Source organism: Rutilus rutilus (genome assembly GCF_951802725.1).
Source record: "Rutilus rutilus genome assembly, chromosome: 9".
Classification (NCBI taxonomy): Eukaryota; Metazoa; Chordata; class Actinopteri; order Cypriniformes; family Leuciscidae; genus Rutilus; species Rutilus rutilus.
This window is the reverse complement of record NC_140223.1, coordinates 18,577,843-18,649,931: the sequence shown is the minus strand read 5'-3', so window position 1 is coordinate 18,649,931 and position 72,089 is coordinate 18,577,843. Positions and strand designations below refer to the sequence as shown.

At 37.4% G+C, this 72,089-nt stretch overlaps 2 protein-coding genes across 4 annotated transcripts; both read right to left on the bottom strand.

Annotated features, from left to right (window-relative positions):
• Positions 1-13,572: 13,572 nt before the first annotated feature.
• Positions 13,573-63,337, bottom strand: arhgef12a (Rho guanine nucleotide exchange factor (GEF) 12a). 2 transcript variants are annotated; one of them, XM_084418693.1, is made up of 40 exons: positions 62,624-63,337; positions 61,918-62,081; positions 46,208-46,302; positions 40,587-40,685; positions 39,777-39,826; positions 39,512-39,569; positions 39,259-39,431; positions 39,019-39,093; positions 38,481-38,591; positions 37,519-37,626; positions 37,247-37,375; positions 37,066-37,164; positions 36,875-36,985; positions 34,466-34,564; positions 33,944-33,986; positions 32,881-32,986; positions 32,637-32,762; positions 32,003-32,035; positions 31,312-31,429; positions 30,552-30,651; positions 29,525-29,740; positions 29,300-29,432; positions 28,390-28,425; positions 27,839-27,981; positions 27,538-27,684; positions 27,372-27,457; positions 27,145-27,270; positions 24,030-24,144; positions 21,645-21,745; positions 21,150-21,227; positions 20,485-20,560; positions 20,238-20,405; positions 20,069-20,156; positions 19,898-19,975; positions 19,145-19,224; positions 18,872-19,057; positions 17,498-17,698; positions 17,134-17,354; positions 14,431-14,506; positions 13,573-14,314 (listed from the first exon to the last, which is right to left on the bottom strand). In XM_084418693.1, exons 2-40 carry the CDS (start codon positions 61,947-61,949, stop codon positions 14,304-14,306), a joined length of 4,131 nt encoding a protein of 1,376 aa, XP_084274819.1. In that variant the 5' UTR covers positions 61,950-62,081; positions 62,624-63,337; the 3' UTR covers positions 13,573-14,303. The 2 variants fall into 2 exon arrangements, with proteins under 2 accessions (XP_084274819.1, XP_084274820.1); XM_084418694.1 differs by having other exon boundaries at positions 17,134-17,351; positions 62,624-63,203.
• Positions 63,338-64,401: 1,064 nt separating this feature from the next.
• On the bottom strand, positions 64,402-70,716 carry tlcd5a (TLC domain containing 5a). 2 transcript variants are annotated; one of them, XM_084418086.1, is made up of 3 exons: positions 70,450-70,716; positions 67,224-67,434; positions 64,402-65,533 (listed from the first exon to the last, which is right to left on the bottom strand). In XM_084418086.1, exons 2-3 carry the CDS (start codon positions 67,417-67,419, stop codon positions 65,001-65,003), a joined length of 729 nt encoding a protein of 242 aa, XP_084274212.1. In that variant the 5' UTR covers positions 67,420-67,434; positions 70,450-70,716; the 3' UTR covers positions 64,402-65,000. The 2 variants fall into 2 exon arrangements, with proteins under 2 accessions (XP_084274212.1, XP_084274213.1); XM_084418087.1 differs by having other exon boundaries at positions 70,466-70,694.
• Positions 70,717-72,089: the final 1,373 nt, after the last annotated feature.

Here is a 72,089-nt window from a genome sequence, read left to right as displayed (position 1 = left end):
TACATTATGTTGAGAATTTATATTATGGTAATTTAATTAAATTTTCATATTGTTCATGTTGAAAACACATTTTATAAAATAGACTGACATTGCCAATAAAAAAAATATTCTAAACAATTCAAGTTTGTACTGTTGGGTTATTTGAAACATTGATGAAACTGAAATTTAAAATGAAAATGTAAATTAACAATTTTTTTGCAAATATAAAGGCCAAAATATTTTTGCAGTTACATGTTAACAAGGTAATATACTCAGGTATATTTAGGCTAATAAAAAAACCCAAAAAACAAGAGTAACACAAAAAATCTAGCTTGTATATTGTTGTGTTACTTTTGACCCACCTGTGTGTTACTTTCGTCCCAACTGACGGGGTCGAAAGTAACATGAGCAGTCTTAAGTTCAAAGTGAAATTATACTGAAGTCCTTTTACATTTTTACAAAATACCACCTGGTATTGATAGACCACACTTTTGGGTGACTGACCACAGCAAAAATATATCTCTGTCTAAAACATCATCTTTTCAAATTATGTTTTTATGAAAAATGGTACTTTCGCCCCTGCTCTCCCCTACAGATAATTAGAGTGATTTATGTAAATAACACCAATATTATGTTCACTACAACTTTTAAAAAGAGTTTAGACTGAGCCAAACAAATATGCCACCAGTCAACATGCCATAATAGCATATTTGATGGAAAAACTGCTGTGGAATTTTTTGAGCATTTTTTCCATTAGATTTATGTGGCGGGAAGTAGTGGTGCTGAAAACCTCCTGTTTTCACAGGATTGTAAATCCAACGCAAATTATTGGTCATTTACATTTATTAATTTTTAGCATTTAGTAATTAATTTGTAATAAACACTTTAAGTGGGCAAGTGTTATTTATATATTAAATTATGTTTTTTAAAACATAAGCGCAGAGTGTGACGTCATATTGTGACCGTTGCTGTGTCACGTGTTTTTTGTGTCCATTTCTATTTCCTGTCACTGTGCAGGCTCTTTTATTGTATATTACAGTGTAAACAGCTCCATAACCCTTTTATATAAATTAATGTTTGTCCCATAGACCGGTCCGATTGAATAAAGCTGTATCAATAACAAAAATGTGAAGTGCAGTCAAATGTCCAGGACAGGTGTGTGTTGTGTAGGCTACTAACCAATACGCTTGTTATGTTTGACGAGTTTTATAGACTTGATATTGTGTCTTATTCAAAAGTGGTGATTATTCAGTTATATGAAATTACTATTTCGCAAAACGTTTCCTCAAAAAATGCTGTAATTTAGGCTACTCACCATCGGCCTCGTGTAGGATATGACGTTTTCATCCGTGAAAAATCAATCCATGAATTAAAAGGTAAGTTAGTCCATATGATTCGTTCGCGTTGTTCTTCTAAGTTATTCTTAGCGTAAGTCTTCTGAAGATATCTGATTGCTTTGTGTGGAAACCAGACTGAACTTTAACGTTAAAATCTTGTCCTATATAACTTACTCCACTTGAATATGGCGCGCACGCGAGAACGGTTTACAGAAGCGCGATCAACACCATATAAGGAGAAGAAGAAACAGCACACAAACCTCATTGGTTCTCGCTTCTGTCATCAACGCGATAGATTTGAATGCGTGAAAATTTACTTAGGAGTGCGATTTTCACTGACCAGGCATTTTGTACCTCAAGAAACATGCCCATTTGATAAGAGCCTGTTTGCTGTGAGCAGACTTCTGCTTGGTCTTTTCAGCCTTTGTGATTTGGCAATAAGCCTTTTAGCCACCAATTAGATTGTAGAACTCTCAGCTTAGTTTAACACAGTTTACACAATATTTAAATCCATTCTGCATATTTTCCTTGCAATCAGTGAAGAAATTGTCAACAAAAAGTGTGCATATTTCATGTGGGGCAAACCAGAACTGGTTCAGTGGCTCCTGAAGTAATGGGCAATGGCAACCTGAGCAGGCTTGGAAAATATTCATTAGTTATGAATCAGCCAATATCCTGGGCCTGAATACACTGCACTGCTGTGCTGTTGTGTTTGTGTCAGCCAGAAGTATAGACTCTCTCAGACAGACAGCTGTGTAACGGCTCTGGCATTCTCCCAATATCCAGCCACAGAGAGCCTAGTGTTCATTTAACAAAACTGCCATTCACTCTCTGGAGATGTATGACAGGTTTTAGAGCTATTATGCATTAGATAATGACAATAGTTAAACTCATTTAAAATAATAGTTTATCCAAAATTTGTACTTTTATCATCAGTGTGCCCAGCTTCAGTATAGATCAGAAATTAACTACAGATGTATAATTTAAAGGTGCAGTGTGTAATTTTTAGCGGCATCTAGTGGTGAGGTTTTGAATTGCAAACAGTCAGTCACTCACTGCCTATCCCTCCCTTTGCAAACTCGATGGAGAAGCTACGGTGGCCGACGTAGGATCGGAAGATGTCGTCGTCTGAGTCAGCAGAGAGTAGCAAGTCAAGCAATGAGGTTTCTTTATATTATATTATATTTTATATTAAATTATATTTACTTAATTATTCAGTAAAACCACATGTTATTGCGATTGTTATTTTTACTTGTTCATCATTGTGTTAGTCTTTTATTCACTGACTTTACCATAGCTTGTTTCCATGCTAGTTAGTATAAGATAAGAGCAATGGATAAGAGCATTAAAGCAGCTAGGTAGGGGAAATAGCTAACGTTACGATGTCCGAGGCGTCGTTCAGACAGCATGTTTTTCTTCACGTTTGCAGAGTCAGGGACAACCTGAGTATTCTGCTGCGTCTTTTTCTGCTTCTTCTCATTCAAGTTAGTGATGAAACGCGCTCTGTAGCGCCGTTTGTCCGCTGTAGGCTACGGTAGAAACATGACGTCACAATATGTCGACCTTCATAGAAGGGGGGTGCCCGCGGTTATGTAGATATAAATGGCTCATTGGTAATAAAAACATAACGGTTCATTAAGTAAGGTCTTTATACACCACTGAAAACATAGTTATGGATCTTATATTGCTTTTCTGTCAATAGATCCTCAGAAATATTACACATTGCACCTTTAATACATTAATAAATAAACATAGATATTACGTAATCTTAAATTAAATTAAGATACATAAAGTGACATAAATAGGCCTGAAATATGATTCTGTTCAATGACAATGTCATCGCATGAACTATCTGGCCTTTGACAGTATTCACCCCTCTTTATACAGCAGAAAAATAGTTAAGACTCTAAAATGTTAATATTGTATGAGCAGACCATATCTGTTTATGCATGCCATCTCTACTGACAATAAGTGAACCTCATGGGTGATATGTTGAAGATAACAAAATGAGCATAAACAAAAACCCATCCATCTGTCCACATATCTGAAACTAGCATTTGCATCTCAAGAGCCATATTTTTTATGCATTTTATTTAGAGCTGTCAATTGAACTTGTTGATTTAGAACAATAAATGAAATTATACAAAAAAATAATAGCATGTTTCACATTTAATCATGACTCGCATCACCAAACCAAGTGGTTAATTTAATTAATTAATCACCATATCATGTAGGCCTAATTAATTTGATCGACAACTCTCAATTTATGATTATTTTCACTCATTCGAACCGTTTATCGTGTATTGCAGTTTACACAATGTCTACAAGATTAGCTTTAGGTGTCAGTCAAAAACTTAGACTTTATTAAAGGGCTAACCAGAGTAAACAATCTCTCTCTCTCATTGAATTAACCATGCACACATTTGTAATGACACACTTTGAACGGGGAAGCCATCAATTTATCCCTTGTTAAACTAACAGAATTGAAAATACAACAACATCCACCACTACCCAAAATAGACCTTCTATACGTGTTGGACTTCAGTGTCATTTGTCTACAATATGTGGGGAACAAGTGAACCTGTTCATTATTCACTAAGCCTGTGATTTTGTATCCCTTTTATAATTGTACATAAAAGCCACAATGAACTTTTCCGTTGGAAGACAGGCAAACAGATTTCTGGCGAACAGATGCCCTTTTATTCAAGAAGCCAGGAGGCTCTCAGATACATTAAAGTGGACAGCAGGATGCCTCTTTAGAAGGGCTCTGTATTGAATTTGACCTGCAAAGGTAACAGACAACAGCACAAAAGTCATTTTAATTCCAGTCAGGCTTTTGTTATCCACCTGCTATACTTGTAGTGGGGACTGTCTCCTCACGCTGACATTAGCATGGGAGCGTATTGATCAGAATGCTGTGACAGTGTTTCAGATAGATTAAATCACCTGACCTTTTTTGTCACCTACAAACAATTCAACTTTCCCAAACAGACATTCCAACTCCTCTTATCTCACTGCTGGCCATGCTTTTCAAATTGATACATAGTGGCAGAAACACATGTATTATTTGTTAGCAATACCACTGTCATATCAAAAACCAGAATAAAAATCCCCTGTGATATAACACTACTGATCGCCTATGGCATATAGTTTGGTCGACGCTGCTTATTCTGGCCAAGAACTGCTCACTTAAACAGGAAGAGACTGTCTATAAGAGACATGACAAATAATTCTCATAATTTGCTTTGTTGCCAAGTCAATATTTCTCATTTGAATTTAGTTTAACTTTATGTACTAAAGCAACTAAAACTTAAACTGAAAAAAAAATTGATCAAATATTTTTAAAAATGGCAACGCTTTACAATAACAATTAGGGGTCATCAGCTGAAATGAACTAATGTTAACTATAATGAAACCTTATTGTAAATTGTTACCCAACCAAAAAAAAAAAAAACACGCCACAAAATCACTAAAACTTAATTAAAATGAAAATGGAAAATATAAAAATAAAAACTATTAATAAAAACTATAATAGTAGTTCAATGATACTAAAATAACACTTGAGAAGTGGGGAGGGGTTAAAAATATCTATAAAAGTATAAATTAACTATTCTTAAGTTTAATATTGTAAATATATTGTATGACAAATACAGAGATCAGGCTAAAAAAAAAAGCTACATATATTTTGTAATTATATATATACATACACACACTCACCTAAAGGATTATTAGGAACACCATACTAATACTGTGTTTGACCCCCTTTCACCTTCAGAACTGCCTTAATTCTACGTGGCATTGATTCAACAAGGTGCTGAAAGCATTCTTTAGAAATGTTGGCCCATATTGATAGGATAGCATCTTGCAGTTGATGGAGATTTGTGGGATGCACATCCAGGGCACGAAGCTCCCGTTCCACCACATCCCAAAGATGCTCTATTGGGTTGAGATCTGGTGACTGTGGGGGCCATTTTAATACAGTGAACTCATTGTCATGTTCAAGAAACCAATTTGAAATGATTCTAGCTTTGTGACATGGTGCATTATCCTGCTGGAAGTAGCCATCAGAGGATGAGTACATGATGGTCATAAAGGGATGGACATGGTCAGAAACAATGCTCAGGTAGGCCGTGGCATTTAAACGATGCCCAATTGGCACTAAGGGGCCTAAAGTGTGCCAAGAAAACATCCCCCACACCATTACACCACCACCACCAGCCTGCACAGTGGTAACAAGGCATGATGGATCCATGTTCTCATTCTGTTTACGCCAAATTCTGACTCTACCATCTGAATGTCTCAACAGAAATCGAGACTCATCAGACCAGGCAACATTTTTCCAGTCTTCAACTGTCCAATTTTGGGGAGCTCGTGCAAATTGTAGCCTCTTTTTTTACTATTTGTAGTGGAGATGAGTGGTACCCGGTGGGGTCTTCTGCTGTTGTAGCCCATCCGCCTCAAGGTTGTGCGTGTTGTGGCTTCACAAATGCTTTGCTGCATACCTCGGTTGTAACGAGTGGTTATTTCAGTCAAAGTTGCTCTTCTATCAGCTTGAATCAGTCGGCCCATTCTCCTCTGACCTCTAGCATCAACAAGGCATTTTCGCCCACAGAACTGCCGCATACTGGATGTTTTTCCCTTTTCACACCATTCTTTGTAAACCCTAGAAATGGTTGTGCGTGAAAATCCCAGTAACTGAGCAGATTGTGAAATACTCAGACCGGCCCGTCTGGCACCAACAACCATGCCACGCTCAAAATTGCTTAAATCACCTTTCTTTCCCATTCTGACATTCAGTTTGGAGTTCAGGAGATTGTCTTGACCAGGACCACACCCCTAAATGCATTGAAGCAACTACCATGTGATTGGTTGATTAGATAATTGCATTAATGAGAAAGTGAACAGGTGTTCCTAATAATCCTTTAGGTGAGTGTATATATATATATATATATATATATATATATATATGTACACACACATACTCTGTGTCTGTTTACTTGCCTCAAACGAAACTCTGAATGTCTTTCAATGATTTGATGCTACTAACATGGCAAACTTTGGCAAATTAGACAAGAGATCATAATAGCAACTCACAAGCTTGTAAACATTAGTTGGTAAAGTGATAAAACCTTGTGCACCCCGAATCCTGAAAACATTGTTGTAATCTGAATGAAGCTTGTGATTGTGCCAACGGTCAGTGAATGGACTGTAGTGTTCCATAAATGACCAAAGTGCCAGGTAATAACCAGAATGTTCCTGAAACATCCCTTCCTGCATGGGACCCTAGATTAGAATGACTCCTCTCGTCATAATTAAACAGGGCTTAAGGCATCCGATAGTGTCACAGGAGGAGACGGAAGTGTCTTTCATTTTTCTCACTGCTTTTGCGGCCAAAGAAAGGGCACCGGGCCCCTGAACATACGAGGGTCATTCCTGGCATGCCTGTCTCTCAGATGAACGATCCACATGGGAGGTCCAGGATGATGAAGCAGACATGTCGGATTGCTCACCATGGTAATGAGACAGTGGTTAAACCCCCTCCCGCCTTCAACTCCATCTCAACCAACAGCTCGATAAGTACATCAATGTTGTTGACACCCTACAGGAGAAAAAGCTGCTGAAATTTATGAGGCACCATCCGTATATGAACTTGAGCTGAGCGGAGCGCTCCCTGTGGACAGGACACGGAGATACGAACACAATGAGAGTGGGAGGAGAGGGGCCGTGAAGCTGATCGCATTGAGACTCCAACAGTCTTTACTCAGTAGTCTGTTGTCAGTGCTGATCGATTGCTTTGCACATTTGCCATAGTTCTGTATTAGAGGCCACGTTCACAATTCAGCAGAATACGGTTGTCAGTCTTGTTTTTGAGTGCTTAACACGGTTATGTTCACGGTTTATGACAGTGACGAGGACGACCGCATTCTAGTAAATTCATTAAATCATCAGGACTCACAACCGCATTTTTAGAAGCCTGTTTTCACTAGGAATAAAAAAGGTACTAGTGTTTTATCTCAAGATTCTGACTTTATTTCTTGCCATTCTTTTCTCAGAATTTTGAGTTAATATCTTGGAATTCGGACTGACTTTCTCAAAATTGCCAGTTTTGACCAATAATGACTTTATTTCTCACAATATCAAGTTAATGTCTCACAATTCTGAGGTAACATTTTGCAATGTTTTAAAAATTCAGACTTTTTTAACTTCTCGTAGTTCTAGAAATTCTTACATCTCGCCTTTTTTCTCTGAATTGCAACTTATATCTCACAATTCAGACTATTTTCTTGGAATTATGAGTTTTTATCTTTTTTTAAATGGTGGCTAATTTCATTAAGAATCTGCCTGTATCCCTAAACTGCATATTTTGATCAAGTTTAGTTGTCTACATTCATGAAATGAATATTTTGTTCACAAAATATTGTGAAATTTCATGTCCCAGACAGACCCTTTCATCCAGGAAGAAAACCCTCTTCACTATCACCCCCTTCACTATCACCCTTAATCGTTCAAAAAGTAGCTGTAAAATACAGTAAAAAAAATAATAATAATAACATAAATAAAAAACCTGCTTTGTGAATCAGTCACCTGTTTACTGTTTAAATGGTTATATCTTTCAGGTGATTGCGTATGTAGCACTATATGAAAATACTTAAAGGAGAACTCCAGTCAATTTTAACATTGAGCTCATTTTTTTGTACATTTGGAGTGCTGTCAATACAGAGAACAACGACAAAAATCGGTGTTGCCTACACCGTGTTATCCTCTTTTTAAAATCTGCACCCTGTTGACTTCAATGGGGCAAGTTTTAAACCTGCTTTTAGCCTCTTAACATCCTTGATGTGTCATTACAAGTGCACAGGTCATGTGAGTGATTCCTTCTGAGTGAACGCGGGTGAATCTGACTGCAGTAGATGTGAAAGATATTAATAAAAATGATGTTTATTCAGCCAGCGCACATACCTGTATTTACATCCTGTTTTCGGTCGAAGTCCACAGTAATCGATTGTCGAGTTCACGCGCGTGATCATAGGTACTAAACCTAGGCGCGTGAACTCGACAATCGATTACTGTGGAGTCGACCGAAAACAGGATGTAAATACAGGTATGTGCGCAGGCTGAATAAACATCATTTTTTATATATTTCTTTCACATCTACTGCAGTCAGATTCACCTGCGTTCACTCAGAAGGAATCACTCACATGACCTGTGCACTTGTAATGACACATCAAGGATGTTAAGAGGCTAAAAGCAGGTTTAAAACTTGCCCCATCGAAGTCAACAGGGTGCAAATTTTAAAACGAGGATAACACATTGTAGGCAACACCGATTTTTGTCGTTGTTCTCTGTATTGACAGCACTCCAAATGTACAAAAAAATTAGCTCAATGTTAAAATTGACCGGAGTTCTCCTTTAAGTAAATCAGATGTCAGTCATAGGCTACTGTATGTTTGTCACCAAACACTGTGTGAACGTAATTGCAGTATGCAGTGAACTCAGTTGTTTCAGTGACAACATTGATTTGCATATCAATGCAATGCAAGTTGTAGCCTATATTGCGTCATTAACATTAAACTCCTAAATCGTGACTCAGTTTGACGCATTTCTGAGGTCTTGTGGAAAACCTTATTGCATGACTTATTCAATTCATCCATTACTGTAGCACGAATGTCACTCACACTAATGTGTGTGTGTGCGTCTAGGTTTGAATAATAATTTGGAGGGGGCGTGTTAATTCGTTCTATATTAAACCAGGTTTGTTCACCTATGTAATTAAAAGCAGCTGAGTGCTGTTCCAGTGAGACTAAATGCCGAGGGGTAACGTTCCATTTAGACAAGTCAATATGAGCGGAGAGGTTCATTACTCATCGAGGGGTGGAAGTGAGGTCATAATCAAACACTGGCATCCTACAGGGGACTCGTAACCTCTCCTTGCTTCTCTCTTCGCTGCCACGTCACGTGATCATGAGCTTATGAGGTTTATAGCTTATTGTCTTCACTCTGTGCTATTAAAAAAAAGCTGTCTCTGTCCAATTAAGACGTCTCAAAAGACAATAAAATAGCCAATTCAAATAAACTCGAAAAATTAGTAGCCTATTGTTAATTGTTAAATACAAGCATGCATTTTTATTCGTGGCGCGGCCTGCTACTCTGAAAATCACTCAGGGGGACTTTAAACTGCCGTGCTTGCCTAACAACAAAATGTGCTTTTTGTTATAGGATGAGCTGCTTTTAATATTAAAATATGGGTATCACATCATGTCAAGTGGAAAATAACTATGATTATGTACCTTAATGAATGAGCTAATCAATCTCACACGGAATGTGCGTCTGCAGAGCTACACCAAAAATCATGGTAGGCTACTCTGTAAGGTGAGCTGTATCGACATTTTACCTAGTTTAAATCCATTCAGCAGAATTATGCAAATGTTCTCAAAATCAAAAAAGCATTGGCATGTCAAATTCTCAACCCTGCGTAAAGACAACAACGATATACAGTTGTAGGCTATATTTGAACAACAGCTTATGTAACCTACAGATAATCATCATCTTTTCTGCGTGTTGTCAAAACGAAAATAGCTCTTCTTTAGGCAGGTCTTCAGAAAGACAAGCCAGTGGGAATAATTAATATTGGGAATAAATCACAGAGGGAGACTGAGAGCATGCTGAAAATGTAGCTACTGAAACCTGGAAATGTTAATCAAGAATCTGCACTATTCACTAATCAAATAAAATCACATCTGAGATATTTATCATGTTCACTAAAAGGTTCATGCTGACTTTAATACTCTAATACTTATATTTAATATTAATATTATTATTCTGATAAAGTATTATATATATATATATATATATATATATATATATATATATATATATATATATATATTCAATCAAATTAGAAATTAGAATGCAAGAAAAGGAGCATTTTCATGAATGGTATCAGACTTTTGAACCCCAAGTATCTTGTATGAGCATCACTGTAACATTGTACAACCGGAGCACTTTTTAGAGCTTCGTAAAGCCATATACCAAACTAATCAATGTCACTCAATCATTTTCAATAGTTTTAGTTATTGTAATCATGCACACTGCCCTCAAGTGTGTGGAACAGAGAACACCCTTCTTCTCGCCACCCTCAGCGCTTCAATTATAATTGACAGGTGCATGCGGAGACTGAGACAATCAATTATCTTGCTGGCTCTGAACTTAATTGCAGTGTCTTAAGGGTGAAACGCTGAGGACATTGTACCAGAGAGGACACATTCAGTGCATAAAGGCAACTGCTTTCTCACTAAAAGTGCTTAGGGGAAACTTGACTTGGTCTACAAGTGAGCTCTGTGATTCATTTGAATGAGTACTACTGATGTATGCAAGAGCATGGTTAAAGGAACAGCTTTTTCTTGTTATTTTTTTTAACGATTTGCAACAAGTGTCATGATAATGAGCAATGCCTGAGGATGAGGACTGTCTGAGCTTAACAGGAGTTTTAGTTTTAATCACTTGCTCTGCTCTGTATCTGCATGGCTAACCTGATGAGGCCCAGTTAAACCCAGAGCATTGATGTCACTGGAGGACCTATGGGTATTCACAGTCTCCAGACAGACAACAAGCACTATCTGCCCTCTACTGGCCTGTCACTGTATAATCAACAACAGATTTGGTGCGTACTTGTTTATATATATTATCATGCTGAATGTTTCTTAATCAAAGAACAGAATAAATGAATTATGTGGGTTCTGCTGTTAATCTGGATGTTTACAGCATACAACTATTTCACTGTTGTTCATTGTGTCGACACAGTTGAACGCAAACTGTGTCGGAATGGTCGTATTTATGAAATAAGAACGCATGAACACCAGCCCATTGTCGTTTTTAGGCCTACTAGTGGAGAACTCGCAGTTTTTACTGAGAACGGATGAGCTGGGGTGACTCGAAATTACCCGAAACAAGTTAAACAAACATAGTAGGCTAGCTTATAATTAATCTTAATTCATAATAAAGCTATGTAACGTTAGATGATATCAATCTCATCTGTATAAATGATATGGTATGATTTATACAGATCAGATTAATATGATCTATGTATCGATAAAATGATGGTAGCCTTGTCGATGCAACGTGTAAAAAAAAAAAAAAAAAAAAAAAAACATATCAGGCTACTTTAATTATAAGATATAAGTTACGTTACTAGAAAACTTGTGTCAATGGACCTTTTTCAAGTAAGTAAAAAGTAAAGTAAAAAAGCATGTATAGCCTACATTTATAACACTATTGTTACCTTTGCAAATTACAAAAAAATAACGCTGCTGTTTCTAATACAGCTGATTTTGTTGTGTAGCCAACGTCCCAATGGGGATACTAGATTTGCACATTTTAGAGACATTATAATACTGAAAGACTTTCTTGACCGTTATTTTTTTCTATATTAGCCTAACTGAAGTGTATGCTCAGCTGTGGATGACTCAGCTGGAATACAGTTTTTGCTGTTTTCAGAGAGTTCAATTAAATGTCCGTGTTATGTTTTGGTTGCATTTATGCAAATGGTTGTGTAAAACGGAAATAATATTGTAACATCGATATCGCAGGACCCAGAATCTAAACAAATCGTAATTGTATCGCGCCATCATTTCAAATATCTTATCGCTGGCGAAGCCAAATCGTATCGTGATGAAACATCTGATTTAATCCCCTAGTTCCTATGTGCTACATAGGCAATCACCTGAAGATGTAACCATAGTAACAGTAAGCAGCCCATTTCTTAGCTCACGGTTTAGATCAGCAGCCTAGCCTACATTAAATACCGAAAGTTATGTTCTCTCATATCACATTATTACAGATTAGCCAACACAAATAATATTTGTACGAAATACTTGCGTTCTAGCGGCGACAAAAGACAACTTGCGCTGTACAAGACAAACCGAGACACACTTATTCCAAAATCACTCATAGAAAGTGCTTTTTAAGTTTTATCGCACTTAAAGGCGGTGTATAATTTACACACTGGGCGTGACAAGTAAAGAATCACGGCGGAAGCAAATTGGTATTGATCATAAAACTTTGTAAGTGTGAATGATGACTGTACAATTTAATTTGTATCCATTTTATGTAGCCTACTCTTGGTGAGGAATAACGATAACGCTTGTCAGGAAACACAACTCATTTTGCTGGTTTACGAGACAGGCTTGCACGACTTCAAAAGCAAAATAAATAAATAATAATTCCAATCATTATCTGTGGCAAAACATAATTACATCATTAATTATGTTCACCTTCTTTGCCATCCATTTAGAAATTCTAAAAAGCTCCCTGTCTTGAGAAAAAACTACAAAACTGTCTGTTTTCCTGACTGAAATTACATAAGAGGATTTTTTTCCAGATGCACTTGCCCATGTTAAAGGACAATCACAACAGAGATTTGGACAACACGACTGGACATCATTCATTTTAAACGAAACTGAGTGATTTCCGGTGTTTATTGGGATCCATTGTCATGTTGAGCAACAGAAAGCAGCTTAGTTTGTAAACCAGAGTAATTTGCGCACTGGAAAAACCAACTCAAGCTGGTAGCTCGTCCAAACTCGTTTAAGCTGTCCACCAGCACAACCAGCTTGAACCAGCTAATGACCAGCTTGGACCAGGTAATGGACAACTTGGCTGATCTGGTGGACCAGCTTGACCAGATCTCCACCAGCTAATGCCAATTTGGTCCACCAGAAGCACCAGCTTGGACCAGACAATGGCCAGCTTGACCAGGTCTCCACCAGCTAAGGCATACATCAGCTTTGTGAAATGGCATTGGCTCTCTTGTGTCTCATGACACATGACAGGCATGTCCAAAAGTCATCAGGATCTATACAATACTGACAAGAATAAGGGAAAAATGTAATTTAAAATATACACTACTGGAACAAAGGATGCTTTTTTTTTTTTTTTCACAGAATTGTGCCTGCTTTCGCTAATGTTACTGTGCTTACAAAGAAAAATGGTTCTTTTAAGATCTGTTCAATGAAAGGTTATTTGGGGAACCAAAATTGGTTTCTCTATGGCATCACTTCAAAAACTCAATTTTGGAACTATTATTTTTAAGAGTGCATGGCTTTTGGTTTCAAACAATACGCTTATGTAGTTTTGATTGACAAGCTACTAGAATTACCATTCTGGTTCATGAGAATTCCAGCACCTGTTCTCATTATACTCATCCAGTGCCTGTATTTTAAAAAGAAATGCCAAAAATGAAGCCAAATTGATCAGTACAGAGGTTTTGTCATTGCATCTTTATTTCCAGGTTTTGCATCACTTTCCATTTTGATGGTAATCCTTCTCTTTTTGCAGTCATCAAAATTTAGCTGGACCAGGAGAGCCTGAGCTCCATCCACTCTTCATCTCAGCAGGAGGGTCTCTGGGGCAAATGAATGAGTCCAGGGCTCTGGGAGGAGTGTCAGCTGGCTGGAGGAACTGAGAGAGGCCTTGAGCAAAAACTTCTCTTCATGTACTGCACAGACTTGGGCTTCCACGCAAAAGAAATTGTGGGGGAGAAAAGATTCAACAGCCAAAAGCATGCGAGAAACATGTAAAACACTAAAAAGAAAAATAAATACATCTTGGGATTTAAAAAAGGAAGAAAAAAATGTAATACATTAGTTTAAAAAAAAACCTTTCTCAACTTGTGTTTCTTACATATATATTTTAAACACACAGCTTTGTACAATTTGGTAAAGTTCTCCGTTCTCTAGCTAGGTCTGTAGGGTAAGGAGAGGACTGGGCTGCCCACGTTTGCTGAAATGAGGACATGTACTCGGGACAGGTAAGGTTGAGAGGAGACAGTCCGTCTTCCCTAATTGACGAGTGAAGCAAGAGGCCTTGTTAGAATATTCCCCTCATTTTTGGTTGGAGGTGTTCAGCAGTGAGGAAGACAGGCTTGTGCGGAGCATGTTACAGATAGAAACGATGCCTCCATCATCACAGGAGCCGGGAACTTCTGCCACTCTATTTCTTATCTGTGGGAGGAAGAAGTCAGAGAGGAATGATGGAATAATCCTGAAACAGAACGCAATGCCAATGAGCGTTTGATTTAAAACAAAAAAAAGTTTAGCGATCAATGTGTTGACAGTACCTCTGCTTTCGTCGGCATCTGCGGCTGACCCAACAGGCCTTTGACGAAGTAGATTATAATACTTTGTTTCCATCTCCTGAAAAACATTACAAAGATATTAGTCGAATTGTTACTAACTCAACCACACTTAAGTCCTCTCTGGGCTGGGTAACAAAGCTCAGCCTTTAGAAAAAAAAAAAAAAACGAATTTACTAAAATATTTTGTAACTTATTTGTAGCATTTGTTGTGTGTGTGTGTAAATATATTTATACAGTTGCAATTAAAATGATTCAAACCCCATTGCAAATCAGGTTCATTGGCAAAATGGACTTTCAGCTGTTTGCAATGACCAAAGCAAACAAAAGTAATTCAAATAGCTCAACACAAATGTTTAAATTGGTTTACTCAAAATGAAAATGCAATGTTTAATGACTTCTGCAGTCTCAAAATTATTCAACCCCCTGAATAGAATCCCACACAACAGCACAAATCTGCAAAACCGGTGTCGTCTCAAGCACACCTGATGCAATTAATCAAGGGCTTCATTAGTTGCACCAGGTGTGCTTGAGCTAGAACACATGACCTATCTGAACTGGCTAGGTTTGTTGAGTGTCACATTTCAATGCATGTTAGAAATATACCAAATAACAAGTCAAAAGAATCGTCCAAAAAGTTGAGAAGATTTCACCTCCCTTCACAAACAAGGAAACACGACTGTTAATTTAATTACTGTTAATTACTTTTAATAAATCAATAACAACAATAAATTGATTATCATTTATATCTACTAATAAATATCGTTTAACCATTCAATATGTATTGTTATTATGAGGGTTGGGAACCGAAAACCGGTTCTTATCCAGAACCGGTAGTGTTTTTTGAAAAATACCGGAACCGTGCCAAATTCCTAAGTTTCGGTTCCAAAAACGGTTCTGGGCCGATGTGTGTGCGAAGTGCTGGGAGCTTATCCTTTAAAAACGACGTCTCACACTCACCTCATGAATAATATTAAAATAGTAATGAAAGCACTCGTGCTACTCATCTACGTTTTGAGAGAGAGAGAGAGAGAGAGAGAGAGAGAGAGACAGACAATCTCGATTCAAACACCCACGCGATCTTATTCCTAAATGACAAAAACTTCACACTGGAACATTCAAATCTGTTTGCGCTGTCCCTGAGAGAGCAGTTGTCAATATGAAACAGCTTTACTTTCACAATCTTTTCAATAACACAGTATCGGTATTTCGGTGTTACAAATATTCAAATGATCACAGAAGTACTGAAATAAAAGTTTATAGTTCGAGAATAAACACTGATGTCTACCGTAGCAACCAAAACAGAGTAAATCACCTTTTGAAAGTCGCTTCAAATAACGAAAATTCGCTTCAGAATTTACTAAATGTATATAATGAGCGAGTACATCATGAATGCCTTTTTTCAAACCGTGTTTTTGTCTTATCCTGAATCACTACGGTAAGCCTGTAATAAGCATTTTTACTCTGACTACTTTACACCAGCACCGCTGCGGAGTAGCACAGTGCCTGAGTGACTCACCGTCATAGAAATAAACAGAGAAGTAGCTCCGGCTACAATGTTCTTCAGCAAGACGCATGCAGTTCTGTTTATTTAACTGCTAGAGCGCTGATTCATCCAGTAATGAAGTCAAGTCTTTATGAATCAATCATTCAAATCAAAATATTATGTTTCACCTGTCTGGATCTTACATGTGTGTTCAAGCATATTCTACCCCTTCTGAGAGGGTATTCTCCACTGCTGGAGATACAATAAGCTATAGGAGAGGTCCCAAATTATCCTAGAGAATGCAGAAATATTTATTTTCCTTCAGAAAAATGTATTATTTTTGCAAAAATTGCTAAATAATATGTTGAATTTGTTGACATTACCAGTCTGTTAAACTCATTTGACAAGTATAAGAAATAAACACAAAAAGGATTGTGCATTTTACCCTTACTACTATTTTTTAGAACCGGAACCGAAACCGGAATCGTTTGGCGGAACCGGAACCGGAAAATGTTTTACGATTCCCAACCCTAGTTATTATTAATATTACACAATATATATTATACTTTGTTCATCTATAACAGAATAAAACAATAATTTAAGATCAGTTATTAGACAAAAAAAAAATAAATAGATTCCAGAAACTAGCAAGTCGCAAGAAGAGGATCACAAAACTAGTCTGACTATAACAAACTTAAAGGGTAACTAAACCCCTGGTCAGAGCCTGACTCCACCCACTGGCAATATTTGAAAAATGCTGGAAAAGTAGGCAGAGCCCAGTGAAGAGGGGGCGTGCATCTGAGATGTATCTCTCTGCAGGTAAGGGCGTGGTTAGCTGGTACCCTCTGACGTCAGAGTGTACCACAACTTCCAATAGGAAAATTCAACTGCAGTAGCCACTGTTCAACCTGAAGAGGGCAGCACTCAGACGTTTTTACACCATATTTAGTAAAATTAAAATACTTTAAACACAAATGTCAAAAAAATTAATTGAATCAATGAACAGCACTAATAAAGCCCCATTCTTACAGATCATTAACTAAAAAAAGTTGGTTTAGGGTTTAGTTACCCTTTAATGACCTTGAAAAGTGTATTAAGATCAAGATCACAATGTCTTATATCGCAAAACAATAATGAGTATATTGTGAATATCTGATATATCATGAAGGATAAAATTCAGAGACGGTTGAGAGCAGACAGACCTTGAGGTGGTTGAGGTTGGCCTGCAGGCAGCGAAGATGTGAGAGGACCTGTCTGCTGAGGCGAGACGTGCTGCCCGAGGAGGGCGAGGAGAACTTGAGACTGATGCCCGAGTCAGCAGCACAGCTGTGGGCTAAACTCGGCTCCTTTCTCCCGACCTGAATATCATCATCTGTGCTGCTCTCGCCTGAGCCGCCGTACCCCTCCAGAACCAGGTAGGCTGCTGAAAAGCACAACTACAATTAGCCGGGTCACCTGGATGTCGGAGCAGGTGCACAACTACACCATTTTACACTCCAAGTCTAACCCTCCGGACAAGCCAGGATTTTTCCTGAAGACAGCAAAGTTCTTTGGTCGAACACTCACCGTAGTCTTCTGGGCACTCGTAGAATCCCGTGTCTCCAGAAGTGTAGTCCTGAGCTCGACTAGGGGAGCGAGCAGAGCTGTGCTCCACCGGCGTGCGTAGAGAGGTGGTCCTGAGGAGACGACTGCCAGCCGATCGGCCCAATCGCTCACCCTCATCCTGAGCCATCAGCTGAGTCACCAGCACCTGCTTCAGAGCCGCCACTGAAAAACATGACCACCTTAATAAATAATACACTACTACAAAACAACCTGAAATGAAGACGCCAACACAACATACAAGACAAGTGTGATATTGAGAGAAAAAATGAAAAAGTTTTTTGTTGAATCTGTGTTGCAACAAACTGTGAAAATAGGAATTACAATAAACACACTTATTAAAGGGATAGTTTACCCAAATTTATAATTTACCTCATGTCATTTCAAACCTGTATGACTGACTTTCTTCTGCAGAACACAAAGATTAGAATTTTGGTTTCCATTCACTTTCATTGTATTTCCTATTTAAGTCAATAGGAACCAAAATTGTTTGGTTATCAACATTTTGGAATGGACTACCCCTTTAACAAAAAAGGAAAGAAAGAAAAAAAGGAATAAACAGCAATATGCACCTATGGCTTTACTGGAAAATATTAGAGCATGTAATATGCCACACCGGGCTATCAGGGACTATGTGATGACAAAATAATTCAGTGTGTTTTTTGGTAACACTTTACAATAAGGTTTCATTTGTTAACATTAGTTAACTATATTAGTGAACATGACAACAATGAACAATACTTTAAAAGCATTTATTAATCTTAGATAATCTCAACATTTACTATTACATTTTTAAGATCAAAAGTTATATCTGTAAACATTAGTTAATGCACTGTGAACAACACTGACATTTTTATTAACTAACATTAACAAAAGTTAATATATGCTGTGAAAATGCATTGTTATTGCAATGCATCTCATTGTTAGTCCATGCTTCACTGAAACAAACTTTTCTAAGTTCACATATTTGTTGTTTTCAGCAGAAGTGATTCCCATTAGGAAGCACAAGAACGGAAGATCTTTTATTGTTAGATACTAAACTAATTAAAAAGACACTTGGAAAATAAATAAGCCTTTTCTGGAGTTGTTTTAATCAATAGAGGCTGAATTGTCATTTTCTTGAGTTGGCAGGCACACAGACAACAGCCTCTAAATGCTGAGGAGAAGCCAAAACAAATGGTCACAGTAGCCTTAACTCATGGTATCTGGCACTGGTAAGATGTTTGGCAGGCACAATTCACTATTATGTAAATTATTCCATATTTATAATCTCCAAAGATAAAACATGATAAGAAAGTGATATGTACGTAAGCTAATGCAGTTCAAACTGAGACTTACAGGTTTTAAGGGCCTCGTCTGCTTTAGATGAACAGGATGGAGAGTCTGCATCCCTGCCGTTCAAGAGTACGGAGTCCAGACACGAGCCATCCCTGCCAGCTCTCGGGACCTGGTCCTCTTCCCCAGGGTTGGCGTCCGGGACACAGTCCCGCAGGGCTGCCGAGGGCGAAAATTCACTGTCTTTCTCTGAGGACAGATGATGAAGGCTCGAGTTGAGTATGGTGGCAATCAACACTTTTACAATCAGAGAAGCGTTTGTACATGCACAGCTACCTGCGGACTGGATGCTTCCTGTGGAGATTCGTTCAGAGCCTTTGCTGAACTTGCTTAACTCAACACCGTCTCTGTCGCCACTAGAACACAGTTGAACGGTTATGTAAGCTCCATGCCTTTATCATTTATAGTTACTACTTTTTTCTTGATATACAAATTAAATTAAACCCTATGTACTAATTAAATCAATTGCTGGACATGTAATGTTATTGTACACATATATTGTACATATTTCTGATTTAGCATTGTATTAGCAACCAAAAATAAAGTTGCTCTTAATTTTCACTGATGACTGATTACTGCCGTGTTTGGACCTATTATGGACTGATACTATACAGTTTTAATTATATAATTCATTGTATAATAGACCTAAATGTTTTTCAAACATTTTCAATGAGGAGCAAGCTAATTTATCTAATCTTTTATTATCCTCACAGTGCGTCGGTTATGCGGTGATGCGCTTTGAAATTATGCCGGGGCAAAATAATTGAAATATTTGATAATGATAATAATAATAATGAATACAATAATTGGAAATGCCAAATCCTCTTGATATCGCAGATAGCTGATGCTTTTGACGGTATCTCTTGCTATCGTTGATTCACGATATCATCGCCTATCAGCACTAGTCCAATGGACACTTTACAAGGGAATGGCAGTAAAGCGACGCAACTCATGCCGTAGGTCAGTAAGTACAAACACTTTAGTAATGTTAACTAAGCAGAGATCAGTAGAATGTAGTGAGGGACTCACTCGTGCTGAGGCAAAGGAATGACGCTGTGGGGTTTGGCGTTCATAACTTCTGCCCTCTGAGCGATCTGCCCTTGCCACCTGATATAAAAGACAGAGAATAAACTCATCTCTATAAACGAGAAAGTTATGGCTTTCAGAAACATCAGAAGGAAAGAAGTGGCCACAACTTACATTATCTGCTCGGACACTGTTTGGGCCATCAGCTCATAGATTTGAGCTCCGTTTTTGGACATGGAGATCACAAAAAATGATCTGTTATCTGTTTGGGGAAATAAAGGAAACCTATAAGGATTAATTCTTCAAATATACATGTTTGACAAATGAGAATGCAGACGCTCACCTGTCGCCACCGAGCGCACCAGCACAGTGCTGAGCTTGATGATGGGACTGAATATATGTTTCGTGTCAGCCGTTCCTGCGAGGTTCTTACTGTGACACCTGAGAATAAGACGCTCGTCCTGCTTCTGCAGCAGCACCAGGATGTCTTCCAGGAGTAAAGTATACAGCTCTGACACAAAAACAGACACCAGTGTTATTATACAATCATCAGAAACCAGCTCTTGGGACATTTAAGAGCAGTGGCTTACCAATAGTTTTGTCTTTGTTAATCTTCCAGGACAGAGGACCCTCATGGACCATCTTTCGTTTAGTGAGATCCAGGTTCTGTGTGACAATAAATGACCTTGCATCCTTAAAATCCCAGTTGTTACTAGAAAGGACTTACTAGTTTTGTTACACCCATTTAGGGTTTGAACACCCCATTTAGATTTGCTTTAAAAATCTGATCCTTATGTTGACTGACTGATTGATTGATTACATTGACATTTTAAAACTGGATTCATATTTTCAGACAGGATAGTAAATGTCCACCGTATCTAGATTAGTGGAATGAAAATTAGAATGAAAACTGAAAATACAAAAATAAATGCTAATTCAAAGTATCATTAAACACTATAATAGTAGTAGTAAATTAAGTTGTTACAGTGATGATTTCAAACTATATATGAATGGGGTTTGGATTGAATTAGTAAAAATCTCAGAGTTTCAAGATTTTTTTTTTAATACTAAATGGATCAGACATGCCAAGAAAAATATTTATTTTTTCTGTCTGAATAAATGCTTTAACACAACTTGATTTCAGCTCCTCAAGTTGCATGACAACTAAAACAGGTGGAATAACCTACTATTCTCTCTTCCTCAAATACAGTTCTCCAGGAATGATCCTAGAATAATTTGTATGATTAGTACTTACCTTAAACTCAGAGATCATGGGGTTCTCGCTCTGCTTGAGGGAAGAGAGGTCCAGCCGTCTCTGATAGTCTTCCAGTCTCTGTGGGACATAAACAATATATATTTATTTATGCTGCAGAATCAATTAACATTGGCTGACCTTTTATGATGCTGATTTTAAACCAAAAAAACAAAACAAAAAACTTGAGAATTGCAATCTTTTAGAAACACACTGTAGACGTTGGAAAAGATTCGATTTTCCAAGCTGGGATTCTTTTTAATGAATTTCCTTATTAATAATCTCCAACAGCATACAGAAAGTTAGATCCCTGTTTCTACTCTAAGAGCAGTTTCAGGGCTGATGTAAGAGGACTCCGATGCGTTCAACCTATAGATGAATATTGACATTCATTAAGTTTTGGTTTTCCAGACCTTCCTCTGAGCGGACCTCAGGCTATAAAATCTGCCTTCCTTGGGCTGTCTGCTGAGAGAGAGGTAGCTCGATCGAACTGCTTACCTGTTTATTCTCAGACTCCTTCACAGACTGGTTGACGTGGCTGAGAATCTGTCGACAGCATTCGGCTGCTCGTCTCACTTTGACTTTCTCCTCTGACTCATCTGTCGGTAAGAAAGATACATAACGTACTTGCACACACATTTCAAGAAGAGACTAATCAATTCTTTAAGAACATCCTGGCCAGCCAAGTGCCCTCTATTTCCTCTAGTGCCCACTACTGAGACTATTGCCAAGCTCAGATGAATATAAGGAGAATCATCCCCTCCTTAATCGCTAGTTATACTTTACATGTATTGCCTGCCTCTGACAATGCCAAGAGCCACAATTTAACACGTCTGCCAAATAATGTGAGAGACAATTTGAAAGTGTATTTCCTCCTGGAATAATAATAGGGATTTAAGAGCTGGCATAGCTCAAATTTACTAATGTTTTGCGTCCAAAAAGCAGTTGTGTAGGGACCGCAAGGTGGTGATGGGGTCTGTGGGGTGATGGGATATATATATATATATATATATATATATATATATATATATATATATATATATATATATATATATATATATGTGTGTGTGTGTGTGTGTGCGCGTGTGTGCGTGTGTATATATATATGTATGTATGTGTGTATATATGTGTGTATGTATGTATGTGCGTGTATATATATATATATATATATATATATATATATATATATATATATGTGTATGTGCGTGTATATATGTGTATGTATGTATGTGTGTATATATGTGTGTATGTATGTATGTGCGTGTATATATATATACTTCAAGGCTTGCACCTTGGAACCTATTTCAAGACTTGCGTTCTCGAGCCACCAGGCACTGTTGTGCGAATGAGCGGGCCGGAGCGCGTTAAGGGTTTTCTGTAAGAACGGTGTCGTGTTAACGGCCCCTAAGTTAATAACTAATGATCTTTGCACAAAAGTGAATCAATCAAAACTAACTTTAGTTGGACAATAACTTTATTCTAGAGCTGCTGTAAAGCCAAAACAATCTCTGTTACTTTAATTTCCTATTATCACTGTAAAGCTGCTTTGAAGCAATCTATATTGTTAAAAGCGCTATATAAATGAAGGTGACTTGACTTGTGAAAAATTGTATGGAAAATACCGTAAAAAAATGTAATAAAAAAAAAAAATCTGCATTAGAGCTGCACGATTAATCATTAAAAGTTCACGATCTCCATTCAAACACCCACGCAATCTTATTCCTATATGAATAATCTTATAACGATTCGCCTGTGACTTTTATCCTTTGACAAAATCATACCGGAACATTCAGATCTGTGTTCGTGCTGCCACTGACCCAGAGAGAGCAGTTGTCATGTTTAGGTATGAAACAGCTTCACAAACTGTCTTTTCAACGACACACAGTATCATTATTTCTGTGTTACAAGTATTCAAATGATTACAAAAGAGATAAAAGTTTATAGTTCGGATATAAACACTGATAGTACTGTATGTCTATGGTATTGATCCGAATAGAGCAAATCACCTATTGAAAGTAACTTACGATTGTATCGATTTTTCTTTAAAAAAAAATGTATGTCATTGAATCATTCATTCAAAAACGATTCACTCAGTAATGAAACAAGTGAAGTACTGCATTTATGAAGCATTCATTCAAACCTTATTTTGTTTTGTTGTCTATTCAGAATCATGAAAAAAAAAGGTGATTCTCAATGTATCCATAATTGTGCAGCTCTAATCTGTATATAGTTTTAACAAAAATAAAATATGCTTCCTTACAGCAAATATGTGTTCATAATTCATATATTTTTAATAAAAAAAAAATAGAGCACACTTCAATGCTGCATTTTCAGCAGGCATCACTCCAGTCTTCAGTGTCACATGATCCTTCAGAAATCATTCTAATATGCTGCTTTCTGCATTTCTTACAATCATCGATGTTGATAATGGTTGTCTTGAGATGGTCAACTGCATTTAATGACTGAGGCGACTTCCTTAAAATTTGAAGGACTCACAGCTGAATTTTGAGTGGGTTTGGTTGATCCTGTCACATCACTGACATGAGGTGAAAGCATCAAGAATAATTTATTTCTGTGAATAACTGCTGTTAGGACTGACAACCGCTCACGGGTTATGGAAAATGAAGAAAACAAGAGTTTGAGAACGAGAGAAAACGCCTGTTAAGTGCACAGGAGGCATTCTTGTTAGTAAACATGAATGTCAATCTCAAACATAGCCATTGAGATGAGTGATATACTATCCAGGCTGATCAATCAAACAGTTGTTAATTTTGTTTTAAAATATTTTTTTCGATTAAGTATCGTGTAAAATAAGTGTAAATTTTACTTTCATTTATATCAAATAGACTATTGGAGACGGTGGTTAATGAAGGAAGAGGATACCTGTGTATTTGGCAATGTTGTCCATCAGTAAGGGGTACTTGGTGAACCTCTGCATCTCTGCAGGAATGATGTCCTTAAGCTGTAGTCGTCGACACAGGCGATTGCTTTCAGCCTCCTGCAAATGGTGCAGAGACAATCAAACAAGAAATTGAGGACAACAGTACATGCAAATCCACAACAAAATCCTCCCTAATCTTTTGCATATCTCCTTGTTATCAAGAGTCTCCAACATCATGAATAATACACTTCAGTGTGGATTTTACCCAAGTAATCCTCTGCAAGTCACAATACCAGTGATCTGTCAGCAAGGTATATAACTTGAATTACTGATTTTTATGTTGAGCACAAAAACATCTCAGAAATGTGTAAATATACCGTCTCCTCACTCACAAACATCTTCATGTCGTCCATCAGAGGCATAGTTTAATCAAAAATGAATATACTGTCATCATTTATTCAATCTGATGTTGTTCAAACCTGTATTAACTTACTTTCCTCTGTAGATGACAAGAGTCTCGCAAGGCAAAATATTCATGATGCTGTTTTTCTGTACCAGTGTTGTTATAGTTAACCAAGGCTATAAAACATAGTTTCCACTAAGGCTATTAAAATAGTTTTAATTAAAATAAAGCTGAAGTAGAGCAAATATATAAATATTAGATGAAACATTAAAATTTAAACAAAACTTAAGACCCTGATATACTTGAAGCGAAATTGATGTGGTGTAATTTCAAACAAAATCAAGGCAAAACGAAATTCGTTTGGAGTTCACTTTGGGAGCTCGAAACAGCTTTCTGGAAAAGTTTGCTTCGATTGTTAAACACCTTTGTACAACCATTGATCTGTGGCGATCACGTAGGTGTGCGCAGAACACACTGTTGAGCTGATTTATAGTAGAAATTAAAGTTGTACTTCTGATGAAACGAGACACTGACACTGTTTTTCATCTTTAATACGGTAAAGCTGCTTGATTTTAACCATTATATTGTATAAAGTGCTATGTATGTATGTATGTATGTGTGTGTATGTGTATATATATATAAATAAAAGTGACATGACTTCACTGGACTGCTGAATTGCACAGCATGTGCACATACAAACAGATCCACATTGCTATGATCAGACGCTTTTCTTATGCTTTATAAGAAAATGCTTGCTGTTTTCTCAGTTTTGATGTATGTATATTTTGTTACTGAGAAGAAAGCGCGCAGCACATATTTCCATATTTATCTAAACGCTGTTCTCAGCAGTGTGGGCGGCGTCAGATGTACAGTAACAGTATCGCTGGTCATGTATTTTGAACTTCGTTTTACCCCTAAAGAAGAACGAAAAAGAACTTCGTCATGAGTATATCGGGGGCTTTAGAAATGTTGCATTGGTAATTAACTGAAAAATGTTTTAATTTTAAAGGTAACACTTTAGTCTAGGGTTCAATTGTCACTATTAACTTGTTGCTTATTAGAATGCATACTACTAGGATATGCATGTTAGTACTTATAAAACACATATTAATGCCTTATTCTTCATGACCATTTTCTACATCCCTTAATACTACCTAATAGCTAAACTTAACAACCACCTTACTAACTATTGATAAGGGAATTAATTGAGTTTGAGGCAAAAGTTGTAGTTAATAGTTAGTTAACAGTGAGAATTGGACCTTAATCTAAAGTGTGACCATTTTAAATACTAAAATTACTAATAGAGAACAGCAATAAAAATAAATGAAAGCTAAATAGAAACATACAAATAAACTAATAAAAATGACAAAAGCAAATCACAAAATTACTGAAACTAAATAAAAAAACTGGAAATATAAAAATTAGCAAATTCCAAATATTAATAAATACAATAATAGTATATAAACTAATTGTGTGTGTGTGTATATATATATATATATATATATATATATATATATATATATATATACACACACACACACAATTAGTTTATAGTTTAGTTGCTCTCATTGGTCACCATTCATTTTCATTGCATGAAAAAAAGCAGCATGAACATTCTCTAAACTATCTCCTTTTCTGTTCCACAGAAGAAAATCAGTCAAATAGACTTGAAAAAACATGTTGAGTACACAATGACAATTTTGGGTGAACTGCTTCATTAAAACGTGAAAAAGCTGTATTTTCTCAAATATACACCTGCAAAGCACAAAGTTCATAACAACAGATATGACATTTTTATTACACCTTTGTTTTAATGCTTACACTCTAGTTCTCTCAATGGAGAGATTAGTGCCCTTGATTTCATGAAACGCAGTTTATGTGGAAAGCTTGTTAAATCTCAAGTCTTACTCTTTGTGTTCCCTGCATCCACTTCTGCCACATGATGAAAACAGTGCAGAGAAAATCACAAGCAGTGAGAGAGAGAGAGAGACTCTGAACAACTACATTGGCCTACGGCCTCTTATCTTCAAGATAGGCAAATCCTACAGTATATCCTTACAAATGTAGCTTCAATTAAACAAAATGTCTTTTGTCTTCCGTTATCACTGATGTTAGGCTGTCAGACAAAGCTGAAACTATTAACAATTCAGAGATTAGATATATAGATAAAGCATCTCTTCTGCTGTAACGCTGCACCAAACGAGTGAACCTGCTATTTGTTTAAAATTAGTAGGGCTGTCAATTCAGTTAATGCATTAATGCATTCTCACAAGAAAAAATGTCATCATATTAATATTATTTATAATATTATACATTATAATATTATATAATTAAAATTAATTAATTCATATTATATAATAATATTTGCTATTTGTTGTAAAATTCATATAGCTGACAATCTATTAACATTTTAAAAATGAATTAATTGTTTAATTTAGTTAAATAATTAAGTAATACTTACATGCATTTTGTTCCTCCTAAAAGATTTTCTTTAATTAATGTTATGATACATTACATAATTGATATTAACATTAATTAGTTAAGAAATATTATAATTAATAATTATAATATTAATTAGATAATAAAAAAATCGAATAATTATAACAAATATTAGAATATTATAAAACAACACTGATGTATGCCTGGAATGCTCCAAACATTTGCATAATTCGCAGCTCTTGTGGCCCTGCGGCCCGCAAGGAGTCTCGACCCACCTGCATGAAGGAGGTGAAACGCTGGTCCTTCTTCTGCCGGGATTTGATGAGCTCTAGGGCGAAGGGCTGGTTACTGCAGAAAGTGCCCACTGCTTGCTTGATCTTCTCCTCCTCTCCACCACTGAACTAGAAAACAGCAAGCAGGAGGATTTGTGGGTGGGAGTCTTATCACACAGAAAAGACCAACTACGACAGCCACAGGATACAAGCAAAACACAAGGCCTTACCCAAGACAGCAACTCATCTCCTATGTGGTCGATGACCGACGACTCGTTCTTCTTGCGTATCGCTGTCATCTGATCCGCTATCCTCACTGAAATTTAAAAGAGCAGATGCCATGATGAGACACATGTGGAGATTTATCTGGAGAAAATGTATCGGAAGAAGACGTACTGTGCAATTGGATGATTTCTTCCAGGTTGGTGAATATGTTTTTGATGTCAGCAAGGGGCAGTATGTTTTCTCGGGCGAGCTTCTGGTAGAAAACACTGTCTAGGACCTTCAGCATGCGTACATGGGCTCGCTCCGTGTAGAAGAGTTCTGAGAGCATCAGAGGGTTACTTCAAAATGCTTAAACAGCACAATGACTACTGTACCAAAACATCACTCTAACAGAATACTTTGTGCATATTACACCTACAGATCTAAAGTGCACCTGCCTGATTCACGTAGTGAAACATGAACAAGATCGTACCATTAATGACTTCTTGTCTCTTGATCTCGTGGGGTGTCAGGCCAGCTAAAACATCACGCCCGACCAGCTGCTGCCAGTTTGGAGGATCTACATCAGAGTAAACATCACTCCCCTGATCATCCTCACTCTGCAGCTCCTCAAACCTGGGAGGGAGGAGATGGTACATAGATTTACTCTCTCATTAAGCTCAGTGTGTATCCCTATCTAAATGTGAAGTTGGTGCACAATAAGAGGGCATACACACACAGGAAATACTAATCAAATAGAGGGATAACTGTATTCTAACCAGGTGTTATGGGAAAAATTTTGTTCAGACTAAGAACTGAAAATACTGTGCAATGTGGTATAACCTCAGCCAATCAATAGATATTTGATGTTTAAAACACATTTATGTCAGTACTTTGGACAAATACGATTTCACAACCTAGCACAAAACAGGATCCAGTCGGTAGAGAAAATGTTCCCATCATGACTAGTTAGGAACAAAGGTTGCTTCTGGTTAGGATACAGTGTATAGAGTGAAGTGGGTGACAGCAGACAGTGACTAGTACCTTCTACTCAGTTTAGGTGTGCCCACATCATGGAGTCTGGAAAACAGTACACACACACACATGCCCACTTCAATGACACAAAGTGACAGCACTGATTTTAAAATCCTGGCCAATATGTTATGATATACAGCTTGTTATGGCTAATAACCAATAAATGTCTGACATTAAAATCTATATTATTGAGTCAAATAAAAAATAAAACACTGAACATTAAAATCAATCATTTTTAAATGCTACAAGTGAATTTAAGCATCACAACATTATAATGGACAGCACATTATGAAAAATGGATATTCATTCGAAGATTTGAAAAATATTATCATTAACAGTAGTATTAGTTTAAATATTAGTATTTAAAAGGGTCCTATGATACCCTTTTTCAAAGTTTTGATTTAGTTTTTTGGGATCTACTAGAGTAGGTTTTCGAGAAGAAGAAAAAAAAAAAAAGATTTTTCACATATTTTATATTATTACATCACCTCTCTTCCCAGTCCCTCCTTTCGAAAAGCGCAATGTGCTCAGATTGGACGGCTATACAAGTGTGTTGTGATTGTTACATTTTTGGTCAATTTTAAAATAGCGGAAAAGAGCATGCACAATTAAACATCTAAAATCAGCAGATACCAACAAAAAAAATTTAAGAGAATGTGATGCATAAAGCACTGCTTACTTATTGTTCACTTTTAAACCAAGCAGCTTTCTTTTGGTCAACGAGCAAAATCTAAGGAACTTTATCGCCCTTACGCAAAACTCCCAATTGGGCCGATATCTACTAAAATGACTGGACTTCGCCCATGAAATTTAGCTGAGAAATGGTAAATATGACTGCATGTAGAGAGATTATGTTAGAAATAAATTTCAAATGAAGAAGAAACAAATATTGTTTGCTGCATAGCTTTTAAGTATGCACCTGTCTCCATCTCTGTCTTCATCTAGCTGGTCCATGTTGAATGGGATGTAGTCACAAGGTGGGTAGATGCTGTCCAGCACATCTCCAGACTGCACCCCATCACTGAGCCGGGGAACCACCGCAGACGGGCTACCTGAGGACACAGAAGAGGCAGTCTCAGACAGCATGTCCAGAATATGAAAGGAACGATCGCTCTAATGAATGAGATGGAAATGCTGTACTCACTACACTCTGGGTCCCTGCCAGAGGGATCTGTCGGTGAGCCGTATGCGGCGCTGAAGGGAGGAGAGGTGATCAACCCCGGGCTCTGTAGGAGGTCCGAGCCCTCACTCGACTGACTGCCTCGCAGACGTCCACCCTCTATTAGGTCTGAGCCGCCCATCGCTGGCTGAGACATCTGCTTCTGAGGCCTTTGCTTGATGTTATCCCCGACCCTCCCCGCTGCTCAAACACACACCAAACCAGATTCAGCGTCAATATGAATCTTTCACCACCCAGAGGATGGAAAGCAAAATGAGGACAAGTCTTCTGCGTTTAGAAATGGCCAGGAATCGCAAGCTTTCGAGCCTAATATTAACTACACCACTGTTCAAAAGCTTGTGGTCGGTTAGATTATTTTGTTTTTGAAAATCACTTATGCTCACCAAGGCTGCACTAATTTGATATATATATATCTCTGTGTGTGTGTAATTTAGTCCTGTGATAGAAAAGCTGAATTTTCATCAGCCATTAGTATTACTCTAGTCTTCAGTGTCACATGATCCTTCAGCAAATCATTCTAATACGCTGATATGGCGCTCAAGATTTTTTTTAATTATTATCAGTTAAAAACAGTTCTGCAGCTTAAGTTAAAGTTCAAAAGAACAGCATTTATTTGAAATAGATGTAGATATAAGAACCGTCTATTAAATATGAAATGGCAGATATTAAAATTTAAGTTTTTCAACTTTTTTGTGTAAGTACATTAAAAAATAAAACACTAAAACCGTTAATCATTTGTATTAAACGCAGTAAGTAAATGTAAGCATTATGACATTATAATGTAGAATGTGAAATAAGGATATCCACAAAAGGTCACAACAAATATGATCCTAACATTTCTGTTCTCATTTTAGTTTAATTCAATTTATCTGTGTATTTTTTCTCAAACCAGCCATTAGTAAATGGACAAAAAAAGTTCAAAGCCTTAAGAAAAAAAAAAAAAAAGTGTCTTAAATTGCTGTGGGTCGGTAGAAATTTTCACTATACTTACACGGTAATGAATCGATACGACTGGGCCACCGCGGGGGAACCCGGATGGGGAAGCGAGGCTTTTTCAGTTTCTCCTCCCCTTCCTTTTCGGTTTTGCTTTTCTGTTCAGGAAGGATAAAACAACAAACCCCAGGGTAACGGCTTTGCCATGGAAAGACTGAGGAGATAATTGTTCCATTCCAAAACCTAGTAAACTGCCTAGAGGGACAGCATTTCAAGGCACTATATGCATGCTCCGGACACAAAGGAAACTTAATTACACTTAAGACATCATCTTTTAGTCGATTTCTAAGGCAGTATTGCATACATCATTTACAGAACAAGCTAATTTAAACAATACATCCAAGATGATAACAATTTTTTTTGTTTTATCATAGATGGATTGTGTGGATCATTTTCATGCATAAAAGTGAAATGTGATTTCACTGGCTTCAAATACAATCTACTTTCTATTTACATTTTTATTTTACAGTACAATAGTAAAATATCATTTTATTATACAATTATTTTTTAGACCTAATATGTGTGTGTGCTATCTATTTCTGTTTATTTGATCAACATGCCAACTCAAAACTATACTAATGTCAAACTATTGTACGTAGAGCATTCCGAATCAGTCAAATGAGTTTCTGCCAGGATGTTCCCTTAGAAGTTAATTGCATATGTAGATAGCAAGGCAGCTGACTAGGTTCTGGAACAAAGTTAATGTGGTTGAAATGTGAAAAAAATAAGAGGCAGATGGAAACGGAATGAGTTGATACCCTCAGTTTGGAAGGAAGAAAATTTATTCGAACTCGTTTGGACTCCAGGTTTCGTTGCTCTTTCATCCGAACTCCCAGATGCTTCATGTACATGAAGATCACATACTGTATGGCGGTGCTGGAAGAGACACAACTCAGTTTTAAGGTTGAATTTAACTCTTTTCTCACTCCCTGTCCAAGCTTAGTAACTAGAGCACAGCGTTGAGCATCGAAGTCTTTCGATTCCTAATTTAGATTTGAGTCTCTGAGGGTTGTGTTGTGCCTGTTGAGTGCTGTTGGCTCCATGTGGCCAACTCCTTCTGTTCCACATGACTCCTATCTTATTGTGCCTTCTGCCATATGTCACAAAACTCAAATGCACACGCACACGAGTTCCCCATCTATCTTCTCACATATGTCCTGTACATTCATAAATCATACAGGCTTGTGGTGTTTCCATATGGCATCTCAAATATGTTTGCCTACATTATGTTAAATGAGGACTAGGAAATGCATGAAGATCAGAAATCTCATTAAGTCGCTCTGTTCTGCAGCATCTCGCATTGTGTCAATGCGCTGGCACCCCAGGCTGACAATTTACAAACAAATCCAACGCAACGTCTTTACGTACGATCAAATAACCTTCATCCTTAAAGTCTTTATTATCATTATGGATGAGGTTTGCCGGAGGAAAACGTGAAAAAAATCTCACCATTTCTCCTCTTCTGTGGGTTGTGAAGTCAACCTGAAAGAGACAAGCGAGTTAGATGGAGGACAGCCTTTGAGGAAGCAATCTTGAGTATGTGGAGTAGGGATGGATAATATTCTACATATATTTTGACATTTATGTATTTGCTCTGAAATATATAAATAAAATGGCTTAAGCAGTGGTTCCCAAATTTGGGGGCCTGGAGTTATAAAAAGGGGCCTGGCAAGGCTATAGGAAAAGGTACAATCAGCGGACTGTTAAGCAAAAGAAACCTCTTTGGGTTGATACAAGACCCCACTGCGAAATTATCCCACTTTTTATGTGGCTACTTGTCACATAAGGTAATTTGCTATTTAAATAAGTAAATTTGCTATTTCAACATATGATTATGAATAAACGTTATTGCTGATTCATATTTTAACGTTTTGCAACTGAAGATTAAATCGAACACATTATCAATAGCTGTCCTATCAATACTATGAAAGATCACGAAAATAGTCTAATGTCCAAATAAAAAGTATACTTGTTAAATATCGTCAGAAAAAAAAAAAAAAAATCACTGTAGATATATAATTACTATTCAATATATCACCCAGCCCTAATGTGGAGTGATTAACAGAATGTGTGAGATTCTCACAGAATGTCATCTATCTTGGAGAGGATGTTTTCAGCACATGATCGCTCTCTCTCTAGAGCCAGCTGTTCAGAGTCCAGGCGGGACAGCTCAACATCAGCCAGGGTCAAACCCATACTGCGCTTCTGCCTGTAAGAGTTAAGGCAGTTGGTTTGTAGGTGCTACTGTCAATGTGTAACTGTCAATCTGAATGAGAACAATGTGGCATCGCAGGTTAGCTATGATGGTGAATGTCTAGATTCCTGACCTGAAGTCCTCCAAGTTTCTGTTAACATCAGGAAGGAGCGTTTCCTGCATTGTCTGTATGTACTGCCTGTGTAATTCCTCAGGAATCAGCTCCGGTCTCCGCCGCTCTGACAACGTATACAGAAAAATAAAGAGTAATCATACACGTTCACTGGTTTTAAGTTGATTTTCTTTGTTTACTGAGATGTAACAAATTATGCCAGTATATCACAATAGTTTTAAAGTTGATTTAAGATTTCTAGACCCTAACCATCACAGAATTCTTATTACATTTTTCAATTTTAATTAAAGCATTATATATCAAGTTAATTGAGTCATAGTTCTCATGAAGACTCTTAGCTTGTCAAATAATCTAGGCAATGTCAGGTGTTGCAGTCTTTTAAGGACAAATCAGACCTAAGCTACAAAGATTACTAAGCTATCTAAATGGGGACAAATTATAGACTTCAATTCCTTTGTTAAGTTTGTTTAAATATAAAACTTAATTATTTATATATTAATTATAATTGCTTTAGACTAACCCTAAAAGAGAACTTGTCACATTTTTAGAATGTAAAAAAAAAAAAAAAAAAAAAAAACAAAAAAAAAACTGTATTTGTTCATTACTTATGATTCGATTTTCCTGTTGAGGACATCCTCGAATGTCCCCATCAAGAACAATTTTGTCCCCAACCTACAGCTAGGTACATAAATACTTTTCTCACAAATACACATTCAAACACACCCATTTGTGATCAGTAAACAACAGGAAACAGCTCATTTGAGCCATTCAGAGGGTAGACGTCACTAAACATGTTGTCTCTTCAAGCAATGTCAACATGACACATGGTCAGAGTGACCAAGTGCTTCAGATGCTAAATCCATAATTACATGGAGAGTCAACATGAATGTTCAACAGGATTTGTGCCTTCTAAACAATTGCAGGTTTCCCACAGAGGGCTGAGAAATGATTATGTGGTTGGATGTTGAATGAACACAGAAACACGACTGTTGAAACAACACCGCGAAGGTGTGAATAAGTTTTGTGCTTCCATTGAGACGCTTCTAAAATTAACTGTGCTTACCGAGCTCAGTGGAGATGGATTCAGGCACAGCGACCTTCAAATTCTGTTGAACGAAAATAATAAATTAAAAAGGGTTTTTTTTACAAAAGAAGAAGTTTTTTTTTTTTTTGCCTGCAAAACAACTACAAACACTAAAATAACAAGGTAACAAAAGAGCTGAGCTCTGGGAAAAAAAATGCACAATTTTCCAAATGAACTACCCATCCATCTGGCAGAAAGAGAACAAAGTTAGCTGCAGGGAGGACTCGCACCCACTCACAAACTCAGACTGAGTTTGAGAACAACAACATGCGATGACCGCGGAGAAAGGTAAAAGGTTGTCTGAGAGAGCGTTTGCTTTCTGACCCCGAGGGTGCTGGGAAAGGAGTAACCTTCCACACACCTCTCGGGACAAAAGGCACGGTTGATCTGGGTGGATCCAGGCTTTTGCCTCAACATGCCCGCAGACCAAATGACACCAAGACAGCGCAGACAATGACGGGTTAGAGCGAGAAGGGATGAGGTGTGAAAAGCTCCACTTACTGCCCCCCGGTCTATGAAGAACGTCAAGAAGTCCATGAAGATGCGCCGCATTTCTTTGGAGTTGGTCTGTTTGTAGAGGTCAGCGTACAGGTAGCAGAGCTGTGGAGGGAAGTGGGATTCAGTGAGCGAAAACTAGCTAGACAGATTTGTGGATTTGTTTGTGACGGGTTCAAATTGAAAACATTACTGATAGTTGATACCGATATGGTCACCAATATACACTACGTTTAAAAATGTGGGGGTTGGTAAAGATTTCTACTTTTATTTAGCATTTGAATGCAAGAATGCATTGCAAAGACATTTAAAATGTCACAAAAGATTTCTATTTCAAATAAATGCAGTTCTTCTGAACTTCTTCTCAACAAAGAATCCTGAAAATAAAACAATCACCGTTTCAACATTGATAATAATAAAAATAATAACTGATAATCAATTTTCTTGTAGTCTGAATAGGAAAAACTAGTGCTTTCAATCGATAAAAAAAACCCCGAATGAATCGCACATTTGTTCTGTCATTAAAGGTGCTGTATGTAACTTTTTTTATAAAATGAATCCTTTTTTTATTGCCCATCTGTGAAGGGGTTGTAATCACACATTACAATGATCCACTTTTCGCGTTTTGCTATTACCTCTGAAGGCCATTATTCCTATTTTTATGTGAAGTCTCCGGGTCGGATTTTCTGCGAAATCCACCGGATGTGACGTGCATGCGCGCTCCCGAGCCTCTCCGTTTTACATATACAGTCTATTGCGACGGCACTGCAGCTAACGACATGGAGTCTGATAACACCAAAAAACGACCTGCCTCCAGCACAACACAGACTCCAACACAAACTCCCAAAAAAAAATAATAAAAAAAAATTATCTGCTGAAGCTCGTCAGGCCAAACGTCAATCGGATCGACTCAGGACGAAAACACGGATCAACATTGGCAGAGCGTTTGAATTATGGAGAGATCTCCGCTTTGTTTTAGGTATAAAAACAGACCCTGAGTTGGCTTTCATCCTTTTGGACAGGTAAGCTAACAATACTTCAAAGCATGTAAAATATATTGTGATTTTGTGCTTTAGTTGGCTCAAGTTAGACATCATTAGTTCGCCAGCTAACGCCGACCATTTGCTAACGTTATCTGATGTGAAAGACTACAGTTGTAACTTTATTGCTTTTCACGAGCACGAGCGCTGTTGTTGCAATCTGAAACATCACCGCTAGAGGCCGCTGGATCCTACATACAGCACCTTTAATTGCGATTTAATCGCAATATAAACATTTCTTTTTTTTTAATTGTAACAGTTTCACAGTTACTCTCCAAATTAATGTAGAAACAACTTGAAGACAGTATATTTTAAATACTTCTTGTGATGGTATCTTCTCATGAATGAAGGCCAGTTTCACCGATACTAATACTGGTACTGATGTCTCTATGATTTTTTTTTTAATGATAGACATTCAACATTATAGTATAATTGAAAGCTATCAATGTCAACATTTATTAGGCTTTAAAAAAAAAACACTTTAATTTAAGTGAACTTAAAACAATCTTCACATAAATCCATTATAATAAATGTCATATTTAGCCTACCTGTGGCTTTTCTACCTGTCTAACAGGTAGGAAATATACAGAAATTGAATAAACTTATCAAACACTTTACAGTCTTAACTGCATAAATTATAAATAAAATTTAGATTAATCCTTATTAAAGCTAATGTTAGCCAAAGGATGACAGAAAAAAACGGATGCTGCGTTAATTGCCTTAAATATTTTGTACACGTTAAACTGAAAATATGAATTGCATGCGTAAACGCACTAATTTTGACAGCACTAGAAAAAAACACATTAAATCCTTCATAGGTGGTCTGAAATCAGATTAAATTCAGATTTTTGTAAGTGAATTTATTTTTATTTTTGAGTGGTTTTTCGTCATTCATTGTGCAGCTTGTTAAATCAGAGGTTGTGACATGAAGACTTCAATAGAACATTGCATATGCCATGCTTCCCTGTTTTTTTTTTACACTTTTTCTGTGATGAATGAGAAGATTTGGATCCTCCATTCATGAAAAGCATAATCCATGTCCAAACATTTATTTGCTAAATTCTCACGTGTGGTGAACCTCATCGATGCGGATGTTCTAGTAAAACAAACTTGTAGCTTGAAAAGTTTGTCAAAAAACAGATTTAAGAAAAAAAAAAATCTGGGTTGAATCACTTCTTCAAACCAACTCTATGGGATTTTTCGTCCGTTTTATTGTCCGTCAGGCATAAATCTGTTTAAATCTGTATTAATCCATAAATATAATACATTTTTAATTTTAATACATTTTTTCATTTGTTTAATCCATAAATCTGTTTGCTTAGAAAAATAGTCTTGCCTGCCTAAGCAAGCACTTCTAATTACTGCTGGAACTCACTAGAGGCGCAGGGTCAAACTGGGAGATCACATGGTGCAGGAAGGCGGCAAGATGAGCAGGGCGAGTCTTGAGCAGCTCGATACTCTGGAAGCAGCTGCACTGGCCGTTCACCTGGAACGCATCAGATCAGTTTAGAGAGTGAGGTGACCAAGATCAGGGTTTCTACACTGAGGGAAAAGAACTGAGAATACCTGCTCGTGCTCGGTGTCAAAGTCATCATCTTCAGCAGCAATGATCTCCGAAGCCAGGCGGGAGGGAGGGCTCCCTATGGAGGATTGGAAACGAGAATCCTACGGCAGGAAGCAGAGAGGTGTGACAATCGTGTTGATCTGAAATCAGACGGTAAGGTCTGTCAAAAGGAATGGTTCTCACTAGGTCAGAACTGTCCTCGACCTCAGGGGACGGGCAGGAGTTGAGACTGTCTCTGGGGGTGCTCTTCGGACTGGAACAGTTGGAGGCCCTTCGGCTCTCTGGGGAGGCCAGATAGAACCGTTGCTGGACCTGCACATCACACCATATACACAATTAATTACACCACAGGGACGGAAGGAACAAGGGCCACTGAGAACACTCATGATAAGTGCCACTGTTCAGCTGAGATCAGTGAAAATATCTCATAAAAAGAGAATGCATAGTACACTTACAGATGATACTGAACTTCCACTCCAGAAACCCTCCGGGCTGAAATCTCCCTTAAATTGATCCTCATTCACCCAACAGCCATCTTCACTGTTCCTGAGACACATACCCTCCTAAAGCACAGATTTATAGTTAATTCATGTGGCATAATATTCATGATATTTTTATAAACTATCATAGTCTTCGAAATAGTGGTCAAGCAATATATTGTTCATATCGACAAATTAACATTGGCTAATAACTTTTCCCATTCGGCCAATTACTATCCCCATCCAGCCTTTTGAAAACCTATATTCTAGTGCATATTATGTTTTTGGGGTCTACTAAAATAGGCTTTAATGCAAGAATGTATATATATAAAAAAAATATATATAAAAAAAAAAAAAACATTTTATATTATTACAGCAACTCTCTTCCCGGTCTGTCAGTAACGCGTTCCTGTCTATATGAAGTCCCTCCTTCCGAAAAGTGAAATGTGCTCTGATTGGTTGGCTGGACAAGTGTGTTCTGATTGGTCAACCACTTCAAGTGTGTTTTGGAAATGTCACACCCCAAATCATAACTGCTAATTTCAACACATTACTAACACAACTCAACCAGGTCTCACCCCTTTTTTGCGCATGTCTTGGTCAGGAATTATTAAAATGAGGGATATTGTGACGTGTATGTTCCAGGACAAAAACTCTACAGTTGAGGTGTCTCAGGGAGTTCAGATAGAGTGCTTACTGATATGGAAAATACTGTAACTCCCTTTGGAGTGGACTTTGTGCTTTGTAACTTTGCAGACATTTTTCACTCTCAAACAGAAATTTTACACATTAAAGAAACTTGAAAATGGAAAAAAACATAATAGGATCCCTTTAAAGATTTTTTTACAAATACTTTTTTAGTAAGTTCAAATTTAAATTTCACATAAATATGATGCTTTAAATGTGAAAATCATTGAACCCGTTCAGAAATGTCATACATGTGTAGCCCTGTTGAGCTGGCCCTGCCGATGTGGAATGTGCTTCTTGGCTTCCTGGATGTCCCGTAGTGGTTTGGCTGTGGGAGTTCTGCTGTAGTCCTCCATTAGTCCCTAAAGAATGAGAAATTTTCATATACTATATAATCAGACCTCTTACACCCCAGTCAAGTACAATCTAACAACCGCTCTGACATGTTGCTCTGCTTTATTTAGTGCATTTTAAAAGTCTACTTCTATGTCGCTCTCCAAGAAAATCAAAATGACAGATCTTTGTTTACAAGCACTACGTAGGTGGTAAAACTGCACTGTCGAAACATAGTGGGAGGAGCTTAGGTCTGCCCTCTCACTTATCAGCTATAATGGAGCCTAAATTACCTCCCAACAGGAAAGGCCTCATTCTTATCAACTTAAGTCATACTGCAACAATACAGCTCTGTTACTCAACACTTTATAGAATATTTGTGAAGTTGAAAGTAGCCTATGTGTCTACTTCTAGTAGTCTACTAAGTAATTTTGAGTCTGATATTTAGATTCTGACCTGCATGTCCTGTTGCTCCTTGGACACCACCCTCTTGTTGTCCATTCTTTGGTTGTGTGAAGCACTGTTCTCTTCCTATGTAGGGTTGGGTTGAGAAACGTTAAGGAGGAGCAAATGAAAAATATAGATGACGTCATTTAATTGGAGGAGAGATATGAGGAAGTAAACTGACAACAAATAAACAATACCAGATATAAAAACATTTCAATATTGGACCACAAGAATGTATGGGGTGCTTACCCATGGTACAAGGGGAGAGGAGGTGCGTTCCGTTGCATTGTAAGAGTTAGGAGATGTAACAAAAGGGTCCCCGAAACACCCCGGTGACCCAAGACCCAAGTCTACCTCAGAGAGGGGGATCTGGGGCGACCCGGGAGGTCGGCCTAATAATGTGAGGGCCACATAAGAACCGGCTGTGAAGAACAAATGAATTTGGGTCAGTGGTGGAAATATGAGGTGTCCATCTTTAACTAAGCACATGGTTTGTCCTCACATTTGATTAAATTCACCACTTCCACATGGTTTGATTGTGTCACCAAGGTCCCGTTCACCTAAAGCAGAGGAGAAAAACATACAAAATGCATTAAACTCTAACTATAAAAACATATACATGCGAGTTCTCCTCCTACACCGACACAAACATGAGGTAATTTTGTGACCAGCAGGTGGCAGAACAGACACATGCAGAAATGCAGTGGTGAAGAGAGAGAAGGGGTGGGCAGCTCCATATAGTAACCTTGTCTCTGTAAGTGTCTCACCTTAATGATCCTGTCCCCTGTCTGAACACCTGCACGCATGGCAGCGCCATCTACCAAATGACAGAAGATGATTGTGAAGATTTACAAATTGAAAGTATAATCTAGTATGGTGGGTGGTTGACAGAGTACTTCTACCAGAGTGCTAAAGGGGTTGCTGTGTGGTTTATGTGCTCCATTTACAATGCACACAAATTGGTTTTTAGTGTCATTTTGCAAATGATGAAACCTCCATTTTGTGCATTCATGCATTTACTGTCTCTTACAGACTCATTCACTATAGTGTGAACTAAATTGTAGTGAATTTTAGAAAACTGAGCAATTACGAGTGCATTAGGACATAGTAAAATAAAAATTTGCTTAGTTTTGTTTTTTGGCTACCAAAAAAACATGGATAAAAACAATGCTGTGAGGGATAGACTTAAAATCTTTATAATGGCATGGATTCTGTCATTTTTGTTAGAAAAATGTTTATTCAGCTGAAAAATGTACATGTTCTTCAACAACACTACAGTATGTACTGTAAAGGACTGTACTACAGTCCCTCACAGCCTTTTAAAAATCCCATAGACCCTGACTAAGGTCTACTATGGCATTGTTTATAGTTCCTTCTACTTTATTCAATGTGTATGCAACCTCCTTTAAGATGCTTTGTGTGTCCTCTAATTGGCCCTGGTCAGAGCACATCAGCTCCATTTCTGACCTACAGCCAAGTCATATCAGCCCGGGGAGGGGAGAGTCTCTGTGACAGATGCCCACAGGAGCTGATGGGGCCGGAGAAAGAAAGATAGGCGTCTTAGACAGGCGTCTTACCCTGTTTGACGAGTTGTACGAAAACAGGGTTGTCCCCACTGACGGTCAGCCCAAAGCCGTTCTCATCTTTCTGAATGATCACACACCTCTGAACCAGCCCTGGGAGGGAGAGAGAGAACAAGAGAGAAAGTTTTATAAGAAGGGAGCTACGAAATTGATTTAACTGGATTGTCAATGCCTTTTTTAAGTATTCACCAGGAGAGGCCTATCAAAGCAGATTACAGTAACAATGACTCCAATACCTGATCGAAATGACAGTGCAAGAAAATGCAGACCGTCATAAAGTACTGAGAGAGTAGAGAGTATCATAAAAAAATAAAATCTGAGAGAGCAGAGTTGGATGCATCAATTTCACAGTTCGAATTAAAATCTAGCCAGCTTCCCAGGATAATGGAAAGATACAGGAAATGATAGTGGTGGTGTGGAAGTGTGGGTTATCACGGTCTTCTAATGCTGCTAGCATGAGAGATGGGCCTGCTTTCAAAATGGATAGCTCAACCAATCAGATTTGAATACAAAAACTGCAGTAATTAAAATCACAGAAATGAGTATGAACTCCAATGTAAACTGATCAAATAGTCACAGAGAAAAAACTACATCTATGTCTTCAAGTTGCCTTCTGTGAAAAAAATTAAGGATAAATATGACTTGAGCTCTACTATCCGTGTCTGCAGTAGGCTGTCGAATACTACAGGAAAAAATTTAGTAAAATACAGTAAAATACATTTATAAATACAGTTCTGTAATGCACTTGATGTCTATAGGACGACTGAAGGGTTTAAAGCAGAAATATGAAGCTTCTGTGAAGCATTTCACAAATTATTCAGTCAAAAATGTTTTTCTAGATGAACTTCCAATGTTGGCCGAGTTTCCATATCTTCCTGGTATCCTTGCATGTGTCATGTGAAAGTTGCCGGATTTACATGGATGACCTAATTTAACTTTCAAAAGAGTGATAAGTGATCCTTTCACATGTTAACCAATGTAATGTTGCAAGTGCATTACTGTAAACATGTTTTCTACAAGTCAAAGTTACTTTGGCTTGGTAAGTTTGACATTTGGGGCACATCTGTCAGATTTAACCCCCAAAATTCATTGGAGCTGTCAATAAATAAAATAAATGAATGATATATAAAATAAATTAATTCAATATATTGAAAAAATGTGCTCAGTTGTCCTCTAAATACAGCTTTTTTCTGATTCAGTTCTATAGTTTCTCTTTTATGAGAATTAAATGAAACAAAACTACAATCTGCCCAAAAGATTTTAATAATGGTTTCAACTGTTCACTTAATTTACATAATTACATATTGTAATAATAACTACCATTCAAAAGTTTGGTGTCAGTACAATTTTTAAAAAATAAATTAATACTTTTATTCAGCAAGGATGCATTTAATTTGATCAAAAGTGACATTTATAATGTTACATTCTATTTCAAATGAATGCTGTTCTGGGGCCGTATTCACAAAGAATTTTAAGGCTAAAAGTAGCTCCTAACTGGCGAATTTAGGAGCAACTCCTAAAAATAATGGGTGTGTCTCTCGTAACTTTAGGACTCCTAATTTTTTTGACTAAGAGTAATTCACGAAGCATTTTAGCCCTAAAAGTAGCACCTAAGCCTGGGACAGCTTAAAAGAAGTCGAGAGGACTCCTAACTCACTAAGACCTATTCACAAACCGCTTTTTGTGGCATTTCACGTTGCGATGTTTTGAAATGCGTACGCGGCGGCTACAGGAGCTTCCAATCGCGAGGGAACAATTTTGCATTGTAGGCATAATGCAATAACGCCACCAACAACAAGCAAAACTAGGCTACTCATTGCATGTAAACTAATTGTAACGTTTGATTGTGAATCAAATTAAAATGTTCTTCTCTTTGCAAACGTAGGCAGAGTCATATAGTGACAGATTAATTCAATAATGTTGCAAAGATATTGCATCAATCCATATGTTTCATTAGGCTACTAGGCTATTTGTTTTGCCTTACTCTTTATTCATTTAGGCTATTTATTCAGTTATTCATCATCTTCCGTCCTTCGCACTACTTGTGTAGCGCACGCTTTCTGAGACCTGTCACCTGTCACTCATCATCGTAGGGGAGGGGTTTGGAATCATTCCCGCGTTACAATCATCAGCCAATCAAGGTGGTCACTTCAGTCCAGCTCGTGCATGAGTAATGACGTCATCCATAGCAACGAAGACTCACTCTTAGTTTAGGAGTTGTCATTTTTCTTTACTAAGAGTAGGTCTGAAAGGCGTTGTGAATAACTTTTAAGAGAAAACTCCTAGCTAAAATCTTTCAGTGCGATTTAGGAGTACTCCTAGTGGTAAGATAAAATGCTTTGTGAATACGGCCCCCTAACTTTCTATCATAAAAAAAAACATTATGGTTTAAAAAGATTAAGCAACATAACCATTTTCAACATTGATAATGAAAAGGAAATGTATTTCTTGAGCAGCAAATCAGCATATTAGAATGATTTCTTAAGGATCATGAGACACTGAAGAGTGAAGACTGGAGTAATGATGCTGAAAATTCAGCTTTGCCACCATAGTAATAAATTACATTTTAAAATATTAAAATAAAAAAGGTTCTATTCACAATATTATAGATTTGCTGCATATTTGACCAAATAACTTTTTAACTTATGAATAATTTTTGATCATTCAAATGAAGAGCACCATTTTTCCCTTTGTTCACCGATAAAAAGGACATTTATAAATATGAAATGGTGCAATGTAATTGAAGTAAAAGTCAATCAGGAAGTAACCAATAACAGAAAGAATACTTCCTAATTGTATCACTGAAACAAGCATTTTCTGTGAAGCTGCTTTGAAACAATATGTATTCTGAAAAGTGCTATACAAATAACCTTGAATGGAATTAAATTAAGTATAAACAGTGATCGGGTCTTTAAACTGAGCATTCAGAGCCTTTAAGAATAATGCTATCTTTCTGATATTGTCCAATAATACACACACAGCCCAAAATCGACTCAGTGGAAAAGCTGAACTCGAATAAATGCTGATAACACTTGGACTTCACAGTGCGGGAGAGGAGAATCCCCCTATCAGGAGGAAAGACAGCTAGAAACACAGCAACAGTGTGATCATCTTACCACAAGACTCAGGTCTCCTGTCAGCCACTACAAATCCACTCTTCTGCACCAGCACGTCTGAGCAACACAACAGCATGATACAACATGGGACACACACGCACACACACATCACAGAGGACACACAGAGAGGACTCAAATGAAGAAGAAAAAAAAAGAGCAATGGCACAAATACACAAAGTGTGGCTGTTTTGGAGTGGGTCATTGTCTATTGATAAGCAGTTAATTCCCCAAGGTCTTACATATTAACAAAGTGTCTCCCCCTGAAATGATTAATAAGGTGTTCAGGTATTAAGGTCCCCGGGTGTTAACCCAGAAATCAATGATCGGCACAAATGCAAATATAACCAACAGGGTTTGTGGTGAAAAACGCTTTAATGAGAGATAACATTGTCAAAAGCGGTTACGCAATGACGCATATATTAAAATAAATACATCATAGTTACTCATAACACAAGAGAGCAAATTGTGGATAAAATTTTTTTATTTTAATCCCTACTTAAATTTCTCACAATAATGTAATCAGTGATATTCGTTGACACAGGATATTTAAGATTTATAACAATGGTTGACCTCTTTAAGTAAGGCTTTACAACTTTGGGCTGAAATGTATTACACAAAAGAGCCACACTTCTCAGACATTCCTAAAGGAATGTTGGAAAGATATTAGGGTTGGGCGATATATCATAATCCCCCAGTTTCACAGACAAGGCTTATAGTTCCAGACTAAAATACATGTTTGGGCTGTCTTAACAAAGCAACTTGCAATGACATATATTAAAATAAGTCACTGCCATTGTTTTGTCTCAAGATGCACATGTTAATAAAAGCTACTTAAATACCCTAATAGAACTAAGGCCTAATCCTGGCTTAATTTAAGCCCCGTCTGTGAAACAGGGCCAATATGATCTCAAATTATTTTGCTGGAAATTTAAAATTAAGCAACATGCGATTAGTACAATGATTTTTAATGCAATTTTTATTTACTAAATAAATATTTTTGTTTGGCCTCTAAATTTGACATTAGTGAGCATAAGAATGTTAGGACAGGGATATTTACACAGCATCTCTAATTTGAATTTAAGTAGGCAATAAAATGTTTTAATAAAAATATATGTATGTAAATATTACCATTTATTATTATTTTATGTTATTACATGGCTTGGTTGAATTCCAATGTAGAATGCGGTCTGTTATTTCTTGATAACAGACCGCTGCGAATTATAACACACCGTTGCCATGAAAAACAGAGCGTTGCTATGGACGCAGGATTCTAACCGTAGAGACGGAACGGACTATTTTCTTTAGCGGAAGCAATACAATCGTTTTTAAATCAATAAATTCCTTTTTAAATCAATATTTTGTGTCAAATTATTGATTTATTTGGTGGGTAGCCACGTAATAAGCGGGATAATGTAGAGCGAGGCGGTTGTTATAGCGAATACAACCCCTTCAGGCTGATTCAAGACCCCTCCGCTTCACGTCGGTGTCCCGATCAGCCTGTCGGGGTTGTATTCGCTATAACAACCGCCTCGCTCTACATTATCCCTTATTTATTAAATGTTATATATTACGTTTTTGCATTAAACACTTTGATCGTACTTGACAACTATGGCCGTTTGGTTGAAATTATGGTTCCTGACTGGAAAAAAAATATTCAGAACAAACAGACAATATCAGATATTGTTAAAAGAATGAAAAAATATTTCATATTTTTAGCTATATCGCCCAGCCCTAGAGGACACCGTGGTTAAGGTGGTTTAGTCATGCTTCAGATGAGGCGAGTCCAACACCAAAATAAACATGCATCACTTCCTGCATTCACCACTATTCCCTCTAATTCATATGTGAAAGTGAGACATTTATGTAAGGACAAAAAGTAATCAATAAAACTACACACGTGAAAACTGCTTCAGAATAGCTCAGAAATCTATGAAAAGAGCCCTGAGGAAATTCTGCCATTATCTCATTCAGACACACAAGCGACTTTCAATCAAACAGGAAAATATCTCTCATTCCAAACAATGTGAATCGTATTTTAATCGATACGATCATCACAGTGTTCTTCACCATAAACATCACATTAACGGCCATGCACAGAACTGCTTTTCCTTCTCTACTCTCCCCAGCAGCTGAGAGGAAAAACAGAGGCAAAACTTGAAAGAAAAACACACTGACAATATCTTTCAACTGCCAAAACTGGGGCCAGGAACATGTGCATCGTTTATGGTCAGCAAGTATGAATCATGCCGCTGTTTAAAGCCGTTCCACTGCAGTTAGTGGACAGGCACAGCCTTCCATCTGTGCTGTGTGGAGGAAACTGTTTCCATTTTAGAGTCTAAAGAGAGACCGTGTGAGAGGAGCAGTGTGCTTCGGTCCACACCACATGCACACGAGCAGTCAGAACACACTTTAGTACAGCTAAACACTACTATTCTGTACGAGTAGAGAAAGAAATAGTGAGTGTGAAAGACAAGAACTAAAGTGCCCGTCGTCACTTACCTGTAGGGTCAAACTCGTGTGTAGGGGTACCGGGCAGCTTATCGCTTTTGGGCCTTTTGTCGGGAGGGTGGTCTCTGTTGAGAATGCTACTGGTTCTGCAAACACAAACAGGAGAAATCAATGGACAAGGTCAATGAAACACATTAACACCCATGCAACAAAAATATAACAACACACCATTTGTAAAACAAGTGCATGCATGTCTCACACGCCACCATAAAATCGTACTATGTATTTATCAGCATTATATTGGCCACGCTGCTCGCTAGATATCAGCAACGACATGAAAGAACTCATATCGTCAGCCATTAATTCAGACCAGCTTTAAGTGCATTGACTGATGGCACTGTGTATTGCGTAGTGTTGAGTAGTTTCATCTTGCTGTGTGCTTTTTTGCTTTGTTAACTTCCTGCTAGGACAACAGATGTGTCCCACCGCGCTTATGTAGCCCAGCCCTATTCATTAAACGCATAAATTAAGAGGCTCCGCGTGAGTCCTGCTGGTTCTTTATCAGAAGAGCAAGTGGAAAAGCCTGCGTACAGCAGTATGAATCCAGGTCTAAAAGTAGCCTCGGCAGTAAGGTGAGGTGAGGCGGGGCGAGTGTGTTTAACAGTGCTCTGCTTCCCGCTCACAGGCTGTGTGAGAAACCTTTGTTCTGTAGGCCAGCCAGTGATGGGACACAGTGCTGAAGAAGCCCATTGTAGGCCTGTCTTACTGAGAGCCACTGTACTAACAGCCCGCTGCCATTTCCTTCACCTGGGCTCACACGCTTGACCTGTGGACCCTGCAGACCACCAAACTGACTGAAAATAATGTGCTCAATGAGAAACATCCACACAAAACTATCACTTCAGCATTTTAAACGATGGAGGGGCAGCTAAACATCACATTTGCCTGTCAGCCTGACAGCTCATCGATTTTGAACTCATTCTACGGGTCAGCCAAACGGCCGGTTAATTACAGGACGGCATCAGAGTTGAATCTTAACCCTTAAAGTGAAGCGTAAGACATTTGGCAATGTTGCTCTGAACACTGGGAATAATAGCATGAAGGCTTAACTAACTTTTCTAAGATTGCTTCAGAGGTCAGCTAACTGTGAAATTAACACTGCAACGAAGTAATGGAAAGGACTCGCTGAGATTAGCCCACCCTTTATGAGGACTGTAGATTACACAAGGCAATTTGTCACCGCTGGTAAACTAGATAAGTCTAATGAGAGAACAGCCGTCAATCACTGACTTTTCAATTTAAACTCAATTAATAAAATTAACATTGAATGCCGGCACAGAATAACATAAGCAATCCTGTTCCCACTCCCCATAGGGGCCACAATTTCCACATTTACTCCAACTGTCACGTGTAAAATAAAAAATAAAATGTAAATTAAAAATATCCACGGTTTCACAAAGCACAACCCATCTTAGATTTAAAATGAGAGCTAATAACCACTAATATTACAAGTTTAAATTACCAGTTCAACATTAGAATGACTGAGACCCAAATCAGAAAGACTGACACACATAAAAGGACAGTTCTTTCTACAAACTGAAAATGCATTAAGCTGCCACTTTTTCTATGCAATGTGTTGTTCATTTGTTGTTTTCTTTACTAACTTTTCACGTAAATTTACAGATTTTAAATATAAAATAGTTCTAAGCACTTTGTTTTATGATCTATCCTGTGCAGTGATTATTTTTTCATTTCATGGATAAATAGAATAAGTTAACATTACAAACTGTTTCTTTGCAATTATTTTGGATTTATTGTCAGTACTGGCTTACAGTTCACATGGGTAGGGTACTTTCCACGGTGTGTGTGTGTGTGTGTTCATCCGCCACATCCAAAAAAAAACTGGAAAAACCCTGATACAGGACCTTTAGAACAACATGAATGTGAGTAAGTGACAATTTTCATTTCCAGGTGAATTATCCCTATGAAAACGGTCAAAACAATTGTTTAGTTCTTAAGTCTTCGAGCAGGGGCAGTGGTGTAGCACACTGTTCTTGCTTGTATCAGAGCTCTCTGTAGCAACACAGGATCCTTTTGAGAGCAGTTTGAGGGAACTGAATGGGCCATTTATGAAAATGCTTGTGAAATGTTCCATGGTCTGCTCAGCTAAAAACCTCCCGCCAAAGAGGAGGAATGGAAAAGTATATCCAAACAACCAAAGCAGCCAATAATCGTACCTTTTACATGTTATTCTCTCCATGATGCATCACGCGTGCTGATGGTACACATAAGAATACTGCCATTTGTGTATTTGTGCTTACGACCACATCTGTTACTGTAATGCTTATTCATAAAAGTATTTTTCAGTTTGTCTCCAACTGGTCTAGCCTCTGAAGAGTCAGGCGAAGTTGTAATGTAGGAGTCACAGCAGTGATGCAAGGGAGGCCATCTTCCCTCCTGGAGAAGGAGGTGGTGGCAAGGGAGCCGAGTTGGAAGGGTAAAGCAAGTGCAAGAATGACAGGGGAAGAGGGGTGGGTTCTCTGCTCAAATGAGGTTTTGTGTAATAATGGAAAAACGATCCACATGAAGCCAGAAAGGCCTGGATGAGGGACACCCCAATTACACAACTCTGAAAGGCGTGTTTGTCAGAAACCACTTAAAGGAATAATGGGCTTCGTCCCTTCTTTTCCGCACTTTTTAGCTCACAGATTTCTTGAGTGCATGCATTATGTGTATGCACGTGGTGTAATGCTCAGGTCGTGGTGGGCAGGCTGGCAGGAAGATAGGGGGTGAAGATAGGGGGTGAATAGAGCTGGAGGATGATATTATTGCTGGATAGAGCGCTGGAGGAAAAGACAAGTGAGTGCTGGGCTGGCAGAGAGAAGAGAGAGAGAAGGAACAGTGACTGTGCAGAAGAAAAAGCACATGCTGTCTTTATCCAGTGCGGTCTAGAGGACCTCTGTGCTCCAACTCATGACATCAACCCCATGAATACGGCTGCACTCCTCCAAATGGTCATGTATGTTTTTCAGCAAATGTCTGTGTGCGTCAGACCAGTGTGACCTGACACAAGGGACAGTCAGAGGCAATCTCAAGTCAAGACACACCACAGGACTAGGACTCACAATATAGTCTTGTAATAAAGTAAGGTTTTATGATGGTTAGATATGAAATTTAATACATAGATTAAAATACACAGAATGATTTCATTTATCACAGATGATCTTCTTGATTTGCAACTTAAATACACATTTCAACATTGTGGTGCGGTTGAATTGCTAATTTACACAATTTTAATCTTATCATTTATACTTTTTAAATATAATTAATTTAACTATAACACAAAAGTAAAGTCATCTGGGTCACAAAAATATATACACAAATGATAGGATGTCATTTTATATCATGACGTTCCAGCAATGGTTTAGAATTCATATCTGTCATGAAGTTATTATAGCAGTTTAATTTGATCATAGCTATTTTAATTAAATAACCCAACAATTGAAGTTATAACTTGTTTTTCAAATAAAAAATTTAATTTTAATGATAACATGACATAAATAATTCTAAACATATTTTAATATTTCTAATAATTTTAATGTAATTTAAAAAAAGACTATAAAAATATGTTGCTAAAACCAAAATATTTTCTGTTATGGGTAAAAAACACTGGGCTGACCGAGCCAGCAGATTTCTCTCTTTTTTTTTATTTATTTTTTGAACCATAAAAGAAAAATATTTAAAAAAATCTTAGCAGATTCTAAATTACTTAAACTATTTAATGCGGTAACTGACATCACACACACGGCACAGAAAGATGCGCGCCAGTATCATGCGCACAGACAGCGTGCCAGAATCGAGTTCTCTGACTTTCACGCTTGAACGAACATTAACACACAGAATTATGCCAAAATGTTAAATAGTTTGTAGCAAAATAATGAGACTGGCGTCATCTCAGCTTTACGGGAAACTTTACTGAACAAGATTAGATGATAAACAAAAAAAAGCATAGAGCGCAGCGCGCTTAGTGGACTGACGGTCCCATCCCAGCTCCAATTCCTCGCCACTGCTCCTGGGTAATGTAGATCGTTTGAATATATTGTAAAGGTTTATAACAAAACGGTCAAACATTAAATGAAACATACCATAACACAACCATTACCCAGTGTAAATCAATATCAATTACGACAAATAAATTGTAACATCATGTCAGTTTTGTCAAGTATCCTCATAATAGCAGTCTTAAATAAAGTCTTAAACGTAAAGAGTTGTGAGAAAATGAGACGCGTGTGAGATTCGAATCATGTGCAGCAGTGGCAGATCTTAAAGTGACAGAAGCCACTAATGCTGTGTGTTATTAATGTTAATCAAAGAACAAAGGTAACAGAGCAAATGACTCACTGCTCTTGATTAAAGAACTTTTGTAGCTTTAATAAGGATTAATCTATATTTAATTTATAAACTTTATTAAATTTCTGTATATTTCCTACCTGTTAGTTAGGTAGGAAAGGCACAGGTTAAATAAGACATTTATTACATTTATTTATGTGAGGATTGTATTAAGTTCACTTAAATTAAAAGTTGTTATATTTTTAAGCCTAATATTTTTTTTTGTTTTTGTTTTAATTGATAGCTTTCAATTACACTTTAGTATTGAATGGCTACAATTAATGTTTAAAAAAATATATACATATACATACACATACACATACACACATATATACATATACATGCATACATACACACATATTATATATATATATATATAACACCGTAACACCATAACACCATAAAATCACACAGATACACATAGTAAATGTAGACTATAGCCTTTCACTTCTCCTAAAAATGCCAAATGGGGAACTTGCCTTAACTATAAGGCACAAAACTATAAGAGACAAAACCACCCACTCCAAGGCGATGAGGTCTCTTTTGCAGACCTGTCAAAATTTGGCTGCTGGAGTCAGTGGAAATAAGTGAAGCGGAAGCAAACAGAAAAATTAACATTGCAGATGTCTCTTCACAGAATAACAATGAAGTCATTTAACAAATAAAGGCTACATCTATGGCCAATAATGAACCAAAATGAACAACCAAATCCAGGAAGCATCTAAGCAAATAAGAAGAGGACAAATGCTTTTGTGGATGGATAGAAGTCTTTATGGCCCTAAAAGCGCACCAACTGGCTCTAACAGGAGCCCGCATTTGCTCCAAACATCAGCTGTTAAAACCCATTAAACAGTGATGACTGAGTAATGACATGATCAAACAAGAGCAGAGTATGTGTGTGCTTGTGAGCATGCGCACACACACACACACAGATACAGCCAGGGTAATAATGGGAAGTGAGAGCAAAAGTGAAAAGAAAATAACTGAATAGGTAAGTGAATGTGGAAGTGTCATTTGGGGTAATGTCAGATGACATGGGTCGAGTTGGGTCTCTGAAATGACCGGCCCCTCCCCCAGGTGACATCACAATGAGGAACGGGGGAGCTGAGCGGCAGCGGCCTGGGGAGATTTTCCTTTTCTGCTCCAATAAACTCAATCACCCGTCCTGACAGGGCTGGAGGATGTGCATTTCTTCACGCTAGATTGTCCGTTTAAATTCTTTGATAGTGCAGGAGGAGGTGGGAAAGCAGAGAGTAAGCCAAGTTCACAACACACTCAGTTGCCACCAAGGTCAAGAGGACAAGCTGACGCCAAAAGCCAGTCAGAACTCATAACGATCCATACCTCCCAAAACAAAAGATCACAATCGACACAGGTCCTACTCTGTCAAAAACTAAAGATTGACAGCCTGCTAATTAGAAAAAGCTGCTAAAGAGGCTTCATGCTCAGCTACTTAGAGAGTTTCGGCCAGCGTTTATGCCAAGCACCCCAAACAAAACACTGCAGATAGTACCATTAATTATTATTAATTAGCCCAAGCCTCTGACTACATATCCATTCAGATTTATTATATATTCGAAATTCTTAATTCTAGCAGCAAACCTTCTGTTGGATAGAGTATGTTAGTGGGGCAACAGTGATTTAATGTGTTTTGCTCATGAAGAAGCAGTACTGAAGTGAAAACAGACTTTCCCAAAATTCAATAATAACTAAAGCAAATTAAAGAAATATATTTTCAAATTAATTCATTTTGAAAATGGTCTTTGCTCCAGGCAGGGTTATGAAAACGGTACCACTAAATAAATAATTAAATAAAAATACTTTAGAACGGTCCTTGCTACAGGCAACATGTATCGCTCAATATAATAAAATAAGATCAAATAAAAATAAATATTTTCAACATTTTTCAAAATATCCACAAAAAAAAATGAGGGTGACCTTTTCTGGCTGGACAATCCCTTTAATTTGTCTTTAGTCTGTATTTTCCTTTAATACTCCTGAATGTCTGAAAAGAAAATGAATATTCTAGCGCATCAGAGCCGTGTTAATCCTGCAGCCAACTGTCATGCCATCTCACAGCAGTGAATCACGCAGCACACAGGATTAATCTCGGCCCAGTGTGCCCGCCTTTCCACGCTGCCCCAGAAAATACATAAGATTTAAGCGTCCACACAGCGTGAGGGAGAAAAGGACAGGCGAATAAATCATATCCAATCGCTTTCTGCAGAGAGGCAGTCGTCTCTCTCTCCCCACACTTTCAGTCACAGCTTAATGCACCGGAGAAAATACAGCACAGCAGTCTGGTCTCCACTTGGCACAGAAGGCCAGGGATTGCATAAGCCAAGACCGCAAAGGGAAAAGGAATATATCAGACATATATAACAATATGGCATAGGGAATAGAGATTATTAGATGTTCATTTTGAAAATGGTTATGTTGAAAATAAGACTAGCAGGTTGCTTCAATGTCATGCTGAGCAGCCACAAATCTCTTCTTGCATCATACCATTTTATAGACTTGCAACTTTTACTACGTTTTGGTATCGGCAAGCGTTCATAAGCATTAACATGAGCATCACAACACTGCAACCCCCCCCCCGGTCAATGTCCCTCCCCTTCTCAGCAGCCAGAGGGCTTTTGGCTGCAGCTCCACATTTCCCATTCACTGTCGTATAGGGGAATCTATGTTCAAACCAACCCTGTGAAAGAGCTCTCCAAACTCGGCTGCCATTTGCTGTACTGCTCTGGAAAAACTCATTTTACTAACATCTGTTAAGGTAACAAAAACACTAATATAGGGTCAGTCTCCCTTTCCTGGAACATCTAAAGCATGTTGTACTGAATAATGCATCCATCTGATTGGCTGGCCATTTCACATCATTCAGGAGTTAGGGTATATAGTTTAATTACAAGTTTATCAAAATCTGGCAGGAAACAAAGATTGTTTCAAATCGTTGGTGGTTTGATGTCAGTCAGAAGTCATACAGCCACATGCTGTCTATATTAGCCCTTCCTAAAATACTGTGGCAATGGCAACTATATACTATGTAAACTGTGTAAAAAAAGAAGCATATTATTAGACAACATGTTTGCAAAAAAAAAAAAGAGGCTTTTATATCATTATAGTAAAGACATAAAAAAATTAAGAAATATGTACTTTATTTAACATTCAAAGCATTATTACTTTATTATTATTTATCATTATTATTATTATTCTATTAGAACACTGTTAAATCTCAAGAGAAACATATAAGCACAATTTTGCTTATAAACCCAAAGAATGCAAGACAAGGTGGTGATGGCAATGAGTAGCGCTGTAGACACATACACACAAAACATATATAAACAATATATATTTAACTATAACCTATACAGCTATAAATATAAAATATAAACAAATGAAGAAAAGTCATTATGAAGAATTAAAATAGATGTTTGCACATTTGTTTTTACTGTTAAACTAATCACAATTAATTCCATGATTAATCTAACCATATTTAACGAATATGTCAAGTTACCATGTAAACTGACAGTCCAAAAAAAAAAAAAAAAAAAAATCTTGGTCATAATAAGTTGCATTGTGCCCCTGACTTTATGCCGACTGTTCAAAGTACTGCATCTACTACAAAAAGTTAGCAAAAGCTGCCACAATAGCACCACTCATTATTTTTTTTATTTCCATGTGTCCACTCAATAATTAAGTGCAAACACTCTATCTGTGACAAAGTGACAAAATATTTGCTTTCTTTTATGACATTTGAACCTTGTGGGTTGCAAAGTATTTGCAGCACGATATCACTATCAAAGCAGTTATGCTAATTTGTATGCTAACAGCTCATTAGAAACAAGACCCATCATCTGTCATCATTCAGCTGGGATATGATCTTTAACTGAAGACCACAACAACCAAACATGGTTTTAGCCTAAAAAGAAAAACACCTGACTTAAATTTCAAGGGTGTTGACTGTAATTGGGTGTTGAAAACAAATTACAAACACCATACCTGAACCTTAGGGATAACTTGCCCATACTTATTAATAATTACTTTAATGGCTGAAACATTTCTTGCCAGTTGACGCAATATATGTTACTCTCAAAGGGACTCATTTTGCAACACAAAATGTGTGCATTCATGCCACGATTTCTGAGTTACTTCTATTCATAGACTTTCAGTTGATTTCACAGTGCGGTCTGGGCTTCACGACCGTCAACTGAGATACTTTTTCCTCTGCCAGAGAAACCAGAATATCTACCCCGCAGAGACTAGCCTTCCTCCCAACTATGATTTTCTGCATTTTTTTTATGAGTTTCCATTGGGCAAAACTGGTATACTTGTCCAAATCCGACTTCAAGTACTCAAACATCTTTGTCAATCTGCAAACTTCAGGATTTCCATGCAATCCATCAAGACTAAAAGAAACCAATTCCCTCATTTCAGCTCAGAAGGGTGTAAGACAGGGCAGCACAGCCAAAATCACAATGAGCACTTTGACAAGACAGATGACTCACCTGCAGCTAAGCTTACGTGCTCATATTTACGTCTGACAACGGAGTAACTAGGTGTGTTTCTGAGACTTTCAGCTGCTTCACCCAAGGTAAAGGTGAGTATAGGTGTGGCCCCCGTGTTGTAGTGAAAGGCCCATTTGTCTGGAGCTGGAGGGGGCAGGGGAGAACAGAGGGGAAGGGGGGAAGAACGGGGGTGTCAGACATTGTTGTGACTCAGCAGGGGCTGGTGATCTTTACTGAGACAGATCTGGTGCAGAAAGAGCACCGGAGAGGAGGAGGAGTTGCTGTTGTGTGCATGCCAAAGTGGCAGCAGGGTGTGAGGCCGGCCCACTCCACTCTTCATTTACACTCCAGTGAGAGCGTCTGTCAGCCACTCAGGCCACAAGAATGAGCACACAACAATATTGTGCTCAAAACATCAGCAAACTGCTTCATGAAACCTGACCGTGAATCAATGCATTGCAGAAAGCAGAAAGAACTGGGCGTGTGTCAGGAGAACACAACCCTTGTGTTGACACTATGATCTAAACCTAGACTGGGCCAACCGGTTCTGTGCTTACAAATAATGGACTGAAAATCTGAGATTTAAGGGAGCCCTGTAATGTCATATATATACACACACACACACACACACACACACACACACACACACACACAATCTTATAACAAACAATCACGATCTGAATCGTGATCTTCCCAATTTTTAGATGTACTATCGAGAATATCCAGCCTGGAACAAGCTTATGGACTTATCTGCATCATTTTTAACACAATATTGCATTAAACAATCAGTTGAAAAATAGTCATTAAACCCTGAGTTAAACTTTAAAATACTGCATAGTCTGTTTGATTTTAAAAAATCTTTATGTAAATACTCGCCAAGATGGACATTTTTACATATTTTTGTATATATTTGACTGCCTGAAACCCCATGTATACTTTAGTCGTCCTTGTTCAGCTTCGTCTCGCAGCGCGCACACAGAAAGCGTGTGAGGATCAGTCTCTTTCGCAGTTAAATGTGCTTTTAATAACTCTTTTTAAAATAAAGCATGTCCCGCAGTAGACTGCATTTTTCGACAATCACGTTACATGATTTGACTGATTTGGATTAGGCTTTAAGGAGGGGCGAAAGCACAATAAAGCACTATATATAGCACGTTTGAGCTTCCACAAGAACCAATGAGGTTTGGTCTTGCACGTCAAGCAGGTTCGGTTGAGCTTCTGTTTATGTTCGCTGATCAGTGTTAAATGTGAATAAAAGCCTAAATTAAAAAGTCTAAAGTTGCTTTCAAACACTCCTGTGTATATCTGTGTAAGCGCTCTTTCAAAGATTTCTATTTACAACTTGTTTTTGAAGCGTTCATTAGCCAATCACTGACATATCTGTTGCGCATGCGAACAGAAGTGATCAAGTTAATCAGAATCCGCTAAACAGCGCTTGTTTTTCGTGCTGTTCAGTACACTGCAAAGTTTCTGGATTTACAACTGTTTTTAAATGCACGGTTGAATCCAAAACTGCCATGATTGGCAGTGATATGTGTCAGACGAGACAAAACAATCTGATACTGTATGTCAAAATAGATGTGCATTAAGTCTTATAATGTAAATGCAAACTAATAAACCTACCACTTGTTCAATGTAATGTGTACAGGTATGTGTTTTTCTGTCCAATTTAGTTAATTATTCAGACTGAAGAGGTCTGTGCTCAATTAGTCTGATTGGTTCCACTTGTTCGTTAAAAAGAACCACCCCAATCGAGAGGTTTGAACAGAATGTTCTGTTGTATGATTACTGTTGCATGCAGCCAGCGAGCACAACACAACTGAAAACTGGGCTGATTGTTTATTGTCCAAAGATAATTTTGCAATGCCCAAGTCTTTCTTTCTCTCCGTGCAAAAATCACAAATTCACAGCTCTACAGCTACAGTCATGACGAACATAACACGCATTTAATTTCAGAATGTATTAATGATGGTACAGTTTCAAATATTAGAGTTTCAAAATATCATTAGTGAAGCAATGCATCACAGCTCAGCAGCACGGCTATTTAAAGCAACTTGGATATTAAGCTGCTCTCTGCTTATCACTGACGAACCGGAAACACGTTTCAACGTTAATCCCCCTGAGTGTGAAAAAGAGGAACAAAAAAAATGTCAGCAGTGTTTAATTCAATATAATCATTTGTAATGACTTTAGTTGCTGGGGCCTGTAAAACTTACAAAAAAATATTATATATATAAATATTTTTGATTCACTTTTTTTTTTTTTTTTTTTTATGTAATCAACCTGATTTAAAGGGATACTCCACTTTTTTCGGAAATATGCTCATTTTACAACTCCCCCAGAGTTAAACAGTTGAGTTTTACCGTTTTAGAATCCATTCAGCCGAACTCCGGGTCTGACGGTACCACTTTTAGCATAGCTTAGCATAGATCATTGATTCTGATGAGTCCAGTAGCATTTCTTTCAAAATGACCAAAGAGTTTCAATATTTTTCCTATTTAAAACTTGACTCTTCTGTAGTTAAACCGTGTACTAAGATCGACGGAAAATGAAAAGTTGCGATTTTCTAAGCCTATATGACTAGGAACTACTCTCATTCCAGCGTAATAATCAAGGAACTGTGCGGCTGTACCATGGGTGCAGCAGGCGTAATGATATGACGCAGCGCCTGAAAATAGGTCTAATAGGTTAGACAAACTTAGTCCCGGTCACGTTGGAAGAAGTTACCGAGCTGGGGACTATTTTCAGGCGCTGCGTCATATCACTACGCCTGCTGCACTCATGGTACAGCCACATAGTTCCTTGATTATTACGCTGGAATGAGAGTAGTTCCTAGTCATATAGGCTTAGAAAATCGCAACTTTTCATTTTCTGTCGATCTTAGTACACGGTTTAACTACAAAAGAGTCAAGTTTTAAATAGGAAAAATATTGAAACTCTTTGGTCATTTTGAAAGAAATGCTACTGGACTCATCAGAATCAATGATCTGTGCTAAGCTATGCTAAAAGTGGTACCGTCAGACCCGGAGTTCGGCTGAATGGATTCTAAAACGGTAAAACTCATCTGTTTAACTCTGGGGGAGTTGTAAAATGAGCATATTTCCGAAAAAAGTGGAGTATCCCTTTAATAATATACATTATCACTGCATGCCATCTATTTTATATGATATGAAATATCTAATTTTTACCTATTATAAAATGTTGTCAAGATTGCCATTCCAAATGAATGAATGCTAATAATTTCAATTGGTTTATTTATTTATTTTTTACATTAAACAAAAACTTGAGGGCACGTACATTCAATGTGCTGTAAAGCTTTACTATGACAAGCTGATTTACAATAAACTGCTGCTTCAATTCTAAATGCTATATGAGATGATGTCTAGGTAAAACAGTCGGCTCACACGCTTGAAAAGCTGTTAACCAATCTGCTTGCAGGATATCCTGTTATGGGTTACATGTCATTCTGCAGTGTATGGGTGAAAGCGAATGATGTCAAGAGACAAAGAAACAACAAATGACTTTGACCTGGCATAACCTCAGGATTAAAACACAACAGCACAAGGCTGGCGGTAACAAAAGATGCATAGACCACTTGGGTGTATGCAAACAGCTATGACATGTTTTGTGTGGCGGAGAAAGAGACAGTTCTGCAGTAGCAGTGTATAGAAGCCACAGAACAACAACAGAAAAGAATCTCAATTCTGATAAGAGAAATCAGAATCGCGAGATATAAACTTGATATTCTGACTTTTGTTCTCAGAATTGTGATCTAAACTTGTAACTGCGAGTTATAGTGAGAATTGCGAGAGAGAGAAAAAGTTATTCCTCTCAGTGATAACAGATGAGAGGAAAACCAATCATCTTCCATCCTGATATTGGTACTCTACTAGATGGAAAGGTAGGCCTATATCAACAAAACCTTACAAGCGAGCCTCTCCCTCAGAGTTAACTTCTATCACTCATGTTTCAATCCCTGCAACACTGAAAGCACATCTGTCATCATGGAGATGCCCAGACAGACAACCAGTCTGCTGTTCCACAGTGACGTCAGTGGCAAAGACCTGTGAGAGCTGCTCGAATGGCCAAGTTTACCATTAGAAAACACTCTCTGACTGACTTTTATCAGCCCTCATGAGTGAATAGTATGCGAGTACTGGACAAATAGAGGTTATTGATACATTTATTGAACTTTCCCATGGCTTGGTTTCCACTATACACTTATAAAAAAAAGTCTGAATCTAATCAATAGCAAATAACAGTATGATGAAGTTAGACAAGACTTCTCCCTTGATTTGCGTAATGGTCTAAAAAGCAATAATCAAGTAGCGCATAACACAAACACTTTGCAGGAATGAAATGATCAAAGGAAATACAATTCAATGTTACAATGGTTTTCTCTTGAACTTCTTGTCTATGTGAAATGATCAACCCTGCAACTAACTGAAAATGTTTTATAGGCTTATTGCTGAATGGCCATTTGGCCTCTAAAATGAGATCAGAGACAGTTTGGATCACATTTGAGATATGAATTTCAAAATAAGCTGTAAGCAACAACATGACAGGATTAAACCAAACAAAACCAAACATAAGCATGTTAGTGGTTGATGGACAATTCAAGATGGCAGCATAGCTCACACAAGCATACGAACTTCGAAGCCAACAATGACAGAACAATCAACAATAAAAGGTACATAACATGCACAAAAAAAGCAGTTCAGGTCTGTCTTTACTGTTAATACAACTAAAAGTATTAAAACATTTCTTTTTAAATAAGGCTGAAATAAAATAAAATATTAAAATCAGATAAAAAATTTAAATGTTGCCTTTGCAACTAACTGAAATCAAATAAGTTGAAGTACTAAAATTGGGGGGGGGGAAGCAAAACAAATATTTTTTACAAATTAATAAAAATGACAAAAGCACATAACAAAATTACTATAACTAACTGAACATAAACTGAAAATATATTTTAAAAAAGGCAATTAAAAATATTAAGAAATACCTATAAAAGTATATAAATAATACTAAAATAACACAGGTCATGTTATGTGTAGTTTCCTACTAGTATGCAAACCTCAACTGAATAATATGTCCGAATATGAGGTATTACTATTCACAAAACAGTCGGTGGAAAACCACAGAACTATTGTATCTGCTGAGATTCAAAAGTCTTCAACCAGTGGAAACTTTCCCATAATGCCACAGGAGCTGTCAAAGTCAAATAAAGTTGACACTCAGAGAACTGTAAGCTACAGTAAATGGCTCTTTCCAAGTGCTATAGGTACCAAGAAAGCTGCACATCATGGTTAAATTGCATTTGTTAACTTGAATATTCACTGCTGATAGGTCAAAAGACAAGCGGGTCAAAAAACAATGTCAACATGGCAGATGCAACATATCCGTGAATTAATTTATACTTCACACCAGCAAACCTAATAACATGTTTAGTGCATTCAAATTCTCATATATTCATTGACTTGCCAATGGAAACTGACTTCTCAAAATTGGAAGTAAAGCACAAACCTGGTCAAGAAACAGGCTTGATGACCAACATCACGCACATAAATACAAGACTAAACCCAATAAAAGCTCAATGCTGACCAACAGAGTTCATTATTCAGAGATTTCATAAAAACATAAAGGTGTCCACTTAAAGCTACAATATGTAAAAAAAAAAAAGAAGAATTCGCTGCTAGGGGTCGCTAACCTCTTACAATAACAAAGGCGTAGGTTGATGACGCAGTGATAAGTGGAATGATGGGACTTGCTGTCATGCTAATGGATCTAATAATGTTTTTGGATGAGTGAAAACATTCATGTTTTTTAACATGACTGTGGTATTAAGCAGGTCACGATTGCTAATGAGAGATGGATATCAGCGACACACGCGAGTCCCGCAGATGTAAAGGAATAAGGACATTGAATTCTACCGAACTACCCGGAAGTGCTGAATTACTACTCACACACAGGCATGAAAACAGGTCAGGGGTAAAAAAAAAAGGTGAGAAGGATGCGGCATATATATTTGCGACCCATTTTGGTTTTAAAACGGCGAATTTCGCCGAAAGGTGAGGAGTTTTCATGCCTGCACACACGTCAGTTTATTAGACGAATGAAACTTGTGAGGTAACGCAGCGCTGTTTCATTTGGTCTAATGTTACACTATCATACTAAACTGCATTTGAGTGTGTTGAAAGTTATAATGTAATTCTATGTGTTAGTTTGTTTGCTATATGAGACTAGCAGGAAGATAGATCAACATTAGAATATCATACTGATCATATTCTAACATTTCATCATGTTGAGCTATATAACATTGATTTGTTTTATGTACATTTGCTCACCTGTCTAATAAAGTACACGCAAGAGCGGCGTCCCTGTCAAGTCGTTACTTGTGAAGCTCTGTCAAGTCCAAGTTAGTCGCGGACGTGGAGCTCTCGGCATCTCGAAAACGCCACGCTGATATTGATCCTCGTTTTATTTCTCCTTTTGTCCCAAAGTATGCTTGCCATAATGTTTGAACGAAACAACAACAGAGTGCCGCTAGACGTTACGCACTACGCAGTTGTCCACGTCTGTCGCCATGGTTACTATGGCAGTACAAGCGGAAACCAGGGATAACGCGGATATTACCTCATTGACAGGCGACAAGTGAACAGGGACGGGCACTTTTTAAAATTGAGAATTTCTCTGAATTTACAAATTCTTGGAAACATTATTAACAATGGAAGTACACAACTGAAAGAAAACACTGTGCAAGTGTTTTTTGGATATTTTGATACAAAATTCGTACATATTGTACCTTTCAGTATATGGTAGGATCAGACCAGAAGCAAGTTTGTCCACATAACTCATACATACCTGTCAGTGACTGTGGACCGTGTGTCACTCATTGGGCTTTTGTTTTTAGCTGTTATTCGTCCTATATCCTATAGTCATTTTCAGATGCATCAGGAGAAGCATCGGTTTCTGATGTTGCATGAGGCTGTTGCATCCGTATTCTGTTGTGTTGACCAGGAGGTTCTCTAATTAGAAAAAAAAAAAAAACAGAAAATGTATTATAAAAGATTCCATGCAGTTCACCAAAACCGCAATTCAATCCAAATGATTCCAGACAATCATATTCAAAACACACCCAAAAGTCCATACACTTATGCCATTATGTGATAGACAACATAAAAGTATGTAATACGTTTTAAAAACTTAAAAAAATTAGCACATAAACAATATGCATGATATTTTCCAACATCAAATAACTCAAATTATTTGGTAACTCAGTAACTCAAATAACATGTGGTTCATCCAGAGGTGGTGCTGTTTACAAATAAACAAAAAACGGTTCATAAAAACAACATTAACTCTAACGTTACATCTAATATACTTGAAATTAATATAAATAAAACATATAAAATATGTTCTATAAATACAAAACGTATTATCTTGTTAGGTTTAACAGTAGGCTATAGCAAGTCAGTCAGGAGGCTTGTGCAGTTCAGCTTAATAATTTAACCAAAATATAACTCTCAGAATTGGTGTTTTTTTCGTTATTGTGCAGCTGTAAATGTACCTTCGTATTTCAGCAGCAGCTCCCAGGTGAAGTCGAAACACGTCCTACTGCTCTGGAAATTAATTCACTTTGGAGTTCCCTAATGCTGTTCACAGCCAACACAACAGCAGTTTGATACTCGTACTGCAAAACGAGACAAGGCCTTTGCTATGCTAAAGCTAACAGTAGCCTAATAACGTCCACTCCAAAACTGAGACGCGCTATTTTCCCCAACAACAATAACAAACAGCCGGCGGCATCCACACCGATCCCAGTCACCCAGACAGGGAAAAAAATGCACGGGCTCATACACGTGTCACTCGCGGAGAGTTTCTATGGAGCGGCGACGAAATCACTTCAGCATCAAAATAAACAAAACCACTCGATAAAGTTCGCATGGGTATCCCCGCATGCTTTTAGAAATGATACCGAGCTCGTATGAAAGCAATGGTCCACGTTAAAAACCAGTTAGAGGTTGTAGGTTCCGATCCATCAAACTGGGGAAAGTTGAGATGTGCTGCTGCCGTGTCTCCCGCGGGGCTGTGTCTCAAACCCTAGTGAGAGAGTGAGCCTGCATGGACAGCATTTCCGATTCAACCGAGCTCGCGCGCGCTCGCTCTGCTGAGCTGAGTCGGAACGTACACACAAAATGTTGTACAAGTAGTCAGGCTCACCAGAATTTGAGAAACAGTCAGTGTTATGAAAGTGATGATGGTGATTCAAAGTTGCTTCTTCGCGGAGATTCAATCAAACTCTAAATAAATGCTTAAAAAAGAAGAGAGTCCGTGACAGATAAACGACTTAATGTAGTTTTGGATGGCTTTGAGTGTAGACGTTTTTGTATTTTGTTCATAAAGACGCTAAAACGCACATCATTTGAATGGAACATTTTGTGTGAGACTCGGACAAGGCGTTCACTTTTCGTCCATTTTCCGTGATATTATGCGTTTTTAGGAAAGGTCTTGAATTTTCATGTTTACAGCTGGCTAAATGAGTTTATTATTCCGTTGGAAAATGTGAGCCAGTCACTGGTTAAATTAAATTAACTTCAAGCCCAAGAGTGCGAAATTCTTCAACTATTATGTTACTTTGCCACTTGGTGGACGTTCGCAAAATTGCAACGCGTTATGGACGCTTTTTTAGTCTACTTGAGTTGGACCTTTTACATGCATTATGGATTTTGTTTTGTAATTACTCTACGTAAGATATAATAATAAAATGAAGAAGACACTGTTTAAAATACACGTAAATTTACATATTTCCCCCCAAAAATTAAGTGAAATGAAAGTTACTAAGATTTCTACCTAAACAAAACATAAAATAAAAAAGGTTAAAACATTAATATTAATGTTATAAAACTAAACTGCTTTACTGGTTTTTAAAATAAATAATAAAACATTATTTTCCAAAAATCGACGTTTTTTAATTAGACTTTTTTCATTTTACAATCTCTATTTTTGTTATTAAACCCCATAAATATCTTAATGATTTTTGATTCAGAATTAATGAATTTCTGTATGGCCTCTTAATGTATTTTTCCAAGTTAGACTAGTAGATCTGTACAAAAAGAAATGTCTTGTCAGTCAGAATTATGATTCTTGCCACTAAGGTATATTAGTTACTTTATTTTACAGTGCTAAAACTATCCACCAATCTGAACTCCTTTATCTAAGAAACAATTACACTCGATTTCAACATAATTTAAGGCTTGCAGTGTGAACGTAGCTTTAGTTATGATGTTCAATCTGACATGTGGAATGATACAACACCCAAAATACATTAATAACTAAAACTGATTTGCAAAGATGATGAGGATGTTTATTGATTTTATCAACTGGTGTGATCAATTCACCGTACCTCATCACTCAACTTCACAATTTGAAAATGGTTACATTTCAATAACAAGACTTTTTGGATTTACTTTTACATTCAAGTCATTAATCACACACACAAAGCATTCAGTAATCTTCCAGAAACATTTAGTAGAGTTTCATGATCATTTCTGAACATTGCACATACTAAAAGTTTAATGGGAAAGAATGTGCATAACTAATTAAAATGTATCACAAGTAGTTCCTAATTACAAAAATATCAAATATTTCCAGTACTTAACAGTTTAAACACTTATGAGTACAAATATATCACATTAGATTTGATTGTAAGAATTTTGTGTTAATCATAATGGCAAATAAAAAACTTTTAAGGGCTCTGAAACAGCATGGGTTTTCCCATGTGTATATTACCAGCCAGAAGTGAACTTTAATGGCTGATATCCTTTTTAAAAAATATGTAAACATCTATTAGCGGCAGAGATTTATTAGCTGTAACGCTGATTCTCATTCCTCTCTCCAATGTTAGAAACGAGAGGCCAATCTGCAGGCTGCATCTAAGAGATCTTTCAGTCTCTCTTCACGTCCTGCCCGTTGACCTCTGCCATCCTGTGACGATTCATCCAGTGCCGGTATTTGACCATGGATTTTCGGTATGCGAAAGGCCCGATGTCAGCCATGAACACCCAGGACAGCGCATACATGGCCACGCCGCCAATCTTAATGATGAACTTGGGTTTCGGAGAGATCAGCTCACAGTACAGCATTTTGCCGCCGACGAAAACGCGCATGAATACAAACAGCAGAACGAACAGAACGTCCACCACGTCTCCCAGTAAGCTGTTGTAGCGGCCAGAGTGTTTCAAGAACCAACGCGTCTGGAGGAGGGGGTTCGTGATCTCGCTGCCAAACAGCACGGCACAAGACTCGATGCCCGACTCCCCCAGCCAGAGAGTGAGCATAATACCCAGGATGCTCATGGTGTGGTGAGCGAGCATCACCAGGCCCTCGGTGCGGAAGTACACACACCAGGCCATGTCAAAGATAAAGTAGCCCAGACTGATCACCATAGCGGTGATCTGCAGAGCGGTGTTCTTTGTACCTGCAGATGATATACAGGAAAATATGAGAATTTGCCATGAAAAAAAAAAGACAATACAGCAATGCTAATATAAACATAATATATTAGGGGTGTGCGATATGTTTTTTCTATACTAATATCGTAATCGTTGTTTTAAAGGAACACTCCACCGTTTTTTCATATTAAACTATGTTATTCCCTTAACTAAGACGAGTTGATACCTACATACCTCTCGTCTCAGTGTGTGCACTCAATCGCTCTGGCGCGCGGCGACACTTTGATAGCACTTAGCTTAGCCCAGTTCACTCATTAGGATCCAAACAGAGATGAAGTTAGAAGCAACCAAACACCTCCACGTTTTCCCTATTTAAATACAGTTACACGAGTAGTTACACGACCAAGTACGGTGACACAAAATAAAACGTGGCGCTTTTCTAAATGGGTAAAAAGGATAACTAATGTATGGCGGAATAGCACTTGGGAGCACTTCGACTCGGCGCAGTAAAAAGTCACGTTGGTTCTAAGAAGTGAGAGGGAGAGGGAGAGAGGATTTTTCAGTGATGATATTACTGCGCCGAGTCGAAGTGGAAAACATGGAGGTGTTTGGTCGCTTCTAGCTTCATCTGTGTTTGGATCCTAATGAATGAACTGGGCTAAGCTAAGTGCTATCAAAGTGTGCACGCACTGAGACGAGAGAGGTGTGTATCAACTCGTCTTAGTTAAGGGAATAACATAGTTTAATATGAAAAAACGGTGGAGTGTTCCTTTAACAATGTGCAAGCTAACACTATCGAGCATTTCACTTCAATCAAACAAAAACAAGCCAAATATCAGCTCAACTGCAAAGGTGATATTGGATTTATTTAATAATTCAGTAAACAAAATGCTAATATTAAGTGAGTCACATTTTATACACAATATTGTCTGTTTTTGTTCGAATTCACCAACGAAAATAGTTTCAAACAAGCCACAGCAGAACTGCGAGCTATTTTGTTACTGAATCTGCGTTTTTGAACAAATCGGTTGAGTAAATGATTCAATGACCCATTCATTAACAGTTACTTGCTTTGTTTTGTAATGAATCAGCCATTTGAACGAATCGGTTGACTGAATGATTCAATGGCTCACTCATTAAGAACGAATATAAAGTACTTACTTCCCTAGTCGAAAAACAGTATGTGAAAAGAGTAGTATGTCCAAATTCAACAGTAGGTGCAAAGTAACTGGATGACTGACATTATTATAATTTTTTTTAAATAAAGTAATCTTTAATCAAAATATCTTGCAGTGACATCTCTCCTCTTCTCTGATGATGTGTTTACTGGCGTGAGGGCGGGACAACCTGTCACTCACATGAGATCAACCAATAGCAAACCACAACCATCCAATCAATTCCCCATGAAGAAATTAAGTCCCGCCCTACATTTTTTCTTGTTCGATAAGCTGTTTTACTCGGATATACAAAAGTAAGTTCTTCATCCAATTCTGTATCTGTTCAATATGCGATTTCAGACACAGCGAATGACTTGCAGCACCTATTGATGGTTTTAGTGTCACACTTAAAGTATAATTAGTTTTTTAACCATATACTTTAATATTCAAAATGATTTATACAATTGTAATTGCAGTATAAATGCATTTATGCCACCTCTGAGCTGCATTAAACAGCCGCACACCCCTATTAAATAGATTAACATTTGGTACATCTTGCCTGGGTTGGTGAAAGGCCACGGTCCATCTATGTATCCAATGTAAGCAGTTATACAGACTGCAAGGATGCCATGGAATAGTGTAACTAGCCGACAGTTCCATTCATAGCCGCAAGTGCCATTTGCATAGCACAGCAAAGCATAAAGAGCAATCCACCCAGCTAAGCACACTCCGACTGCCAGCATCAACGGCGACATCTTTATTCTGTGAACCTAATCAAATACAATGAGCTGTGACATTCAGAAAAAACTTGATCACGTTAGATTGAATGCATGCATTCATGAAAGTACTTACTTGAAGCACCACAACACTTAAGTGACTGTATAAAAATGACACTTTCCCTTTGATTCTGATGTGGAATAAGCGCTAAAGCCACTCGAGTATGTCTGAAGGGGTATGAGTGGATTTCACATTAACAGTTGAGAAATACTAGAGTCTGGCTTGTATCTGGGTGTGTCAAAACTAGACCAAAAGTAACTGTGGCAACCTTATCCACAGCTCTTTATCCAAATGTTGTCCAACCCTCGGATGTGAAGCAGTTGAACTATGTCAATATTAAGTTATTTTATCAGGATGTTGATATGTACGTATAGGTTTGAGAAATGAGAAAGGGTTCTAAAGCCCCGTTCGCACCAAGAATGGTAACTATAAAGATAACTACAACAATAACTATGTTAGCATCCACACCAATGCATGATAACGTTGTGAACTGCAGTTTTGTCGTCTGCCGCTTTAAAGTCTCAAGCTCTTTAAAGCAGGATGGATTCTGATTGGCAGTCAATGTTTTATCGTTCATCAGCTGTAAAAAAAAAAAAAAACATTCTGAAAGTGATTCCAATGATATCGTTTCTCTATGCTGTAATCGTTATATATTTAGAACAATTTTACTATATCTTTATCATTATAGTTATCATCATTGATGTGAATGGGCCGTTATTCTTATTCATAACAGGTTCAATAAAAAATACAATAAAATAATACTTTTTTAAAATTAAAAATAAATGTATAAATTGCTCCTTTTCATTAAATCATATTAACTGGTTGCTTTTAGTGAATCAAAAACATAAAAATAGATAAATCTAAATAAAAGAATTAATGAAATATGTGGTTAACACTTTATTTTATTGTGTTTTATATTACATGTATTTTACTATAGTAATAACTATTTGGCATAATTACATGCAACCTACCCTAAACCTATAGTAAGTAAGTACATGTAGTTAATTGTTATTATTAGTCAGTACTTAAATGTATAATTACACTGTAACAGGGACACATTAAAATAAAGTGTTACCAATTTTGTGTTTAGTATTTTTTATATGATAATTAGGAATAATTATTACATTGCATTAATACCGCTTCTAAATAAAAAAGTTAAATAAGATGTATTTCTGATTTCTTGTAGATGGAGACCAGGGATGGTAATAACAGTTTTTGTTTGAGCATCAGTAACAGGTTGTGGTTGTTGTTTGTGCTAGATCTCTCAAAATTTGACACATGGTAGCCACATTTGTCTACTACAAATAAAACAATCACAGATTGTGTGAGTTAATGTCAAACACAAAGAGTTCCGTTGTTACAACCCTCCCCCCTACTGGGGTGATTTGTAACACAGGCTGGGAATAGATGTAACAATGAGAGATGATTTGCTGAAATAGCATGCACACAATCTAAATTAATGCAAGAATGTTATTGAAGAACAAAGAATAATCACTTTTGAAAAAAGTTGGAATACAAAAAACACATTGTATTTCTTTTGGTCTTTAAATTTAGCACAAAAACAACTGCTGTGTGTGTTTGTGTCTGTACTGTATTCCTGTCACATTCAGTCGCTGGCTATGTTGCCATTCACTTTTGCGATATCACATAAAAACTGCTGGATTAAAATGCCAAGATGAGCATAAATTCTAAAAATGTGCACAAAAAAAACATGCGCTCAATTGAGGCGGATAATGTTTAATCTGATAATCTGATAAGAAGACATGCGCATAAACTACGATGAAAACATATTTACCACATAAATCTCTTGATGCGCAACACAAAAACAGAGGATGTGTTTGATACCTGGACTCCTGATGGATTGATACCTGATGGATACTTGGAATCATCATAAGGGGTTGTAACATATTAAATGAACTGTTACAACTATCCCCACCCCAAACAGCCATACCTTAGATTTAGCATGAACGCAAAACATCAAATTCAACAAGAGAAATGGCTATAATTTAGGTTATGTAAGTTAAATAATTGTATTGATAATACAAAGGTTGCTAGGCTAGGCTAAGGCTAAATTTGTTTTTACTTTCCTTCCTGAAAATCAGTTTTTTGGTAATAAAATCTACAGTGTTGCCTCACAGTCACATGCCACTTCTCCTGTGAGCTCGAAAAGGTGACGCGAGTGTATGATATTGATGTCATCACCACAGATCTTTTCTAACTTGTCAAACTGACAGTGTTACTACTGAGTACTGACCCCATGTTACAACACTATCCGGTCTCCCCTATCTGTTGTGTGTTGAAATATACAATTATCTGACCATTTAGCAACAAACTTTTCTTATTTCCAAATGTTTTCCTCAAACGTATTAGAAGAATCGTTAACAGAAATTCTTTACTATTTCCATCCCTAGAGTTGTGGTACCAAAAAGTCAGTTCAATAAATAGAAATGTCCGATTTAATCGTACTTTTCAAATGTAAAATAAATTGATTAATAAATAAAGTTCATAAATATAAGAGTAAATTGGAATAATCCATCGCAGAGAGATCTTAAAGGGACAGTTCACCCAAAAATGAAAATTCTATCATTTACTCACCCTCAAGTTGTTCCAAACCTGTATGAATGTCTTTGTTCTGAACACAAATTAAGATATTTTGAAGAACGTTTGTAACCAAAGAGTTGTTGGGCCCTATTGACTTCCATAGTATTTTTCCCCACAACTGTTTGGTTAGTTACCCATATTTTTCAAAATATCTTATTTTGTTTTCAGCAGAAGAAAGAAACTCATACAGGTTTGGAACAACTTGAGGGTGAGTAAATGATGACAGAATTTTCATTTTTGAGTGAACTATCCCTTTAAGATTCTTTGCTCGCAGTAGATTACTGATGGACCCAGTCTTAAACTAATCTTCTGAGCTGTGGGTTGGATGAGGTTAATTAAATTAAAAGCAGGTTAAACGTGTAGCCATGAAATTAAATCTGTTTTTAAAACAGGAAAAATGTATATACCTCTTAAAATAGTCACCTCAATAGCATGTTCATTGACAGGCCGGACAGTTATTGAGTGCTCAGCATGGATGCTGTCTTCCTCCGTGCTTCCCGCTTCAGCATCACGTACAGAAGAGCAGCAGCGGACCCGACACGAGGCATTGAGGGCTCTCAGTGTTCAGCTCCGGCATAGTCTTCTTGGAGATGGTACGCAGATCACCACACAAACAAAAGGCACATTTCAGCCACCCAGTCACTCAGCGACTGGACAACAGCGAGGATGACAACAAAGAGTAAGGCACATCCCTACAGCAGGGCGACCTCTGTTGGTATGGAACGCGAATGGGAGAGAAGCGTCCCTCACAACCACAGCCGTTGACGTCGACGGAAACCTCATAGTTTGTAGTCAACATTTCACACTGGATGACTACGAATTAGGCCTAATAGTGTTTTGTGCCAAACGGAGGGGGGAAAAACTGAAAGTTTGCATAACCCGAAGCAAAACGCCGTCGTGTACCACAGAGCCGTTGAAAAAACAGCATTGGATTGGATTCAAACAGTGTTTCTGCGATTTTCATTTTTATGTAACGTTAGTGCCTGCTGCTGATAGCAAATTTTCACAGTTTGACGATTATAAGTAATAACTATGTCTGTAGTAGAACTTTAGAAGTATTTTGGCGGTAACTATATGGTTACTTTGAGCTGAGAGGGATAACGTTAGTTCACCCAAAAATACATTTCTGTCATTATTTACTCACCCTTAAGCTTTTCTAAACAGGCATTAAGGTTCTTTCTTGTGTTGAAGAAAGGAAAATATTTTGGAAAATGTTGTTAACCAGTTGCTGGACCCCATTGACTTCCATAGTACAGAGAAAAAAAAAAACATCTGTGTTCAGCAGAAGAAAGACCTTCATACAGGTTTAGAACAACCTAACTTACAGGTGAAACTCGAAAAATTAGAATATCGTGCAAAAGTTCATTTATTTCAGTAATTCAACTTAAAAGGTGAAACTAATATATAGACTCATTACATGCAAAGTGAGATATTTCAAGCCTTTATTTGTTATAATTTTGATGATTATGGTAAGCCATACATATAAAAGTATAACAAATAAAGGCTTGACATATCTCACTTTGCATGTAATGAGTCTATATAATATATTAGTTTCACCTTTTAAGTTGAATAACTGAAATCAATTAACTTTCCACGATAATCAAATTTTTCGAGTTTCACCTGTAACATGAGTAAATGATGACAGAATTTCACTATTCCTTTAACATATTAGAGGCCCTCAGTTTTTCGCTTTTTTTAAAGGGACTGCAAAATATCTTAAAACTATTTATAAATTACATTGTATATAAATAATTTAATAACTAAAATGCTAAATCTGCAAAAACGAACAAAAAATTATAGAGCTAATATATGCAACCACTGATCATACATTTGATTATTATACAGATCAGTGAGTACAACTCGAAACAAGTGCATAATTCTAACTCTAAATCAGGAAATATGCTGAGCTCTAAGTAAAACCAAACAAAAAAACTAACAAATAATCTTTAGAAAATATATCAGTGATAACCCATTTACTTTTTTCCTTTTAAAAGCTGTAGGCTAGTTGACCAGAGTGAGTAGCAAGTTATAAAGACAGTACGTCTGT

Coding starts and splice junctions, on each gene's coding strand:
- arhgef12a (XM_084418693.1), bottom strand. CDS start 61,949: ATGAGTGACACACGGTCCACAGTCACTGACAG. Junction 24,145..27,144: donor GTTTCACCTCCTTCATGCAG/GTGGGTCGAGAC, acceptor CACCATTTGCAG/GAGGCTGAAAGCAATCGCCT. Junction 19,225..19,897: donor ATTCCTTTGCCTCAGCACGA/GTGAGTCCCTCA, acceptor ACTGTGTTCTAG/TGGCGACAGAGACGGTGTTG.
- tlcd5a (XM_084418086.1), bottom strand. CDS start 67,419: ATGTCGCCGTTGATGCTGGCAGTCGGAGTGTGCTTAGCTGGGTGGATT. Junction 65,534..67,223: donor GTGGCCTTTCACCAACCCAG/GCAAGATGTACC, acceptor TATCATCTGCAG/GTACAAAGAACACCGCTCTG.